Source organism: Clarias gariepinus, chromosome 28 (genome assembly GCF_024256425.1).
Source record: "Clarias gariepinus isolate MV-2021 ecotype Netherlands chromosome 28, CGAR_prim_01v2, whole genome shotgun sequence".
NCBI classification, from domain to species: Eukaryota; Metazoa; Chordata; class Actinopteri; order Siluriformes; family Clariidae; genus Clarias; species Clarias gariepinus.
The window spans coordinates 18,530,896-18,602,984 of NC_071127.1; the positions used below are offsets into that span (position 1 = coordinate 18,530,896).

At 39.6% G+C, this 72,089-nt stretch overlaps 1 protein-coding gene across 2 annotated transcripts; it reads left to right on the forward strand.

The window, feature by feature from the left end:
- Positions 1-9,422: 9,422 nt before the first annotated feature.
- chd4a (chromodomain helicase DNA binding protein 4a) lies at positions 9,423-32,343 on the forward strand. Of its 2 annotated transcripts, none has more exons than XM_053489835.1 (41): positions 9,423-9,653; positions 10,155-10,285; positions 11,833-11,951; positions 12,139-12,387; positions 12,554-12,672; positions 14,374-14,642; positions 14,769-14,893; positions 15,002-15,134; positions 15,238-15,407; positions 15,942-16,178; positions 16,452-16,655; positions 16,746-16,957; positions 18,009-18,140; positions 18,406-18,505; positions 18,629-18,820; positions 19,325-19,525; positions 21,540-21,677; positions 22,137-22,258; positions 22,358-22,531; positions 22,667-22,808; positions 24,184-24,315; positions 24,403-24,520; positions 25,924-26,048; positions 26,129-26,221; positions 26,326-26,464; positions 26,673-26,842; positions 26,954-27,131; positions 27,334-27,420; positions 27,676-27,767; positions 27,854-27,987; positions 28,092-28,236; positions 28,376-28,532; positions 28,893-28,996; positions 29,074-29,299; positions 29,765-29,827; positions 29,914-30,069; positions 30,153-30,261; positions 31,278-31,410; positions 31,484-31,679; positions 31,766-31,929; positions 32,063-32,343. In XM_053489835.1, exons 2-41 carry the CDS (start codon positions 10,222-10,224, stop codon positions 32,075-32,077), a joined length of 5,838 nt encoding a protein of 1,945 aa, XP_053345810.1. In that variant the 5' UTR covers positions 9,423-9,653; positions 10,155-10,221; the 3' UTR covers positions 32,078-32,343. The 2 variants fall into 2 exon arrangements, with proteins under 2 accessions (XP_053345810.1, XP_053345811.1); XM_053489836.1 differs by having other exon boundaries at positions 28,896-28,996.
- Positions 32,344-72,089: the final 39,746 nt, after the last annotated feature.

The window sequence follows — 72,089 nt, forward strand, 5'->3', positions numbered from 1 at the left end:
TTTGTTTTTCTTTACTTTCTGTAAACTAATAATACATATATATATATATATATATATATATATATTCTAAAAGGACCTTTTAAATTAAGAGTAACTGGCCAGTAGGGGCACTACAGTGCTACATACTCACTGTCATTAAAACAGGTTTTCAGCCCCTGGAAATGCTCTCATGCACATTTTATTGTTTTCACTGCTCACAACACACCCACATCCACACACTCTGGAAGGGCTGTTAATAAGCTCAATTATTTAAATCAGGTGTAAACCATGAAAACGTGCAGGACAAGGGGACTTCAGGGCCAGGGTGGAGACTTTAAATGTCTTTTGTTCAATTTAAAGCAAATAATTAAAAATGAAGAACGCATGGTGGCATAGTGGTTAGCACTTGCACCTCAAGGGTTCAGGTTCGATTCCCACCTTGGAGTTCTCCACATGCTTAGTGGGTTTCCTCCATGTTCTCGCAAATTGCTCGTAGTGTGTGTGACTATGTGTGTGTGTGCCCTGCAATGGACTGCCACACCATCCAGGGTATACCCCGCCTGGTACCCTATGTCTCCTGGGTCAGGCTCCAGGTCCTTGTGATGCTGTACACAGGATAAAGCAGTATAGACAATGAGTGAGTGAGTAATAAATAATGGTCAATACATTTACCAGTATATTAGAGATTTTATAAATTGAGAAGACGGTCAGACACATTATTATCATTTACAGTTCATGAAAGTTACACAGTTTATTCAGTTATTCTTCTAATGTAACACAACCGAAGCAGTCCATCAAACCTTTTAGCAGTTGAGTTTGTTGTATTTGCACTAAACTGAGAAATCTCCTCAAATTGATTTGAGCACTACTCACAGTACCCATAGCGGGGCAGGGGGGGCTTGGAGTGACCCTGTATAATGATTATAATGACACTTTAAAACAGATCAAATGAACGGAACGTTAAAATGTTTTTTTTTTTCTGCTTGACAGTAGAGCGTTCTTATAGAATGTCTCTAATAATAGATCAGTATATCTCTCTGTACAGTAATACAAAATACAACATTAATAATCCTAGCCTGGAGTACTATGGACTAGTACTGATGCCAGGCCAGCCATTAGACTTTATGGGCAGGAAAACAACTATTTTTTCAAACTGAGCTCCTCATCCACACCCACTTCAGCAACATCTACACCCACTCACCCTGAGCTCTAATAAAACAAAAAAGTGCTTGACCATCAGCCTTTTAGTAACACACACACACACACACACACACACACACACACACACACACACACACACAAGGTCTCTATCTACCAATTACAAATCCAGTGTTATTGTCCTTGCCAACGCTCTGTTTAGCATACATGTTCTCACTATGATTAAAAAGCACAAAAGTAAACTAAACTGCAAAAAGTAAAAATGGATCACTAATAATTAAAATAATGCTAATAATAACAATTATAATATAAATAGTGGCTTGCCCACATGTTTATCTTATTTTATTCTACCCGACCTGTATTCTGATCTTCTATGACTTGTGATATTTTACATATTTTACTGACTGAAGTCTACTAAACATTTCCTGGCTTGTTGTGAAGCGCTTATAGGTTTTACTATACTGTATACTGAGTGCATGTGATCTAATTTTGCTGAACACTTGCTCACCTCCAGCCACGGTCCCTGGTAATGTGATTGCCCAAGTGTTAGCTCAGTGGTTAAGGCATTGGACTACGGTTCGGAAGATCTCAGGTTCAAACCCCACAACCACCAATCTGCCCCTGTTGGGCCCTTTAGCAAGGCCCTTAACCCTCAACTGCTCAGATGTGTAATGAGATAAAAATGTAAGTCGCTCTGGATAAGAGCGTCTGCCAAATGCCGTAATGTAAATGTAAGTGTTTTATCTGTGCCCTTTGACCCCCTTGACAGTGTGGCTGACTGAAGCACAGATACCAGCAGTGTACAGTGGCCATGGCAAAATGTAAGAATCCAGAGGAACTACTGAACAGTTTTACAATTAGTGTTCAGGAGCTCAAACACTCAGACATAACTTGTTTTTTTTTTTCATGACAAAATGTAAAACTTAATAAACAATAAAGTAACACAAAGTTAAATAAATGCCAACAGTATATCAGTAAAGAATCATTTACCCCAATAATGTACCCCAATTTAAATTTCTGGTTCCCTCTTCAAATTTTGTACTTGATCTCATATGCATCTTCCCTAAATAAATACTACCAGAAGCAGAAAGGTCAAAAAAGTTGTTGTGCAGATCAGATGAGCCTGTGGGTGACCTCTAAAGACTGAAAGACTACAACAGTGAAGTACAGTGAGATACTAATTTAAACAACAACAAAAAAAAGTTCAGTGGAGTTCTGGTCAGGGCTCTATGCAGGTCACTGGAGTTCCTAAGCACCACAGTCTTTAAATTATGTCTTTATGGCCCTCAATGTACAGGGGCATTGTCGTGCTGGAACACCGAAGGTTCCTCCCCAAACTGTTACCACAAAATTGAAAGCAAACAATTGACCAAAATGCAATAGCATTAAAATATAACATCTCTGGGACTAAGGGGCCTGAACCCTGAAAAACAGCCCAGACCATTATCCTACCTCATGCTTTACAGTTGGATTTATGAATATAGTGTTCTCCTGCCTATCAGAAAAAAATATTTATCCATCACGCTGCTAGATTGTGAAGCATAAGTCATCACTCCAGAAAAGGCGTTTCTACAGCTCCAGAGTCCTGCGTGAGCATGCTTTACACCACTGCTCAAGAATCTTTTACAAAGATTCATTAATTAAGTAAAATAGTAGACAATGGGTGTTTGGTTAGATGAACATTCACCATAGGTCAATACTTGATAGATTCACCATTGGCTCTAATTATAGCTTAAATTCTGGTATGTCTTGATCCTGAAGAATCTTTGCAATTCTTCAAGCACCATGATATTGGATAGAAACCAATAGAAAGCAACAATTTCAAAGCTAACCGAAACCTGTTAGATCATTTTTCCCATTTTCCTAAAAGCTCTTTGCCTGTTTATTTAGGTACAGTATGTTCTATCACAAACTTTTGCAGTATGGTTGAAATTGGTCTACTTATATACTATGGCACTAAAGAAACTCAGATAGAACCCATTCCACTGGTTGCATCAGACCTAATTTAGGGTTTTTTCAGTGGTTGTTCGACTGTCTCCTCTATTTGTAAATGATTGTACAAAGTATATTAGCAAGAAAGTAATAAAATCACCACGTGGATTTAACTAAACAAATAGTTAAACACCTTTCATTGGATATTTACTGCAGCTACTTAACCCTAACTGATGCCGTGAGTAGCTTCTTATTTCTTAAACAACCATTTTGGAAAACATATTCTGTGGTTGTGGCAAAGATGTCACACTATTTAGTAGGGTCAAATTATTGTCCTGCCTCAAGAAAAAATACAGCAGAGAGAGATTGTATATGCTTAATGGGTGTATATGCTTTTCAGATGTATTTTACAATACTGACGATATTTTTTGCCCAGGGAGAACATGCAAACAGACCCTGACAAAGGAATCAAACCCAGACCCTGAAGATGTAAAGCAACAGTGCTAACCACTATTAAATTGTGTCACCTCTTTATATCTAGTGATTTCTAAATGAACTTCTCCTCTGCAACAGAGGTGAGTTTTGGTCCTGCTTTCCTGGGAAGTTCTTCATGAGAGCCAGTTACATCATGGTGTTTGACGGGTTTTGCAAATGCACTCAATAATACTGTTCTTGCTCCGGAACAGCTGACCTTCATGTCTTAAAATAACAACTGACTATTGTTGTTTTTGTTGTTACTTAATTGCCATATGTGTTATTTTATATTAACAAACAGTATTTGATAAATCCAAACTTGTCGGCACCTCAGCTTAGAGCTGTTATAAAGGCTTTAAATAGCATAAACAAATCAATAATAACCGTACAGAGGAGATTATTTAATATTTCCAATGCCTTCAGCATTGATCAAATTGGAATGGTAATGTATATATATATATAGTAGTTGTCATGTCATGCAGACATTTTTGACCAATCTGAGGCATTATACTACAGTCAGTTGCCATGCTTACTGCAGTGGTGAGGCTGATTTTGATATTATGGGATGTTCTTTGTTTTGTCACATTGTGGCCTCATATAGGAGAGGGAGGGGAGGGCATGTGTATGTGTGTTATTTTCATTCCTTTTTGGGGAGGGTGAAAATGTAAAAAGATATGAACATAGAAATTAATGCAAATATTTATTTCATGACCTTGATTCCAAACCACAACACAACTCAGAGAAAAATTCACATACCGCTGCCATTGTTTAGCCTGCAGGTTCTAGTAGTTAAAAAGGGACAGGCTTAATTCAGGTGGGAGATTTACATCAGACTAGCACAGTGTGTTTACACTCAAAATGGTTTCCTAGAATTTATGTACACACATATGCTTGGGGTGATTTGGGGTTATACAGCATGCTGACTTTAACAAAAAAACAAAAAAAAAAACAAGGAGAGTGGATGAGAAAAGCTACTGCAGACGTCACAGCCAGTCTGGCTTTAACAGACTGCGAGAGTACAGCAGAATCCAAGCCGTGAATTAGTACTCCTGTTCTTTTGATTATTATGGGGTGGCAGCGAGATGGGGGGAGGGACAGGGTGTTCTTGTCACCCAGCACATTATGGGATGTCTGCGTTGTTATGTGGAGGAGGGGTAAAGTCTGTGAGGAAAGGGTGGAGGGGGTGAATATTATGGTTTGAATCCGGCCTATTACGTATGTTCTTTTCTAATTTTTTTTGCTTCTCACCTTTCATGGTTTTAACCTACAAAATACTGATCATGTGACAGGGCTTCCAGACACAGCACAGAGGCTGGCTCACTGTAGGTGCACTTTTTAAGGCATTTGTATTCAAGTGCAGTTTTTACATGGATGCAGAAGTCATGTTTCAGGATATATAAGTTCACATTCCATGTTGAAACACATTCCAAAGTTCTTTCCTATAGAATTGTCTGTTCCACACCATCAGAAGCTTGGCTATTTACTCAGTAAAATCAATACTCTTTATACATTTCAGCTGTTGTCAAGTCCAAGGGCTGTTGGAAAAAGCTGAGAGAACCTGCAACCATTTACTGATATCTAGTATTAACTACGGGAAGAAAATGATCAAAGGGTGGTTTATCATTCATTTAAAAATGGTGACAGTAACAGGAAATGTTGCCCTCTTTGTGTTTTTCCTCTTAGTCATTTCATGCTGCATCTCTGTGTCTGTCATACCTGTCTGTTCTGTGGACTATCTGCCCATTTATCTGTCCTTTATCGATGACTCCACATCTTCATTTGCCTTTCTCTCCATCATTCTCTGTGTTTTTCTGCCTGACTATCGGTTAGGCCTTAACAATGGAGTCCATATGTTTTTCTTTAGCTTAGTGATTCAGTAACGTTTAGTGATGTTTGTAGATGTAGATTGTTCGTGTGTGTGTGTGTGTGTGGTGAAGGGTGCTAGCATAAAGAATATTATGGTCTGCATTTTGGCATATGCAGTAATCTGACCCCCCAACCCCCAACCATCTCGTCTGCTTATCTCCATGGCAACTGTCGGCACAGGAAGAGTATTATGGTCTGTACTTTATTTTGACTCAGAAATTATATTATGGGATGCTTGGTGCTAGTTGAGAATAGCGTGGGGGATGGGTGCCTCTGAGTAACCACCTCTATATCTAGAATTATGGGATGTTGGTGTTAACATTTGGTATTAAGTGTTGGGCGGTGGAGAGGGTTGACAGAACTTTCAAATATACATGTGCCTTATTTCTGCTGCTGTGTGTGCTTGTGCTTTACCTCTTGGGAGAGAGCTTGTAGGAACAGGGTTTTAAAAAAGCATTAGAAAATGAACACAAAGAAGAGAGGGCTAAATGGAGGCAAAAGACCCATAAGACCCATGGTGAAAAAAAAAAGAAATTACAATCAGAGAGGAAGTTTGCTGAGTCAGAGGAAATTAGACATGGCATGAGGCAGAGGAGAGAAAAATATAAAGGAGTAAATTAGAGAAGAGAGAGAGAGAGAGAGAGACGGAGAGAGAGAGAGAGAGCAGGAATTTTTTTTCAATGAAATACATTTTTATTTGTAAAGAATGTTTAACAATTTACACTGTCAAAACCAGCTTTAATTTAAAAAATGCTGGATATTAAATAATATTTGTCCATAATCAGCAAGGCATGGCGACAACGAGTGGTCCCTGAAAACATGACCATATATAAATCCCTTCTGTGTGTTCTGAGGTCAAAAGTGCAATTTTATAATAGGAAATTAGTCTTAGATGTTATAAAGTTTAGTTTGTTAAGGTTACCAAATGTTCAGTGATAAAAACTTCTGTTACAAAATTGTTTGTGCAATTTTAGTTCTCTGACTATTCAAGCAATTGCTGTTATAAGCCATCACACTGCTTGTATCAATGCAATCCAAGCCATCTTCATGGGTAGTAAGGGAAACTGGCCCATAAGCAAATCATATGAAGCCATCCTCAGAAGCACTTACTGGTGTTCATGTGATGAGAACTCCAACCAGAAGAGGTACACCAGAATTCATCAGACTGGGTCAGCGGGCAGGAGGGGTCAGAATCACTGGTAACTTAGAAGTGTAGAAAGAGAGAGAAAAGTTAGGTATGTTCACTGTCATGTAGTGGATAAGTTCAATGAATACCTTGTGCAGAGTACAAGTAGGGACTCTGGCAAAGCTAGCTATGACAGCATAACTAAAAGGGAGAGCCAGAAGGAAACACAGTCATAAGAACTCCCTGTGTAGTAAAACAACCAATTACTTTACCTGAAAACTGTGTGTGGGGGCATATAGCATCAAAACATAAAGCTCTTTGTTCACCATGAAGTTCTACGTCCATGACCCTAGATCTGCATCTTTACCTAAGAACAATTCTATTCTTAGAAAGCTTGGCTAAACAAATAGGTTTTCACCTATTAAACACTGAGACTGTATCTGAATCTCAAACATTAATTCGAAAGCTGGTCCATAACTTTGGGGCTTTGTAAGAAAACGTTCTACCCCCTGCTGTGGTTTTTATTATACAAAGATCAACAACTAGCCTGTGCCTTTTGATCAAAATAGGCGTGGTGGATCATAATCAATACTAGCAGTTCATTCGGGTACCATGGCGCAAAACTATTCAGTCTTTATAGGACAATAGTAGTATTTTAAATCAGTAGTAATTTCATCAGTATCCAATGCAGTGTGAATTAGATATGGGTCCTGTGCCTATATATTTTAGTTGTAGTAAGGACACTGGCTGCTGCATTCTGGACTAACTGTAGCTTCTTTATGCACCTAGTAGAACATCCAAACAACAAGGCCTTACAGTAGTCCAACCTAGAGGTAACAAAGTATGAACTAGTTTATCTACATTGTGTAGTGACATTATATTTCTAATTATATATACTATGTCTTTGCAATGTTTCTGAGATAAAAAAAAAGGCTATCTTATTAATATTATTCACATAAACTTTAAATTAAAGCCTAGAATCAATATTTACACCAAGGTCTTTTACTGCTGCACATAATGAAAGAAAAATGCCATCTGAAGTTACTGTGTGGTCAGAAAGCTTATTTCTTACTTCTTACATCCTATTACCAGTACTTATGTCTTTTTTTAATTAAGTAAAAGGAAGTTTGTGAGCATCCATTGTCTAATATCCTTTACACATTCCCCAACTTCATTAAGCTGGTATCTCTCATCTGGCTTTGCTAAGATGTATACCTAAGTTTAGTCAACATAACAATGGAAACTAATACACTGTTTATGAATAATATTACCCAGAGGAGGCATGTATAGAGAACCAGCAGTGGGCCAGAATGCTGTTAAACACAAATCGTCACTTTAGTGCATGTAGAAAAGTCATGATTTACATTACAAACTGTTAATGATCACTCAAGCAAGACCTGAGCCAGGAGATTGCAGTTCCCTTAACTCCTATAGCATTAGTATGATCAATGGTATCAAAAAGCTTTACTAAGTTCAAGCACAACTAAGGAGACACAGCCCTGATCAGAGGCCAGTAAGTGGGTCATTTACCACTTTAACCAGTGCTGTCTTTGTGTTGTGATGAGGCCTAAATCCTGACTGATACATTTTATGAATGTTCTTCTTATGTAGGTACAGTATAAGCATAACTCCTCTGTTACAACCTTTTCTAGGATTTTGGAGATAAGCAGTTTTCTGGGTATTACAAAAGATCATTTTAGATGTACCTAACTAAGAAAGGGCAACAAAATTTGAATGCCTAACAAAGACCACTACAGTGGGGTGACATTTAAAACAAACAGTTTATATGATACCTTTAATTTACCTCCTGTATTTAACTTACTATATTAAGCATTTTACTGCATATCATACTGTATATGCTATTGTATGTGACAACTTTTTTTTGTAAAGGAAGGACATTGGAAGCTAACTATTGTGAAGAATTACAATAGAATAATAAAATAATTAAACAGTGTTTCATCAGTATACAATAATAATATTATGCCTTACATAGAGCACTTTGACAGCAAAAGCACAAAGACATTCGTTGTTGCTAAAGTCTATAACACTGATTTGAATGCAGGTTTCTTCCTCATGCTGCACGTGGAAGCCGTCATTGCATTGACTATGTATGCAAACTGGATGGAATGGCTGAGTATTTTCGTAAAGGTTCACATGCTTCCAGTTCAGTTACAACTTCAGTTACAACTTTATACAAACATATTATTTTACCCTATTTACACAAATTTAGTACACTGGTAAATATGTCTGTGAAGTCATCCAGGTCAGGGTATCTGAAAGTTGAGTCATGTCAAGTGGACTTCAGAGAGGTAAATACAAGGATCATACGAACAGACGTGCTTACACTAGATACCTGCTGTGTTAGTTGGGATACTGACTATAATACTATAAAAGTATGTAGTGGGCCTTTCCAAAACTATTTGAGGTGGAGTTATGTGGATTTGCTATTTTTAGTCAAACTCATGTGACTTGTTTGTTCTATTTATATAATATTTTGTTTTTATCTGACCATCCCATGTCCTATACCTATACCTACTGTACTTACAGTGACTCAACACACATGAACAGCGAATCAATGATCTGGATGAAAGGATGTAGTCATGTGGTGTTGAGTTGCCATGTGACTTGCTTTTCTCTCTCGCTCTCTCTTTTTGGAGTTATGCTTATTGTGGGATGTCAGTGACTGTGCTCATTATTATTATGGGATGTTCAAGGGTATGGGAGGGGTGAATGTCCCTATGGTAACAGTTGCTAAGGGCCATGGTGGAATGGGGAAGAGAGTGTGTATGAGTGTGGGGGGGTGTGGATTATTATGGTCTGTATGTTGCAAGGTAACTATGCAGAGTGGGGGGAGGGGTGAGTGTGTGTATATATGTGTGTAGGGGGTTATTATGGGATGTCTGCCCCCTGATCTCTTTGTGTGTATGCAAGGGGTGTTAGTGGGAGAGGAAGAGACGGCGGACGGACCGTACACCGCGGAAAATCCTACAGCTTTATAGTTACACAGAAGGAGGCAGTTTAGTGCTGGAGACAGGGGATACCGGGGAGACAGGGGACCCGGAGACCGCCTCACGTTTTTTCCTTTCTGTTTCAACCATCGGCTACACTCAGGCTGTGTGTGAGTACATTAGCGTTACATTGTCTACTCGTACCATCATTTAGTTAATCTCAGTAATCGGGAATCTGTCGGTAATAATAATAATAATAATAATTAAGCTAAGTGTTTTTTTTTCAGAAACATCAAAGGATAAATCCGCCGCGCGCGCACATTTAGCCGGTGCAGCTAGCTTTACACACTCACGCGCGCGCGTACGCACGCGCTTCTGCGCGTTAGCTTTCGATGTGAAAGAGCTAACAGTTAGCACAAAGCTAATCAGCTTTAGCCTCGCTAGCCTGAGGAAAGATTCTGCCGGGTGTACAAGTTTCACTGGCTTTTTTTCTTCATGTTCTTATATTTTTACACGTACACGGAAATCTTACTGATTTTAAAATAACATAAATTAACTTCCCAGTGAGAGATTCATTAGCTACACTGAACAACTTCCGTTTTTCTGAATGTGCTTTTAATGTGAACCTCTTCGAAACCGGCTCTTCTCCCGCCCTCCCTCGGAAACCACAGCACTGAGGAAGAGGAGTGTGAGTGTTTAAGCCTGAGGCCAGACGGTGAAAATACACACACACACACCATGTCTGGGAGTGAGGACGATAGAGATGATTTCGGAACGACAGAAGAGCTGTCATTGATGCAAGGTAGGTCTCTTTGTTTGTTTGTTTGTTTGTGTGATAAAATTGTCACAGTGCAAGTGCTAAGTCTTTCGAAGAACTGAAGGGAAAAGCCTCTGTACTGAGATACACTTAAACTCATCCCTTTGTAATGAAAGAAAAATATCTGATATGTTTTTTCATTGTTTCATAGTTTATTTGGTGACATTTCGCCCACTGATGTTAGTTTAGCTAACTTGCTAATGGCTTTTACCGGGTTAAACACCAGCAGCTCGTCGTGGTAAATCGCGGGCGGTTCTTCACTAAACACTCCGGTACCAAACCTCATTCACTAAACTTTACGACTTTACGGTTAGCGTTGTGGAGAGCTGCTGATTCTCGGCATGGCTGTCTGCGGCCTACCGGTGTTTCTCTCTCTCTCTCTCTCTCTCTCTCTCTCTCTCTCGTGTGTGTGTGTGTGTGTGTGCGCGCGCGCTGGCGGAGCTGTTGTCGAGTCCACGCTTCTCGCAGATGTTTATATCAGAGAGCCGAGTTTACAGAGCGATCTGCTGAAATACTCTCCGGTTTCCGATCAACAGAAACATGACGAGTCGGTTGTTTTTGTTTTGTCTCTCTTTTCCGTCGTGATTTTTTTTTTTTTTTTTTTTTTTACGAGAGAAAGGGCGCTTTAAGGACGTCACTTATCAGTTGTTCGTAATGGGGTTTCCCACACACACACCAACACACACACACAGGGAGGAAGCCACACTACTTCAGCCTTCGTGTCCTTTCTGTTCTCTCTTCACTTTCTGATGTGCAAACTGGTTATAGACCTGCATATACCGACTGTCACTTTGTCCAGGTTATGGTACTTGAAATATTTAATGATTAGTATTAGACGGTCACTTTACAAAGTAGTACTTCTACATGCCAAGTCCGATATAACGGCCAACAGTTATACACACACACACACACACACACACACACACACACACAAACATCAGGTCTAATTGCTGAACCAGCCATTTTTTTATTATTATTTTAAATTATGCCATGCTGGAGGCTCCAGCCTTCTTGTCCTTTCTGTTCTTTTCAGTTTGTGGCAAAAAAAAGAGTTACAGAATTTATCGTGTGAAAACTGGGTGTGCAAACTGGTTATAGACCTGTCTGCTTTTGTTTTGTTTTTCCTTGGTTGTTTATATTAATTAAATGTGAATATCCAGGCTTTAGACTCACATTTGCCGAGGTCATGTTACTGAAATATGTACCTTCACTTTTCACAAGCAGGGCTTCCACATGCCATGTCACATAGATTGGTCGTATTGCTGAACCGGCCTTTATTTATATTTATAATAAATAAATTATGCTCACTGTGCTTTTGCTGAGTCCACATCCGATTCATACTGTCAGTTCTTTGCTGTCTGTGTGCCACACCACAGAAAACCGAACAAACCAAAGAGCCAAAATTTCCTTTGCTAACTTTGGGTAGGGTTTAAAAAAGTGTGCTCAAAGAAGGCACATGTATTTATAGTCAGAAACTGTTTGTGTTAAAATAAATTAAATCTAAGATCTTGTCACATCTGTCTTTTCTACAGATGATGACCTGGAAGAAGACCTGTCAGAGAATGAAGCCCCTAAAGTGAAAAAAAAGAAGAAAGCCAAGAAGAGCAGTCGTGAGAACAAAAGCAGCAAGAGGCAGCGCTCTCGTAGGGAGGTACGCCAAACAGATACCACACATAACTTTTTTTTTTGGGAAAATATTTTAGTGCCTCTTTTTCAGTCTCTCTTTACTGAAGAGGCTGTATAGGTCACACTGCATCAAAACACCAATATAAAAAACATTTTATTTTTGAATAGTTGGTTGTATTAGAATGTGTGCTTCACCCGCCTCCACCCTCCAGGATGTTCCCCTGAGTTCCCCCGAGCCTGTAGAAGGGCACGAGGTGGACGAGGTGGAAGAAGACGGGCCTGGAGGGCGTTCTGACAGCGAGGGCAGTGATTATACGCCTGGCAGAAAGAAGAAAAAGAGAGCCAGCACCTCCAGGGACAAGAAAAGGAATAATGCTGGTGTTGACAGGAGCTCCAGCTTGGCTGTTTCTAAGAGGAAGGAGCCTGAGGAAGAGGAGGACGAAGATGATGATGATAGCTCTGTGAGTATTAGCGCAACAGTTGCTGCAGTTCAAATAACAAAGCTAATTTCCAGCAAATCAACTCTGCACCTGACGCTGTCAGCTCAGGGTCAGGTTTGTAAAAGAGACAGAAATTATTCTAAAACTATTCTATAACGATTAACTGCAAACGTGTACTTTTTTTTAGGAGCCGAAGACCTCCTCCCAGCTGCTGGATACCTGGGGCATGGAGGACATCGACCATGTCTTCACTGAAGAGGACTACAGGTCTCTTACAAACTACAAGGCCTTCAGTCAATTTGTCAGGTGTGATATGCCATTTAGACACAGTATTTCACATATAAAAAGATTGAACTTGAGTCATGTTTGAAGGTTGTTCTTATATACTGTACGTGTGTGTGTATGTGTTCTATATGTTATACAATATCATGACACCTCGGTGCTAAATTAATTGAAATTGAGATTCTATAAGTAACATGATTTTATATCCCCATTTAATGTTATATTTTGTTACAATTTAAAACCTTTAAAAAACGTTAATGATTAATTGAATGTGAACATATAACATTAGTTTTCTTTCTTAAAAACCAAGTGCAGCATTTTAAAAATACAACGTAACTTAAACTCTTGTATTTAAACATTTAACTGAGTAGTGTGTATCTCTGTCACCCTCCATAATTATTATTTTAAAACAAACGGAGCGAATAAGTCACACCTACCACATAGGATGAAAATGTGTGAATAGTTCAGAGTGCGCTGCCTGTAGGATTATAAGGAAACGGTGATGTTTTACCGTCTCGTGTGCCTTCAAAGCCTGAAAACTCACCTTGACAGTGAGCTTGTGCAGCTTCTAACGCACACGATTTTTAAGAATGGCTCTCGTGTTTGATCAGTCAGTATTCATTACACACACGCGTGCGCGCACACAGAGCTTGCTCGGACCTTTTCCCTCTGACTTGCCATATTAACAAGGTATTTCCACACAGATCTGTCACTTGCTCAATATTTTTGCTTTTTGCAATTTTCCATGTAAACTCCTAGAGGCTGTTGTGTATGAAGAGCTGACTAGTTTCTTAAATATTTAGACCAGCCTGTATTGTACCACCAAACAACCATGTCATGGTTAAAGGCACGGATCAAACATTTTGAACTTTGATGTGAACATGGCCAGAAACTATTGTCAGATTGATTGGCAAGTGACTGGAATTGGCCAGTTTTCAGATCACACGCAGGTTCCCGGTAGGCACAATGGAAGATCACGGAAATCTAGAGAGTAGATTGTCCATGCTCGCGATAGAGAATCCATGTACACAGCCCTTTCCTTCTGTTCGCTAATGTAGTGTGAGCAGCAGTTAAAAGACAGGTGGCCGTAAAACGTGTGTGTGTGTCAATTCAACTGTATGGCCATAACAGAAGTTCATTTGAGATTATCTGATTAGACATCTGCATGAATAATAGCTCTGATGATTTGGTTGGTGTAGTGGTTAGCACTGTCGCCTCACCTTAACGGTCAAGGGTTTGATTCCCACCTCTGGGTCTGTGTGAATGGAGTTCACTTGTTCTCCTATGCTTGGTGGGTTAACTCAAGGTTCTCTGGTTTCCACCCACAATCCAATGACGTTCAGATTAGATATGCAGAAATGTTTGCGTGCCCTGTGATGGATTGGCATCCCGTCCATGGTGTGCTCCGAGTTCCCGCAGAATAGACTTGCCACAGCACACTGATCAAGGAGTTCAAGGTTTTATCAGCAGACCTTAACCCAACTGAGCAGCATTTTACCTCTTGAAGAGGAAACTCCATCAAAAAAAGCATCGCAAAAGAAAAATGTATTGTATTGGTGATGTAGGTAATGCAGTTATGGCAAGCAAGAAAAATGCAAATGAAAAGTTAATATTATCTCACCTAGTTTATGTTTTGATATTAAAGCCGAATGTTTATCGACATATAGCAAAAAAAAACTTGCTGTACTTTTGAATGGGGTCGAATGCTGTGTAATGTTTTCCCAGGCCTCTTATTGCAGCAAAGAACCCAAAGATTGCTGTCTCCAAAATGATGATGGTACTTGGGGCAAAATGGCGTGAGTTCAGCACCAACAACCCCCTGCGTGGCTCTGCCAGCGCCAACGCTGCCTTGGCAGCCGCAAATGTGGCTGCAGCTGTGGAGAGCATGGTCGCGGCTGAAGCTCCGTCCGCTGCCCCTGCAGTCGCTCCACTTGCCGAGCCGCAGCCCCCTCCTGCTCCTCCGCTCCGCAAGGCCAAGACTAAAGAGGGCAAGGGTGAGCTGAGACGACTTTTCTTTAATAATAACGGCGAGGAGTCTAAACTAGCTCCTGGATTATTTGTATTATCTGACCGGTTATTTATTCTATATTTTGACACCCGCTGATGTGTTTTGTTCACAGGTCCTAATGCCCGCAGAAAGTCCAAACCTACTCCCAAACCTCAGGAGAAGAAGGTCAAGACTAAGAAAGTTGCACCTCTAAAGATCAAGTTGGGTGGCTTCAACAGCAAGAGAAAGCGCTCGTCTGTATGTGATCTTTTATTTTTTTCGGTTTACCTGTCCCTCTCACCAATCACTATAATTTGCATTACAGCTGATGGATAAATTGATAAATTTTATTGCTTGCTTATCAAGAGTGAAGATGACGACATGGACGTAGACAGTGACTTTGACGATGGCAGCATAAACAGCGTCTCCGTGTCGGACAGCTCCAATAGCCGCAGCAGTCGCTCAAAAAAGAAACCCAAGCCCAAGAAGAAGAAGAAGGGTATGGAGAACATGAGTAGTTCACAAACTTGGTGTAGTTTGACACGGCAAACCTTTCAGTAAGAATTCAAGTCTGATCACTCTGTCTTTTATGTTTAATTCAGTGGATGAAGATGCTGACGGTTATGAGACTGACCACCAAGACTACTGTGAGGTGTGTCAGCAGGGAGGAGAGATTATCCTGTGCGATACCTGTCCCAGAGCATATCACATGGTCTGTCTGGATCCTGATATGGAGAAAGCTCCTGAAGGCACTTGGAGCTGCCCACACTGTGTAAGTGACAAATACTCACTGTTGGCTAACCATTTTGTTTATCAAATAGCTTTATTTGGGTTACTAGCAATGTATTTTCACTGAAACTTTCCCAAAGTTTTATCTAGTAAGCCTGTCGTACCATTATCAACCTCCAGTTATGAAATGTAGATTGATGAACATCTGTATATACAATAGTCTTAAAATTTTTAAGCAGTGCTGGCGTGTTTAGCATTCTGCCATGTTGTTCTGATGTCACTAACTGAGCTCTGAGGAGTTGAGGAGATCGTCTTGAGTAGGAAGTCAAATTAAAAGGGTGCTTTTGTTTAGGTCCCCTTTTATCACCCTTCATCCCAACCCCCGGTCACAGAGGTTATTATAAACTAAATCCTTTTTTAAAGTCGTTTTTGCTATGATTTATTACTGGGATGAGGCAGGGAATTTAGCAGTATAGGTATATTTATAAAAACTTTTTTTTGTGTTTGTCTTTGAATACACCCCTTTCTTTGGTAAAATTTAGCTAATCTTAAAGCCCTGTTTAAAACTGTCTTTCAGGAAAAGGAGGGTATTCAGTGGGAAGCACGCGAGGAGGCTTCAGATGGTGAAGAGGAGAACGATGCTGGTGGAGGCGAGGCAGAAGAAGATGACCACCACATGGAGTTCTGCAGAGTGTGTAAGGATGGAGGAGAGCTGCTGTGCTGTGACACCTGCCCCTCTTCATACCACATTCACTGCCTCAATCCTCCCCTGCCTGAAATCCCCAATGGAGAGTGGATCTGTCCGCGTTGTACTGTGAGTAAACCTGCAGTGTGCGATTTGAGGTTGGGGCGGGGTTATAAGCAGCGCAGCTTTTGGAGGTTCAGATTTGGAGGTTTTTATTTGAGAATGAGTACAGTGAAACCTTGGATTACGAGCATAGCTTAGCGAATGTTCCCATAAGAAATAATGGAAACTCATAATATTCGTTCCACATCCCCAAAAAATAAATACATAAAAGTAATTAATACAAAATGTAAATACTTTTTGGATTGTTTGGAACTTTACTTTTTTCCCTTCCTCCTCCAGTGTCCTCCTTTAAAGGGAAAAGTGCAGAAGATCCTGACCTGGCGTTGGGGAGACCCCCCGCCCCCCACCCCTGTTCCACGCCCACCCGAACTCCCAGCTAGTGCCCCGGACCCCGCTCCGCTGGCTGGTCGGCCCGAGAGGGAATTCTTCGCGAAGTGGCAGAACATGTCTTACTGGCATTGTTCCTGGGTGTCTGAGCTGCAGGTCTGCACACACGTTGAAACGGTTCTGTCATCTTTACATGTGTCATATTACAAGAATACACTCAGACTAAGGTGCTCTTTCCCTCCCCAGCTGGAACTGCATTGCCAGGTGATGTTCAGAAATTATCAGCGCAAAAATGACATGGACGAGCCACCACCCATAGACTTTGGAGGTGATGGCGAAGATGAAAAGAGCGAAAAGAGAAAGAACAAAGACCCCATTTATGCTCAGATGGAGGAGAAGTATTACCGCTTTGGCATCAAAATGGAGTGGATGATGATTCACCGCATCCTCAATCACAGGTGAGACTCCACGCTTTACAGTTCCTGTTGATCTTGGATTGGGATAGAATAGTCCACGAGTAGGAGTTTGTACAAAACTAACGGAAATGTTATAAAAATCTTTTTATTAAAATGTTTTATTTTCTTGAAATTTTGCCACTGATCGTCCGTGTACTATGCAAAACATACTTACTGTGCCCTTCCCATCCATTTTCTTTGCTGCTTATGGATATAATAGTGATAACAAATTAGATGTTTATGCCTTTTGACAAAAATCAAGCTGAAAGATTCTGTACAGGAAATACAGTATGAACTTTTCCTAATTCTCCTGAAGTTTTTTTTTAAATAATTTCTTGTTGTACTGAATACATTTATTTATTTAGAGATTATTACCCAATTTTCATATAAAATGTTCCTAAAATACAGTAAGTACTGAATCTTCTTTGTCAAGTCATGACTAATTGAGTCTGTGTTTTCAAAGATTTTTAAAATCAAAGTTAATTAATGATTAGCTTTTAATTATTTGATATTACATTCTGCGATGACAGTTTATAGCCAATTTAGAAATCATTGGGTTTCTTTGCAAGAATCAAAATATTAAATTTTATTTGTATAGCGTTTTTAACAATTGTCATTGTCGCAAAGCAGCTTTACACAATCAAAAGAATTAATTAAGTTTGTATGGAATGTGAATTTGTATAAATCAAAATGGTCAGATAGTCCCTGATGAGCAAGCCGATATATGATGTATGAACAAACTGAAATGCAGACTCCATGAAAAGGGGGTGCAGGAGATATATTGGCCAAATATTTTGAAATACCTACTAGATGAACAGAAACAGGATTAAGATCCTTGTGTTTTTTATTTATTTTTTAAATATCAGCCTGAGAAAAGTAAAAAAAAAAAAAAAAAGTAGCAAATGTCATTAGATGATGACTTCAGTATTATCTATAAATTTACAATAAATATCATATATTTATTCACATTAATGCCTAATGAGATTTTCTCTTGGATGTTTACTGCTTGCACAAGTTGCAAGAATATTTAATACCTCTTTCTCCTCTTGTCCAGCGTGGATAAGAAAAATAACTGTCACTACCTCATCAAATGGAGGGACCTGCCTTATGACCAGGCCACCTGGGAGTCCGAGGACATGGAGATCCCGGAGTATGACTCCTACAAACTGCAGTACTGGAACCACAGGTAACACACACACGCCTGCACAATTTCATGTAACCATTTGGTAAATGCCCTTTAGACACTGCTTGTTTCAAAAGTGAGGAGTTTTGACTTTGATATGATTGAGTTTAAAAAGAGAAACATACGAGTTACTTAACTTTCTGTAATAAAGAAGCTGGTTAGGAAAGCGATGGCTTTAATACACAATAGACACTGCCAGGTTTCATTCTTTTTCATATCTATACACTTTTAACTGCATTGTCGTATTTGTGCACTTTCTTCTCAATAGGGAGCTCATGATGGGAGATGAAGGCAGACCGAGTAAAAAAATGAAGATTAAAGGGAAAATGAAGAGGCTGGATAGACCTCCGGACAACCCAGTTGTTGATGTGAGTATAATGTGAGGACAAGTGTGTATGTGTGTGTCACAATGTCCTAAAAAGCAGTCGCTGTGCAAAAAGAGGCATTGTAATAGTAAAAGTTAATGATGATCTTTTATTGTCCTGTTTCAGCCCACCATAAAGTTTGAGCGTCAGCCAGAATATCTTGACACGACAGGTGGGACGCTACATCCGTACCAGCTGGAAGGGCTGAACTGGTTGCGCTTCTCCTGGGCTCAGGGCACTGACACCATCCTGGCTGACGAGATGGGCTTAGGAAAGACTGTGCAGACTGCTGTCTTCCTTTACTCACTCTACAAAGAGGTGTGTCTTTGTCTGTGTGATGAGCCCTTAAAGAAGTCAGCAGTTGCCATTTTGAATCAAGAACGTCTCAGTAGATGTTTAAATTTAATCAACATGGATGTCCATTCTGCATATAAGCCAGTCTACAAATCAATATTTCTGCCACCTGTTGGCTCAAGTGCAGAATGCAAGCATTTATTCTGTTTGGTCAGAGATCTCACACATACGCCACACACTGGTGATCTGTGGTTGCTGTATCTCCATGTACAATACCTCAGAAAAGTCTTTAAAAATAAAATTAAATATAGCTGAATAGCTTTTGTGACTCTGTATTGTCTGTGATGTGACATTCTTGCTTCATGTTACAATATATTGTTTCATTATTAAAGGTGAAAGATATTTTTTATTTATAAAGAATACAAACGGGCTTCTAAAAGATGTAAACCCCTGTTATGTATAAATTTTATTAAAATTTTTATGCGTGGATGGTGTGTATTTATTATTAAATATTCCTTTATTTTTTAGGGTCACTCTAAAGGGCCGTTCCTGGTCAGTGCCCCTCTCTCTACCATTATTAATTGGGAGCGAGAGTTTGAGATGTGGGCTCCCGACATGTACGTGGTCACCTACGTTGGTGACAAGGACAGCAGAGCTGTGATCAGAGAGAACGAGTTTTCGTTTGAGGACAACGCCATTCGTGGAGGTAAAAAGGCTTCCAGGATGAAGGTAGGTTCAGATTCATTAGGAATGTGCTTTTACTTTCTTTCTTTTGTCTGGATGACTTCTGTATTTTTGTTGTGCAGTCCTTGGATTGCGAGCATCATTTGTTCCCAAAGCATGCCTTTTAATAAAAAATACAACCTGCAATTTACCTTTGAAAAGAATTGTGGCTGGTGTGAGCAAAAAAAAGGCATCTCTCTTTCACTCACACACTTTCTAACTGAATCACTGCTCTCTAACAGTCTCTGTCAGCCAACTGAAATTTTTAACAAGGAGCCTCTCTAATGTCCCTTGCTTTTGCCTTCTTTTGAGGATTAGACAGAAATGTGACGTGGCACAGAATTATCTCCTGCACTGCTAAAGCCTTTTTTTTTTTTTTTTGTTTTTTGTTTTTTCAACATTTTTCTTCACAAGGTCCATACAGTTACTAAAGATTAGTCACTACACAAAATAACAAATCCTTTACACACACACACACACACACACACGTGTGTTGACTATACAGTGGGGCAAAAAAAATATTGTCAGCCACCAATTGTGCAAGTTCTCCCAATTAAAAAGATAAGAGAGGCCTGTAATTTTCATCATGGGTATACCTCAACTATGAGAGACAGAATAAGAAAATCACATAGTAGGATTTTTAAAGAATTTATTTGCAAATTATGGTGGAAAATGAGTATTTGGTCAATAATAAAATTTCATCCCAATACTTTGCTATATACCCTTTGTTGGCAGTGACAGGGGTCAAACGTTTTCTGTATGTCTTTAATTCAATTCAATTTTATTTGTATAGCGCTTTTAACAATTGTCATTGTCACAAAGCTGCTTTACACAATTAAAAGAATTATTTAAGTCTGTATGAAATGTAAGTGTGCATAAATCAAGATGAGCAGGTTGTCCCTGGTGAGCAAGCCGAGGGCGACAGTGGCAAGGAAAAACTCCCTGAGATGGTAATAGGAAGAAACCTTGAGAGGAACCAGACTCAACAGGGAACCCATCCTCATCTGGGTGAAACAACTTTACAAGGTTTTCACACACTTGCTGGTATTTTGGCCCATTCCTCTATGCAGATCTCCTCTAGAGCAGTGATATTTCTGGGCAACACGGACTTTTAACTCCCTCCAAAGATTTTCAATAGGGTTGAGATCTGGAGACTGGCTAGGCCACTCCACGACCTTGAAATGCTTCTTACGAAGCCACTTCTTCGTTGGCCGGGTGGTGTGTTTGGGATCATTGTCATGCTGAAAGACCCAGCCATGTTCCATCTTCAATGCCCTTGCTGATGGAAGGAGGTTTTCACTCAATCTCATGATACATGACCACATTCATTCTTTCCTTTACTTGGATCAGTCATCCTGGTCCCTTTGTAGAAAAACAGCCCCAAAGCATTCAGTCTTCCCAGCCTGTCTTTTATACTGATGACGAGTTCGACTCAAGCTATTAATACAGGTAACGAGTGGAGGACAGGTGAGCCTCCTAAAGAAGTTACAGGTCCCTTGAGAGCCGGAAATCTTGCTTGTTTTGTAGGTGACCAATTACTTATTTTACTGAAGAATTTACCAATTAATTCTTAAAAAATCCTACAATGTGATTTTCTGGAGTTTTTTTTTTTTGTTTTGTTTTGTCTCTCATAGTTGTAAAAATTTTTTTGCCCCACTGTATATGAGTAACGCACGCGCACACACTGAGCCTAAGCATGGGAGACGATTACCCACAATCCTGCAGCATGAGATGAATCATTGGAACAGTTGTGACAAATCGTATACATATTATTCGTATTTCTAGACCTCGCTCGATTATCAGGTAAACATTTTTTAAAAAGTTTTGCTTGCCTTGCAAAACACTCACAGACCAAGTTACTTTTTTATTTTATTTTTATTTTTTTGTAGTGTGTGGGCGCAGGTTATTTGAGCACATGGTATAGTCCAGTGGTTAAAAGGATTATCAGTCTGCTGCCTGTTAGACTTTGCAATCTGGTGGTGATTTTAAAAAACAATTTCCCCTTATTTTATTTCTGCAGAAAGAGGCTTCTGTAAAGTTCCATGTGCTGCTGACTTCCTATGAGCTGATCACTATTGACATGGCCATCCTGGGATCCATCGACTGGGCCTGTCTGGTTGTGGATGAGGCGCACAGGCTCAAAAATAACCAGTCCAAGGTATGTCCAAAGAAATCATGCCAAACTGGAACGATCAGTGATAAGTCCCAAGGGTTCCATAAAATGTTACCCATTAAAAGAAAAAGCTGATTCAGTGAATAAAAAAAGATGATGACAGCTAGATCTAGGGATTAAGTTTGGTATGTCTTATAAAATTCTGCTTGACCCCAGTTTTGCATGGCAAAAAAAAAAGTGAATAAGGGGTCCTTTTTTTTTTTTTTTTTTTTTTTTTTTTTTAACCGTCATAGAATGGTAAACAAAACAAAAAAACAATTCAAGTTCGTTAATTCACTGTAGCAGATAATTAATAATTATAATTATAAAGCAAAATGACCTAATGAAAGCCTTTATTAAATGTTTATTCTTATCTGTATTCAGCAGTTTGACCAGCTGTTGTTTTTGAAGCACATCAAAGTAACTAGTGTTTAAATCCCCTTTGTGTGTGTGTGTGTTGCACAGTTTTTCCGAGTGCTGAATAATTACCCTCTTCAGCACAAACTGCTGCTTACGGGAACTCCTCTCCAAAACAACCTGGAAGAACTCTTTCACCTTCTAAACTTCCTCACACCAGAGAGATTTAGGTATGTGTGTGCGTATGTGAGGTAGAGAAAGGCACGAGACTAGTTTCCCTGCTTTACTCATCAACAACATGTAGCTGATGTGTTTGGTGTCTCTTTCAGCAACCTGGAGGGTTTCCTGGAGGAATTTGCTGATATTGCTAAAGAAGATCAGATAAAGAAACTCCATGACATGCTGGGACCACACATGCTCAGGAGACTTAAAGCTGATGTGTTCAAACACATGCCCTCCAAGACCGAACTCATTGTCCGAGTCGAACTCAGTCCCATGCAGAAGTGAGTGAGGGAATGATTAGGGCTGGATAATTATTAATATTATTTTTTAAAGAGGCTAGGTGTTATCTTTTACTGTCTTATCTTTCACGGTCTTGTAGAAAAACATGTTTTAATGATCGATTTTCTGCTTTTTAGGAAATATTACAAGTTTATTCTTACCCGCAACTTTGAGGCCCTGAACACTCGAGGAGGTGGAAATCAAGTGTCCTTGCTCAATGTGGTAATGGACCTAAAGAAATGTTGCAATCACCCCTACCTTTTCCCCGTAGCTGCTATGGTAAGCCACTTGCAGTGTGTATGCAACTCCGTGATTATAAATATAAAATGCAGAATTTCTACATAAAATGCATAAACAGGTTTAAATATATTAATTTAAGCATCAAAGAATGGTGCCACGGTGGTGTAGTGGTTAGCACTGTCGCATTGCACCTTCAGGGCCAGGCTCAATTCCCGTCTCTGTGTGCATGCAGTTTGCATGTTCTCCCCGTGCTTGTTTTTTTTTTTTTTTTTTTTTTTTTGGGTACTCCGGTTTCCTCCCACAGTCCAAAGACATGTAGGTTAGGTGGACTGGCGTTTCCAAATTGCCTGTAGTTTGAGTGTATGTGTGTGTGCCCTGCGATGGATTGGCACCCTGACCAGTCTGTACCCAGCCTTGTGCCCTAAGCCTCCTGGGATAGGCTCCAGGCCCCCGTGACCATGAATACAGGATAAAAGCGGTATAAACAATGAATAAGAGTGAGTCTGGTGCTATGAGAGAATGGTGCTATGAATAATCGACACTTGTCTTAACTTTTTACAAAATCTTTTTTACTAAAAAATATTTACATTTTAATTGACTTGTCTAACTGTTGTCAATATTGGAAGAAACTCTGTGTATGTAGAAACTGTATGCATGTTTACATAAGATGTAGATACTAAAAGCTTTTGCTTGCACTTTATTAATTGCTGTATGTTGTAAAATGGGAAGTAAATGCGTTTAAATGCCATACCGCTCAAAAGTTTAGAATCATTTTCAAATTTCTGTTTAGTGATTTATTTTTTACATTCTACAACAATACTGGTGATTTCAAAACTATGAAATAACACTCATGGAATTAAGTAATTATGTAACAAACAACAGTCGGTTGTTATTTCAAGACATGAAGGTCAGCTGTTCTGGAACATCGAGTGGAAAAAAAAAAAAAAGACCATCAAGCACCATGATGAAACTCTCTCATGAAGGTTTTTTTCCAGGAAAGCAAGACCAAAACCTTACCCCTGCTGCAGAGGAGAAGTTTGTTTGGAGTCACCAGCCTCAGAAATCACCAATTAACAACCAGCATCTTAGATTAGAGACGTTATGAAGGATTTACAGAGCAGAAGTAGCAGATATACATCTTAATATCAACTGTTCAAAGCAGATTATTAAATATTTTGGATAAACGTCTTCAATATTATTTTCTAGTTTAGGAAGAAATAAAATTCAGGAACAACCATGGAGTTAGGTGATCCCAAGCTTTTGAGCACCAATGTAAATGCACACTCCAGTTTTTATTAAGCATAAGTGAGTTTTATAAGTGTCCTTCCTCTCTGGGTGAGCAGTTCTGAATATAATTGATGGTGAATTTGTGATGGTTAACTGGTTCTAAACCGATTCCCCTGGTTTTAAACAGGAAGCACCCAAGATGCCAAACGGGATGTATGATGGTAGTGCACTCACTAAGTCTTCTGGAAAACTGCTGTTGCTTCATAAAATGCTTCGCAAGCTAAAAGAGGGAGGCCACAGAGTCCTCATCTTTTCTCAGGTACATACACATTGCATAAGCTGTCATAACCCAGGCACTATCCATACGAAAAGGAAATGGACTAATTAAGTGTTATACTTGGTGTAGATGACTAAAATGTTGGACCTGCTGGAAGACTTCCTGGAGAATGAGGGCTACAAGTATGAGCGAATTGATGGCGGCATCACTGGGGCGATGAGACAGGAGGCCATCGACCGCTTTAATGGTAAGTATTTATTTACAGGTTATATTGGACTGACTGAGATATAGTATGTCTTGGACATTTGCACTTGAAGCTACAGTTCATGAGGTTAAAAAACCTGGAGAGACTTTGCCCATCTCCCTCTTTGTTTTCCTCTATGCTCCACCAGCCCCTCCCCCTAGCTCATCAGGAGCATGCATGTGTTAATAGTTTGCAAGACCTGATTACACTGCTTCATGTCTACTGTACAGCCCAACTGTACAGTATATGAAATGCCACGAATGGACATGCAGACGCAATGCAACACTTGTCAGAGCCAGGACAGCACACTGGCAGAGAAACCGGTCCTTGCATGTTCACAGGAAGGTTTTGGGAAGCGGTTAGTTGCTTCCCAAAAACCATTTCACCACAAATTATCAAATTTGCAGTGCTTGTAATTTGCCTGCCAAGTAGAATAAATGCCAAATCTGCATCAGGTTGGATTTTTTTTTTTTTCTTCTTTCTCTCTCCATCTGCTGAAAGCATTTTTGGTACAAGGTCGTGATTTTAACTTTTTTTTTTTTTTTTTTTTTTTTTTTCCTCTTCAAAACACTTTCTGGCTACATTGTCTTGACCAGATTGTATTAACACTGGGAGCGTGCTAACCATAGCAAAATCAGTGTTGTCAGATTTGCCAGTTCACACTGGAGAAATCCCACCCAGGCAGGGTGGAAACCCACCCATACAGATAAACAGCCCAAAGAATATCATGTGTACTAGAACAAAGTTTACGTCCGTTATTGATGCACATACAGTACTTTGTTTTAATAAAATATCTGCCCAAAAGGGAACGATCTCTACAACGCTACCGGTGTGGGTCACTGAAACCTTTTACAGCGTTTCTCCACATTATATTTTTAGGCCTGTATACAAGGGTAAGTTTCCAAACATGGGGGGAAAAAAACATATATATTTTTTTAATAAGAAACAATTTATTCATATAAAATGCTCTACATGATTACTATTTTGTAAACACATTGCCACAATGTCATGTGTGTGGGATGTTCATTCCATGTTTTCTGTAAAAAAAAAAAAATTATGGGACTGCTTCCTGTCCCATCATCAGTATGATTCAATTCATTGCTCTTTTGTCAAACGCATCTTGTTGGGGTATCTGAAACAAAAAAAAATTCTTTCTATGTATGGAAACTTCTGGCCCACTCTGTACATACAGAACATGCAAAAGATATATACACTCTAGCTTTATCTGTGTGGTGTCGCATAACTTTAATCTTGTATGATGATATTTTTGCTGCCAGGTAATTACAGCTGCGAGTTAACAGTGTTCATGCGAGTTTTGTGTGAAGAAACTCATTATGTAAAACTACAATTCACCAGATGTGTCTCATTGTTTAAGGAAGGCTAAACTGTTCTCATTTGTCCTTCAGCTCCTGGTGCTGTTCAGTTTGTTTTCCTTCTATCTACTAGAGCTGGCGGCTTGGGTATTAACCTGGCCACAGCCGACACCGTTATCATCTATGACTCAGACTGGAACCCTCACAATGACATTCAGGCAAGTTCAGGTCCAGCATCATCAAAATAAACTGATGCTGATGCGGTTGTTTTATTTATTTTTGTTTGTTTATTACATAGGCCTTCAGCAGAGCCCACCGAATTGGTCAAAACAAAAAGGTCATGATCTACCGCTTTGTCACCAAAGCTTCTGTGGAGGAACGAATTACTCAGGTATTGCTTGTTTTCAGAATATTTTACTGAACCTATGAAAGCTTTTTTTTTTTATTTTTTAATTCCTTAATTTAACCATATGTCTCCATCTTTCTTTTTCGTAGGTGGCCAAGAAGAAGATGATGCTGACCCACTTGGTGGTACGACCCGGTTTGGGCTCCAAAACAGGCTCCATGTCCAAGCAAGAACTTGATGACATTCTCAAATTTGGCACAGAGGAGCTGTTTAAAGATGATGGAGAAGGTCAGTGTGCTACATCACTTTGTTCGAACCTGCTACTCTAACCAGTTTGTTTTGGGCTTAATTTGGGCTCTGTATTTATAAGGAATATGGACGAGGATCGTTAAAAACTGCTTCAGGATTAAATATGTGGCTTAGAAAGGTAGAAATATTCCATAAAATAATTATGGCTGAATACTAAACAAAAACTTTCCTAAATTTTTTTATTAAGGGGAAAACAAAGAGGAGGATAGCAGTGTGATTCATTATGACGATAAAGCTATCGACCGGCTGCTGGACCGTAACCAGGATGCTACAGAAGACACTGAGCTTCAAAGTATGAACGAGTACCTCAGTTCCTTCAAAGTGGCTCAGTATGTGGTCAAAGATGAGGACGATGAGGTTGGTGTATAGCAAATCTTTTGACACCCTTAATTGTAAAACAAAAGACTTGCATTGTAGTGTTCGCTGACTTGTTGAATGCTGAGGTTAAAATCAGTTTTTCTGTAACAGGAGGAGGAGGTGCAGAGAGAGATTATAAAGCAGGAGGAGAGCGTGGATCCAGATTATTGGGAGAAGTTGCTTAGACATCACTATGAGCAGCAGCAGGAAGACTTGGCGCGCAACCTTGGCAAGGGCAAGCGCATCCGTAAACAAGTCAACTACAATGATGGATCACAGGAGGACAGAGGTATCAGATGGAGCATTTAAACACAAATTTACGTAGGGTTAAATTGTAAAGGTGTTTTTGTATTTATTTATTTTTTTTTTTTTTTCATTAGCAGTGGAAAATTAAAATTCAAAGTCTGACATTCTTTTATACATTGTAGCACCCATGAACCTGACATTTTCTCTTTATTTCTTTTTCCCCACTTCCATCCCCCCCACACCAGACTGGCAGGATGATCAGTCTGATGGTCAGTCCGACTATTCTGTTGCCTCAGAAGAAGGAGATGAGGACTTTGATGAGCGAGCAGAAGGTAAAATACTTCATCATGCCCACATTGCTCTCCTTCTTTGTCTTACGGCTGTTCCCTTTCAGGGGTCGCCACAGCGAATCATCTGCCTCCATCTAACCCTATCCTCTGCATCCTCTTCTCTCACACCAACTAACTTCATGTCCTCTCTTACTGCATCCATAAATCTCCTAAACATTGCCCACATTGCTCTAAAAACAAAATTTTGTGACCCAACTATTTTGACTCTGCTGATCTGTTACATTCTTCTAAATTTAGCAAACTCTCGGAGACCAAACAGGAAAGGACTCAGGAACGACAAAGATAAGCCTTTGCCCCCCCTGCTGGCCAGAGTGGGAGGCAACATTGAGGTGAGCTAATGTGAAGCTTTTTTTTTTTTTTTTTAATAACCAAACAGTATCAGTAAAGAGTCTTTAACATGGCATTTTTATTTTAGGTGTTGGGTTTCAATGCACGCCAAAGGAAGGCCTTTTTAAATGCTGTAATGCGATATGGAATGCCACCCCAGGATGCTTTCACCACCCAGTGGTTGGTTAGAGACCTGCGGGGGAAGTCTGAAAAGGAGTTCAAGTATGTGTCAGACTTGTTGTTTATCCCACGCGTGATGTGCATCAGGAATCTGCCTGGGCTTTATGCATCACTGATTTTTATTTATCCCCCCCCCCCTTTTTCAGGGCATATGTGTCTCTGTTTATGAGGCACTTGTGTGAGCCCGGTGCTGATGGTGCTGAAACGTTTGCTGATGGTGTGCCACGAGAAGGGTTGTCACGGCAGCATGTGCTCACTCGAATCGGAGTGATGTCGCTGATCCGCAAGAAGGTAAAAACATTTAAAGTAATATTTGCCTACCTAAATAATGGAGTTAATAAAAAACAGCATATATGACTTAAATAAATAATGTTTGACAGCTTGTACAATTTTTTTTTTATTTTTTTTTTTTTTTTGGTTCCCCCCCCAGGTGCAAGAGTTTGAGCATGTGAATGGTCAGTGGTCCATGCCCTGGATGATGGAGCTGGAAGAGAATAAAAAAGTAGCTGCTGGACACCCTGACTCACCGGGGAAAACTCCTTCCACTGGCACTCCGGCAGACACACAGCCCAACACGCCCGTCCCAGGTCTGCTTCATCTTAACAGCTCTTCCATGGCTTATAAATAAAATTTGTTTTAGTATTAACAATAAGCCTAGTTGTTGTAGAGTTGTGAAACAGTGCCGCATACATCAAAGACCTGTGATATTTTGTATAAAGATAATGCAAACATAATTAAAACTAATATCAGTCCAGTATGACACTACAAATAATTCAGATTTAGATATTTAAAACAAAACGTCTACCAGAGTTTTTATTTATTCATTTATTTATAAAAAATATTTATCTGAGGCACAGTCTACTGGATTCTCATTGCTATCAGCCACTGCAAATTAATGAGCAGCCTGGTAGAATGAATAATGTAACCTTTGTTTGTACACTTTACAGAAGATCCTGCCAAGATTGAAGATGGAATTAAAGAGACTGAAAAAGAGAAAGAAGGGAAAAAAGATGCCGAGAATGAACAGCAGAGCAAAAAGTCAGAAACAGAGGTGAGTGACGATGGGTCCAGTTATCCCCCTGCTAATAAGGTTTTAAAATAATAATTAAATGCAAATTCTTTTCCTAGATTATAGCTATTCCTGATGACGATGAGAAGATCCCCTCCCTTGCTGAACAGAAAGAAAAAGGAGAAAAGGAACTTGCCTCTGTGTCCGCTATAGATACAGAGAAAACGAGTAGTGGAGAAGAAGAAAAAGAGAAGAAAACAGGAGAAGCTGCTGAGCAAAGCAAGACTTGTGATGAGACAAAGACAGAAGATTCTGAAAGGAAAAAAGATGACTCAATAAACAAAGGTGATTAATTTTAGTGTACTGATTCCTAAGTAGGACAGCTGTCTGAGGTTTTAAGTGTATATAATCTTCAAGTAGGCAGGTTGGCCACAGTTAACACTCCTTGCTAATAAGGGTGAAGATTAGCAACAATGAGCTTCGACTAGATTTTTTATTTCCAAAATATATTTTTATATATTATAATATATAAAGTTAGCATGGGTCATAGAGGATCCCCAAATTGTTTTTGTTAATATTCCAGTAGAAGTATCCCCTCACAATGTTTTTTTCATCTGAAATTCCCTGTCTCACTGCTTGTCAGAAAAGTGCACTACATAAAAGACACTAGGTTAGTGAAAGTGAAAGCCAAATAATTTCTGCCATTATTTGCTATTCCCCAAAAAGTAGAAGCATCTAATAAACTTAAATGCAACTTGAAGCTTTTTTCTTTTTTGTAAACTCACATATTTTTACCTTCCGTGTCATCAGATGAAAAGAAAGAAGATAAGGCTGACAAGAGCGACATAACTCCTGCATCAGATGAGAAGAAAGGTAGGAATTGGTTCATATTTGCCTACTTTGAATTTTGAAAAACAGAATCTAGTGTAAAAGTGAGACTGTCTCTATTTTCCTTGTAGACCAAAAGGATGACAAGGAGTCTGTTAAAACAGAAGAACCAGCCAAATTACAAAACGGTGATGGTGGCAAAGACGTCGTGGCAGCAGGTGCGAGCGAAGAGAAAAAGAAAGCGAAGACCCGTTTCATGTTCAACATTGCAGACGGAGGATTTACTGGTAAGAGAAATGAATAAACAAGTTTTTTTAATCTTCTTGTGTCATTTTTGATGTTTAATTTATTACATGTTGGTGTCTTGCAGAGTTGCACTCCCTGTGGCAGAATGAGGAGCGAGCAGCCACAGTTACTAAGAAAACCAATGAGATATGGCATCGCCGGCATGATTACTGGCTCCTTGCTGGCATCATACAGTATCCTTTGTTTCTACTTTTATGTGGCTGAAGTGTACACATGATCCTTAGTAAGGATGTCCTCCTAGTAATAACTAGTAGTGTTAGTAGTAAATGAAGTAGTGCAATGTGCATAATGTAAAGTTGGCCGCACTAAAATCTTGTGCATCAATTCTCCACACTTATAGCGTTAACAAAGACAGTAATTTCTTTAATCTAATTGAAATAATTCCAACTGATCTGTTTGATTATGGACATCTAATTAGATCAGCATCCATGTAAACTCCTCCTGTATAGCATTCAATCTAAACCCCCCCCCAACTTAGAAGCTGTGATTTATTGGCAAAGATAGAGAGCCTAACCACTGTGTTCTGATGCTTGTAATTGGCTACGAGAATTCAGTCTCATCTATGATTGGTTAGATGTTTTACTACATTTGAAATAGGTCTTCACCTCTAAGCCACCAACACCATGTAAAGCCTGACTGTGGTGTTATTCTAAGCGTTTATTGATCTGGAATGGAAGGAAAACTTCCCGCCTGGAGCATTGTCACGTCACTTAATGTTACCCCCGCATGCAGGGCAGACATGCTCAGAAAGAATATTAATTTATATATTTATTTTGCAGAGAGAAATTATTGGATCTGGTGTTACATGGCTAATGTTTACCTAGGTTACCTGAACAGATTATTAGAGCTCTAATTCCCACTGATGATTCATTGCAATCGAGTCAGACTGTTCTGATTGAGGTGGTTACCCTCACTTATTGCAATTGGGGGAATTACCATCATGGCTAAAATGGAATATGGTTCATGTAAAACTAGTGTCTCAGGCAAATCCAGGGAAGCTTATTGGGTATAAACTTGACGAAACACCTGGTTATCAAGGTGGCTCAGAAATGCACATAATAGAAAAAAAGTGGGAAGGGGGATGCTTATCACATACACAATGCAGTGGTGTAAATTGCAGCCATGCTTATCCCTAATCTTTGCAAGTGCCTGTTTGGCTGTATGTATGCCTTTAACTTCTTGTTCTCAGACATGGTTATGCTCGGTGGCAGGATATTCAAAATGATGTAAAATTTGCCATTCTCAATGAACCCTTCAAGGGTGAGATGAACAGAGGAAACTTTCTGGAGATCAAGAACAAGTTCCTGGCCCGGAGATTTAAGGTACAAAGAGTTTTTATTCATTTTAAAAGTTTATCATCTTTTTTTCAAACATCTTTTCCGACCTCCTCGTTAGCTGCTGGAACAGGCATTGGTAATTGAGGAACAGCTACGAAGGGCAGCATATTTAAACATGACTGAGGATCCTTCTCATCCCTCCATGGCTCTGAACACACGCTTCAGTGAGGTAGAGTGCCTGGCTGAGTCACATCAGCACCTCAGCAAGGAGTCCATGTCTGGGAACAAGCCTGCCAATGCGGTCCTGCACAAAGGTGGGTTGCAGCAGCGGAAACTTTGGCTATTTATGTCATCTGAGTAGCCATTTTATTCTTACTCAATTTATCTTCATTTCTAACAGTGCTGAAACAGCTTGAGGAGTTGTTGAGTGACATGAAGGCAGATGTCACCCGTCTCCCAGCAACCATTGCCAGGATACCGCCTGTTGCTGTGCGGCTGCAAATGTCTGAAAGAAACATTCTCAGTCGTTTGGCCAGCAGAGGCCCAGAGACACAGTCCCAGCAGGTACCAAAGGAAAAAATGTCCGACTTATTTTATTTTTGTCCTGTAATTGAGGAGCATCCTAGTGAAATGATTTTTGCTTAATTGTAACCCATGAAACTCATTATTTATTTTTGGTCTATTGGAATTGTTCTAGGTTTCTCAGCAGTAGCCTGCACAGCCTCAAGCCCACCACTCAAGCACCATCCACCACCTCTACATTCCTGACTGACACCTCAGATGACATCTCGCCTTAGCTTGAAGCCACACCCCTTTACCTACAAATGGACATGAGTCTGTAGGAGAACTATGGAGTTTGTGGAATTTAAAGCTATTTTATTTTCATTTTTATTTCCTATTTCTTCTTTATTAATATTATTGATATAATGTTATTATGATGGTTTTTGGGACCGAAAATAAAAGTTATAAAAACCTTTATCCAATTTGTACACAGTTCTTGTAGTCCTGGGTCTTGTGCTGAATCTTTGCTAAAGATGATGTTTAGAGCTGCAGTGAAAAAAAACGCTCTCTGCTGAGATGTGCATGGGTATTATGGGTATAATAATAAACAGAAATGTAAAGGCGCATATGGCACGATTGTGATGTGATGCTTGTCATGTTTATTTTTCATCTAATGGACACCTAAAGGAGATCACATATCAAGAACGACCGTAACAGCCATCATTTTAGCAGCACATGTGGTACAAATGCATGTAAATTTATCTACAGTTAAGGCTAATTAAAAAGAATGGCTCCAACAAAAATGCTCAGTTAAAATTTAATTACATTTTATTTGTATAGTGCTTTTAACAATTGTCGCAAAGCAGCTTCACACAATCAAAAGAATTATAAAAGTTTGTATGAAATGTGAATGTATCAAAATGATAAGATTGTCCCTGATGAGCAGGCCAAGGATGACGGCGACAGGGGAAAGGAAAAAACTCCTTGGGATGGCAGTAGGAAGAAACCTTGAGAGGAACCCATCCTCATTTGGGTGATCTGCAGTCATACTGTTAGGAGGCTGAAAGCACAGGATAACAGTTGTCTTTAAATTAATATAGAGTCCAGTTCATCATTGGGGGCTCAGGTAGACTTATAGGAAGTTTCAGTCCTGAACTATTGAGTGACCGCAGCCGAGCAGAGGCCAGGTGTATCTTCGTGGTAAAGTGGAATTAAAAGAATAGAAGGGATTACAAAACTCCTTTTAAAAAGGAAATCTCAGCTGTGTCTTAAAAGTGGTGCAAGTGTTAAAATTGGAATACAATAAAATGAAAACGTATTTAATCCATGGATAAACTCCAACAGTACATCTTTTGAAAAATCCAAAACAATTGGGTAAAAACCAGTTCTTTGAACATTATGGCTTGGGCTATAGGAATTTAAGATTGAACTGTAAGAATTTGGCTAAAGGAGAATTTCTGTATGTATTTACACATTTATTCTGTTGCTTTGGAAAATGTAAACATACTATACATATGTGATCAGTGGTTTTTAGGTGGTTTCTAATGACTTAGCAATAAAAACAGATTAAAGTGTCTTATTTAATAGATGTACCTTATAAGAATTAAGCATGTTGTCTTAATGATTTCAGAAAACGAGATCTATTGATCTATTGGATAAAGATAAAATCCATGATCAAATCTTAAACCTAATGCATGCTTACAAAAGAAGGCATGAAAGTATTACCCATCAAATTAAAACCACCTATAGTTTTGGGTTCCCTTTGGCCACCAGTGTGGCAGTGGCCCTTCAGGAATGGTAGGGTTTCTGGGGGTGTGCTGTTGTTTGGCACCAGATCTGGCAGCAGATCCTTTGGGTGCTGTCGGTTATGGGGTGGGTCCTCTTTAGATCAGATCTTAGGCAGAGTGTGTGTGTAAGTGTCTCTTTGGGATGCGTCTGGTGTCTGGGGACGGCTTCAATCTACCATAAAGACGGTTCTGCCCTCGACTGATGTTGACAGCTGCTTCTCTCTGAGGACTTGACTTGGCTGCAGTTGCTCAATAGTACTGTACTGGAAGTACTCAGCACTGGAAATTCCTACAAGTCTACCTGAGCCTCCAATAACTACCTGGACTTTTAACAATTGTTATTGTTGCAAAGCAGCTTTACACAATTAAAAGAATTACTTAAGTTTTTATGGAATTTGAATGTGTATGAATCAAAATGGTCAGTTTGTCCCTGTTGAGCAAGCCGAGGGCGACGGTGGCAAGGAAAAACTCCCTGAGATGGTAATAGGAAGAAACCTTGAGAACAACCAGACACAACAGGGAACCCACCCTTATTTGGGTGAAACAGAAAGTAGGAATTTATCTGCATTTATGCAGTGTGTTAGGTGGCAGGCAGTTCAGCTATAACAGTTGTTGTTAATTGATGTAAATATGGGGTCCAGGTAGTTATTGGAGACAATTGTAATCTTGAACCAGATTAAGAGACCATTTAATGCTTTATATGTCAAGAGTAATATTTTTAAATCAATGCGAAATTTCATGGTTTTACTTTCAATGAAGTGAAGATAAGGTCAGGAGCAGAGGGAAGTTAATTAGCATCCAATCTCTTATGTCCTGCACACATTGCTCAACTTTAGTAAGCTGTTTTTTCTTAACTAGTTTTGCTGAGACATATAATTTAATTCAATTCAATTCAATTTTATTTGTATAGCGCTTTTAACAATTTACATTGTCACAAAGCAGCTTTACACAATCAAAAGAATTAAGTTTGTATAAAATGTGAATGTGTATGAATCAAAATGATATGATTGTCGACTGTGATACGACTATGATATGACTGTGACAGTGGCAAGGAAAAACTCCCTGAGATGGTAATAGGAAGAAACCTTGAGAGGAACCAAACTCAACAGGAAACCCATCCTCATCTGGGTAAAAACAGATAGCAGGGATTGATCTGCATAATATTATGTGAGACTAGAAGTTCAGTATAGGAGGAGATGTGTAAGATTAAAGTCCAGTTTGTTCCTGGAGGCTTAGGTAGACTGTAAGAAATTCCAGTACATTTACATTTACATTTAGGCATTTAGCAGACGCTCTTATCCAGAGCGACTTACAAAAAGTACTGAACTATTGAGCGACTGAAGTCACAGGTCCTCAGAGAACAACTGTCTGCATCAGTCGAGGACACCTTCATGAAAAGTGGAGGAATCCCCAGTCACCACACGCATCCCAGGCAGACCACACGGGGCATCCATGTGATGAGATCTCCAACCAGAAGTTGAACTCGTTCAGCCAAAGCTAACGCTAAGGCTAGCCCACTGGAGCATACTTTTTCTGCGCTTCACGTGTCCAACAGGTTTGCTCTCCTCAGTGATTAACCCACTGAGAAACCTGAAAGAGCTCTGGTTATGGGAGACTCTATAATGAGGCACATGAAATTAGCTAGGCCTTTAGGGGCGCCAGCAGCAGTGGTTAGGTGTATCCCAGGAGCCAGAGCACCGGACATAGCAGGTAATCTTAGGGCTCTACGACAGCACAGGTTCTCCAAGATAGTGGTACATGCTGGAGCTAACGATATACGCCTTCGTCAGTCAGAGGTTATTAAGAATAACTTTATAGAGGTGTTTAAATTAGTGAAGGCGATGTCCGATGGAGTAGTATGCTCTGGTCCCATCCCAATGAGACGTGGCGACATAGCTTACAGCCGGTTATGCTCGCTGAACTGCTGGATGTCCAGGTGGTGCTCCGGAAACAACGTGGGCTTCATTGATAATTGAAAGACCTTTGAGGGCAAAACTGGCCTGTTAGGGCGGGACGGTGTCCATCCCACTCGGGAAGGTGCTGCTCTCATTTCTTGTAGTATAGCTCATAGTCTCAGAAGAGGCCTAGTTAATCGGTGACAATCCAGAGCCCAGGCCAGGGAGCAGACAGACAGGCTAAACCAACCGTCTGCTAGCTGCATAGAGTCGTCACTCAGGGTTCACTCTATTGAGACTGTGTCTGTTCCCCGAGCTAAAATCAAATTTAGAAAGACTCAGAAAGTCTGTTTTAGTAACTAAATTAACATAAAGACCACAAACTCAGATCATACTAAATGTGCAGCCGGCACCTCTGATCTAAAGCTAGGACTGTTAAATATTAGATCTCTCGCATCTAAAGCAGTTATAGTTAATGAAATTATTACGGATCAGGAGTTTGATATACTCTGTTTAACAGAAACCTGGATTAAACAGGACGAGTATGTGGCTCTAAATGAAGCTAGTCCTCCTGGATACAGCTACATACACCAGCCTCGGTTAACTGGTAGAGGAGGAGGCGTCGCAGTTATTCACAATGATAATTTGACTATTGTACAAAAACACGGACACAAATTTAATTTATTTGAAATTCTTTATAGTAACATAAGTATATTCAACTATATTAAGTCAGCTCAGTCGATCCCGCTAATTGTCATTTACAGACCTCCAGGGCCGTACTCTGAATTTCTTCGTGAATTTGCAGATTTCCTCTCAAACCTAGTCGTTTCTGTAGACAAAGGGTTAATTGCTGGAGATTTTAATATTCATTTTGAGAATCCAGAAGACCCTGTGTGTAGAGCATTTATGTCCATACTGGACTCGGGAGGAGTAAATCAGTGTGTAGTAGGACCCACTCATAAAGCAGGTCACACTTTAGATTTAATAATATTATTCGGATTAAGTATAAGAAATTTATTCACAATACCACTATCTGAAGTTCTCTCAGATCACTATCTTGTCTCAATTCAAGTGTGTCACAATAATAATGTACGCACCGCGCTGCGCCACCGTATGAAACGTACATTCACATCAACTACCAAACAGAGTTTTATCAGTAATCTCCCAGAGTTCCCAACTTCGATTAGATCACCGTCTGACCCCACAGAACTCGATCAGGCGACTGAATATTTAGAGTCGACATTTCGCTATACCTTAGATAATGTAGCTCCAGTTAAAAGAAACATTATTAGAGATAAGAAACTTGCTCCCTGGTATAACGATCACACACGCACTTTAAAACAGACCGCTCGGAAATTAGAACGCAAATGGCGTCAAACTAAATTGTTAGTATTTCGAATAGCATGGAAGGAGAGCATCCTGAACTATAGAAAAGCTCTTAGTGTAGCTAGATCAACATATCTCTCCACTCTTAAAAAATAATACAAAAGTAATCCTAGATTCTTATTTAATGCTGTAGCCAAATTAACCAGAAATAAGACCACTGCAGAAATCTCCACAACAACATCATACAATAGTGAGGACTTCATGAACTTTTTTAATAATAAAATTGTAAATATTAGGCATAAATTTGAGGTTTTGAAACCGAACAATGTAATTGATGCAGATGTTAATCTAGCCATGTCAGATCAGAACCTAGAATACTTTACTCCCCTTGAAGAGAATGAACTAATTTCACTCATCTCTCCTGCAAATTCATCAACCTGTATATTAGATCCTGTACCGACACATTTTCTTAAACAGATAGTACCAGCAATAACAGAACCCCTGTTGAGAATAATTAATTCTTCACTCAGCATTGGATATGTTCCAAAATCTTTTAAATTAGCAGTTATCAAACCAATAATTAAGAAACCTGACCTCGACCCCTATCAGCTGTCCAGTTACAGGCCGATATCAAACCTCCCCTTTATCTCTAAGATTCTGGAAAAGATAGTAGCGGAGCAGCTATGCTCATATCTACATAGAAATGCCATACATGAACTGTATTAGTCAGGATTTAGGCCTCATCACAACACAGAGATAGCACTCGTTAAAGTAGTAAATGACATCCTATTGGCCTCTGATCAGGGTTGTGTAACTATGCTTGTATTACTCGACCTCAGTGCAGCTTTTGACACCATTGATCACGCTATTCTTTTTCACAGATTAGAAAATGTAGTAGGAATTAAGGGTACAGCCCTCTCCTGGCTCAGATCCTATCTGACCCATCGTTATCAGTATGTAGACTTAAATGGTGATTATTCTGCATGTTCTCTAGTGGAGTTTGTCGTTCCGCAGGGTTCAGTTTTAGGTCCACTGCTTTTTTCCCTCTACATGCTTCCTCTGGGCAACATAATCCGTAAGCATGGTTTTAGTTTTCATTGTTATGCTGACGATACACAGTTATATGTCTCAGCAAAACCTGATGAGAAAAAACAGCTTACTAAAGTTGAGCAATGTGTGCAGGACATAAGAAATTGGATGCTAATTAACTTCCTTCTGCTTAATCCAAAAAAAGTTCTAGTCATAGGACCGCATACAGCTAGGAGTAAAATTTTAGATCACACCGTAACTTTAGTTGGCCTTTCTGTTCCATCAAGTGCAACAGTGAAAGACCTTGGTGTGATTATTGATTCCAGCCTTTCATTTGAAGCTCATGTAGATAATATTACCAGGACAGCATTCTTCCACCTCAGAAATATTGCCAAGATAAGAAATATATTGTCGCTAAACGATGCAGAAAAACTAGTTCATGCTTTTTTATCACCTCTAGGTTGGACTATTGTAATGCCTTAGTGTCTGGTTGTTCAGCTAGATGCATAAATAAGCTTCAGCTAGTCCAGAATGCAGCAGCGAGAGTCCTCACTAGAACCAAAAGATATGAGCACATCACCCCTATCTTATCTTCACTGCATTGGCTCCCTGTGAAATTTCGCATTGATTTTAAAATACTACTCTTGACATCATCATCATCAACAGTGTTCTGCTCAAGGGCAGGTTCTAGGCAACCATTCTCTCCACTTCTCTCTGTCCATTGCTCTTCGTTTGATTGTCACTTATAAGTCACCATTCTTAATATCGTCTAATAACATGATAGGTGGTCTTCCTCTACTTCTCTGTCCTTCGAACCTGCCTTCTAGAACATCTTTTACTAGGCTTTCTCCTCTCAATATGTGTCCGATCCATTTCTTTTTTCTCTTCCATATCACATCCAACAACTGCCTCCTTTCACCCACTAACTCCAGCACATATTCGTTAGTTTTATGATCCTTCCAGCTGATCTTCTCCATATTTCTCCATATCCACATCTCAAATGCTTCCAGTCTATCTCTTTCTCTCTTCTTTAAGGTCAATGTCTCTGACCCGTATAATGCTACACTCCATACCACTACTTTAATTACTCTCCTCTTTAGGTCTTTGCTCATTCGCTTTGTAAACAGTTCTCTTTTCTTGTTGAATGCGTCTTTGGCCATCACGATTCTGCTCTTTATTTCGCTTCACATGAGTCCTCGTCTGTTATAAGCGAACCTAAGTAGCAAAATTTATGCACTTGTTCTACTGCTTGGCCATCTATTATGATGTTTAACTTGTTGCCTTCTTCCTTTTTTTTGCCCCTTCTGCAAACTCTCATGACTTTTGTTTTCTTGACATTAATCTTCATATCCTATGCCTTTCCAGTTTTGCTTAAGGCGTTCATTAGATTTTGTAGTCCCTTGTCTGAATCGGCTACCATACCTTGATCATTTGGAATTGGAATTCATCAACAGACATCCTTGCCTTACTCCACGTCGAATCTCTCCTAATTCCGAGTCTCCATTTTGTGTTCTTACCACTGCCGTTTGATTCATGTAGAGGTTCCTGATCAATCGTCTATCTCTCCAATCAACTTTCATTTTCCTTAGGATCCCTAGAAGTTTAGTCCAATTAACTCAATCGAATGCCTTCTTAAAGTCTACGAAACAGATAAATACCTCTTAATTTAGCTCTAACCTTCTCTCACACAATATCCTCATAACTGCAATCGCATCTCTTGTCCCGCATCCTTTTCTGAATCCAAACTGAGTCTTACCGATAGAGTAATTCGCCTTCAGTTCCAGTCTTCTAGCAATTATTCTCAACATTATCTTTGACGCGTGTAAAATCAAGGGCATTCACCTTCTGTTCCAAAGTTATTATCGCAGCTTTTGTAAAGTCTTCAGGCCATTCTCCTGTATCGTATATTTGCTGACACAATTTTATCAGCTCTTTCTTGCCATTTTCTCCGAGAGCCTTTATTAGCTCTGCTGGAATCTCATCAACCCCCTCTGCCTTCCCGCTCTTCTACTCTTTAATCGCTCTCTCAATTTCTGCTTGTAGTAAATCTGGTCCCTTTTCATCCACATCGACCTTCTCCTCCACTTCAATGTCAAATTCCTCCATTCCTGGTTTTCCTCTCTTGTCATACAGTTCTTCAATGAATTCTCTCCATCTTCTCTTGATTTCCTCAGGTTCCTTGACCACCACTCCGTTCTTGTCTTTGATGTATTTGCAAGCAGCCTTTGCTTTCTTATTTCCTATCAATTGTTTGATGTTTGCGTACATGAGATCTAATCTTCCTTGTTTCTCCAAAAACTCATGTGTTTCACACTCTCTTTGCCACCAGTCTTCAAACGCTCTCTCTGTTGTTCTTCTTAATTTGTTATTGAGTGCTCGATACTTCTCCTTTCCTTCGCTTGAGTTTGAACTCTTTGCTATTCTTCTCTCCTCTATCTGCTTTATCATCTCCTCGATAATCCACGGCTTCTTGATTCTGACTCCCCTCTTATAATCTAAATTCTCTATTGCATTTACACATAGAATATCTTTCAGCCTGTTCCATCTTTTGTTGGTTTGTGTTGTTTCTGTTGTTTTTATATTGACCAACTTCTCCTCTACACTATCTCGAAATGCTGTTCCGTTGTACTTTAGTTTCTCCAAGTCTAGCCTTCTTTTCTTTTTTGCTTCCTTTGATCCTTTTCAACCTTAATGTAGTTACATGCATTATCACCAGATTATGGTCTAAGCCGATGTCCGCTCCTCGGTAGCTCCATGAACTCTTTATGCTGTTTCGATATCTTTGTCTCGTAAAAATATAATCAAGCATATCTGCCTATATCACCTGGCATTTTCCATGTGTACCTCCTTTTGTGCTGTTCAAAGCATGTGTTTGTTGCCACCAGCTTATTTTTACGGCAAAACTCTACCAATCTATCTCCTCTTTCATTTCTTCTACCCAAACCATACTTGCCTATTTCTTTCCCGTCTACTCCTTCTCCTTCCACTGCATTCCAATCTCCCATTACAACCAACTGTTCATTTGCTTTCTCTACTTTGATTAGATCTTCAATCTTTTGGTACATCTCTTCTATCTCTTCGTCTTCATGTTCTGATGTTGGCATGTATACCTGAATCACTATTAAGTTTTTCGGTTCCGCCTCAATTTTTATCTTAAGTAGTCTATCGCCATGTTGTTGTTCAACCTCGGTCACTGTTTCCGAGTCTAATACAATTCCGACTCCTCTTTGTCCTTTTCCTCCACCAACACTGATAAATCGATATCCTTCAAAACAACAATCAGTGTTTTTCTTCCATCTGACTTCGCATAGACCCAGTATGTTCAAGTTGTTTATCTTCATCTCTCTTACTACATTCAACATCTTCTCCCTCTTGGCTGCCTCATTTGCTCCCATCGTCATGACATTCCATGTCCTAATTCTAAGCAAGTTCTTTTTACGCGGATTTCGTTCGATGACGACCTTGGAGGCCGCGCTACCTCCACTCCTGAACGCAACATCTGTAGCTTTGTTCCTATTGATCTTGTTCACGTTATTTACGATATTTCTTTTCATTGTACTTTTCATTTCATTGCCTTTTAAACACGGGATTTAGTCAAGGTAGTTTCCCATTGTTTCCTTGACCATGGTAGTCTAGATTGTATCAGTTGAACCTATCTTTTTGCCCTGCTTGCCGAATGTGAGTCCATATTGCTCTCATAAACCCCTAACAGATCATCAAGTATCCCACGTAGTACTCTGTAGCCATGTAACCCCAGGCAGGGACCCTTACAGGTGCTACCGATCTGGGTCAGACGGGACCTGGAGCAGTTTAACGTCATGCTCAGGACTCTTGACATATAAAGCATTAAATGGTCTCGTGCTGCAGTACCTGAGCGAACTGCTAGTGTCTTATGAACCACTACACCTACTTCGATCAAAGGATGCAGGCTGCTTGTCAGTACCGCGTATTATGAAAAATACAGCTGAGGGCAGAGCTTTTTCTTATAAAGCCGTCTTCCTCACTCTCATTGATCACTCAGGTTTGCTAACGGTGAGGTGATTGTTTGCTTTACATGTCAGGAAGCCCTCATGTTTGTGTTTCCTTCTGGCTCTCCCTTTTTAGTTATGCTGTCATAGTTAGTCCTGCTGGAGTCTCTTCTTGCACTCTACAGTTAATATACATTCACATTATGCATTGTGTAACTGTGACCAGACCTAACTGCCATCTCTCCTCTTCTTCTCTTTCTCCCCCTCTTTCTCTTTCCTCTCTCCCCCTGTTTCCCCCTTTCACTCTTTCTCTCTCTCTGTCGAGCTACACATGTTGTTCCTAAGCTGCCAGTGATCCAGACTCCCTCTGCCCTCCGGACCTGTCTGACCCATCCTGGTGCCCCGCTTCTGGTTGAAGATCTCGTCACATGGATGCTCCGTGTGTCTCTCTGGGATGCGTCTGGTGTCTGGGAATGATTCTCTCTACCTAGAAAATGGTTCTGGCCTTGACTGGTGTTGGCAACTGTTTCTCTGGAGACTTGACAGTTCGATAGTTCAGGACTGGAACTTCCTACAAGTCTACCTGGGTCTTCAATAACTACCTGGACTCCATATTAACATCAATTAACATCAGCTATTATAGCTGAACTGCCTCCCACCCTACACACTGTATAAATGCAGATCATTTACTGCTTTCTGTTTCACCCAAATGAGGATGGGTTCCCTGTTGAGTCTGGTTCCTCTCAAGGTTTCTTCCTATTACCATCTCAGGGAGTTTTTCCTTGCCACTGTCGCCCTCGGCTTGCTCACCAGGGATAAACTGACCATTTTGATTCATACAAATTCACATTTAATACAAACTTAAATAATTATTTTTAATGTTTAAAGGTGCTTTGCGGCAATGACAATTGCTAAAAGCGCTATACAAATAAAATTGAATTGAATTGAATTGAAAGTGTTTGCTGCGTTCTTAGCGCTGTACGAGCTCAGGAAAGCGGTTTTCTTACACAACTAATGCATGGTCATTGTAAAACATACAAAACAAGTTTATAAGCATTTTTAAGCATCAAAATGTGGAAAAAGAATAATGAGAATGTTGTTTTTCAACATGTATACCAAAATGCATAAATGTTGTGGAAATTATCATTTATTAGAATTTTTGCATTAATAGGCTGAGAAAAGTGTTTGCTGCGTTCTTGGCGCTGTACGAGCTCAGGAAAGAGTTTTTTTCCACACAACTATTGCATGGTCATTGTAAAACAAAAAATTTTTAAGCATCAAAATGTGAAAAACAATAACAAAATATGATATTTAAAAAAATGCTTTTACAACTTCCTATGACTAAGATTATTAATATGACTATAATAATTTTAAAAAATACAGTATGAATAAGAAAACCTTTAAATAAATACGAAATAAGAATATATTTTTATTACATATTACATATACTTCACATTGTTTATAGTTTATAGAAGAAAATAATGAGGACTCCTTCAGTAAGCGGTGAGCAGGGACAGAAGAGAGGAACCGTGGGGAAATGGTGGCTTACGGACGTCCGCCTGCCCCAATGCAGGCCGGAGGCCTGACTACTTCTGATGGAGGGTCAGCCTGGGGACAGTGTGAGCTAATGTTTCTGTAGTAGAGAGACACATCGAACTGGACCCCAGCATCCCAGGGATGGGGTGTGCCCCAATTTCTAGGTGTAGGCTTCACATGCGGGTCAAAACTAATCATGGGTCTTTAGCTTGTTGTTTGCTTTATGTGTGGTACCAAGTTCAAGTAGAATTTTCTTTTCCTGTAAAACGAAACCACCTTCCTCCAGGACCAAGGTCCTACATCCAACGTAAATTAACAACATAAATTAACAAATACTAACTAGCTTACTAAGCATCCTAATTAGTTAACTGGCTGAGACAAGACAGGTTGACATTTTTACGTTAACAGAAAAAAAGTTCTATACCAAAAAAAGAGACAACATAAAGTGCTCATGCAAATAGTGGCAAAGAGTGACACATTTCAATACTTCGTAATTATGACATAATGAGGTAATGAGTTGAGGTAGTGGGAGGAGAAACAGTAAACGTGACAAATTCCTTTAAAGTAGCAGCAAATATCAAATAGTCTTGTGCAAATGACAAGTAATGGATATTATGCAAAAGCGCAATTATAGTGTGAAAAGTTTTTAGAAAACTTTGTAAACACACCCACACACCCGAACACACACACACACACACACACACACACACACACACACACCCACGCAAACACACACACACACACACACACACACGCAAACACACACACACACACACACACACACACACACACACACACACACACACGCAAACACACACACACACAATAACACACACATACACTATAATTTACACACAATAACACAATAATTTGTGTTTGTTTATTATCAGTCCAGTCGCATTTTTTCAAGGAAACAGATGGCTTGCAAAAAGAAGCTGTTGCACAGTCTGGATGTGAGTGCTTGAATGTTTCTCGTTGGTCGTGAGATGATGTTCTTGGAGACAGTGAACTCCTCCAACTCAGTGAAGGCGCCGTATGTTGCAGCCTTCCTAAACAGAGTTCTCAAAACTGTCCTGAAGAGCAGAGATTGCTTCTATTGGCCAGGTTTTCACCTGCTTCAGAACCAGGTGTCCCTCAATCATCGACTGTTAACACTGGTCAGTTGATTAAGAGCAAGAACCTGCTAATAAGCCTTTCACATCTAGGCAGACAAGATAGATGTCATAGATTTATCATGCTAGGCTACAGTATGTAATTCCTGGAACACTGAGTCTGGCTGGCTCAGCTTACCCCTTTTGTCTGCTACAAACTCCGCTAGGAGCCGCAAAGAATGAAAAGCAGCCAGGAATGTAAAATACACAGAACAGGCTGAAGGGCATTATGATTTGCTAAGTGGTGAGCGTTCCAAAGAAGGCCACAGAGCGTTTGTTAAAATTCGTGGGCTACTTGTGACATCTTGTCAAGCAGATAGAGTCATAGGGTCTGCGCTATCTGAACCTCCCACAACCACCTTTCCCAGTGTTTCACAAACAGGTGAACTTATCGGAGGTATTCTCAAAGAGGTAAAGCAAAACTGCAAAAAAAACTAGGATTGTATGATCAATCTGCTCCCTGCAGCCGATTTGGCCACATGTTCCCAGAGCAAGAGCCCATGGCCCAGAGCCTCACCCAGGACAATGGGTCTGGAAGTTCCCCAAGAACCTCCTGGCAAAGGTGAAAGCCAAGAAATACATCTGGCCATTTAAGATACAATGACGATTAATTTTGGTTGCGCACCATCGGTCATGCACTGGTTAATAAAGATAAATCCCACCTCAAGCTTGCTCAAGGCAGTCCTGTGCAGCACTCTGGAGGGTACATTGCCACCAATATCATGATGGGGCTTCCTTATGCACGGTCAAGCAAGGAACACTCGTGGGTCTTAGGGGATGAGCCCAAGCACCAGTGCCATCGGCACCAGGTGCACCATACAACCAGTATGGCTTTTAAAAATGATGTCACTAAATATGGCACAAGTTTAAGGCATCGTCATAGTTGGACATTGTCTTCGCTTGCATTATTGCTAGTGATTGCTTGATGTCGACTGTAATGGAAGAGGTGCTTGGCCCCGTCATCATTTTTGTAGGAAGCATAGGGTGTGTGTAGGATGTGTACTGTGTGTGTCTTTGTGTAGGATGTGTACTTTTTGTGTAGGATAAGAAGTTTCTGTGTGTCTGTTTCAAGATGGCGGTGGTGAGATCGGCTGCCGTCACAACTGCTCCGACCCCTTTTTCTTTGTTTTTGTCTCTGGATCCAAGCTGGCCGAGTGAGATCCTGAGGGAGAACAAAGGACGTGAAGCTAAGCGTTTCAAGGGAAACGAGCCGGCGTCAGAAATAGGGTGAGAGCCCGTGCACACAGCACACCTCTGCCTAGCATCCTGCTCGCCAACGTCCAGTCACTGGAGAACAAACTCGATGACCTCAAGGCGGGGGCGGACTGGGAGCAAATAGTGGCCCTGGACAACGGCCAACCACATCCCACATCATAATACACTGGCTCATTAATGTAGAGATAATTAATGTTAACAAAGGTATAACACAATGCAGAAATCAATGCTATTTAAACATATTATTTAAAGTATCGCTAAACATATGTTAGGTCATATTAATAAAACAAAGAGACTAAGGAAAGGACATCAAGACAAAAAAAAAAAATCATAAGGACAAGATTGTAAAAAGAATTGCAATAAAACTGAACAGGTAAGCTGAAAAAAAATCAGTAGCAGCATTAGCTCACGCTAGTAAACTAGTTAGTTATTTAAGTTTTTATGGTAGTAAATAATAATCCGAAATAATGATGAGAAACCTTATTTTAAATTCAAATTGGCCACCATAATAATTATATACAGATATATATATATATATATATATATATCGGCATATATATCGCGCCGTAGCATAAAACACACGCTCTTTGTCGACAGCGCCCGTGCGATCAACACACTCATCCAGCGGCCCACCGGGAAAACTTCCGCTTCTCCAGATGGCCAGTCCGCTACTGCCTCAGGGCCAGACATTCGAGACTGCAATCTCCTCTGCTTCACCGAGACATGGCTGACTCCAGCGGTGCCGGACCACGCCATCCAGCCGGCCGAGTTCTTTCCAAGATGTCACAAGTAACCCACGAATTTTAACAAACGCTCTGTGGCCTTCTTTGGAACGCTCACCACTTAGCACATCATAATGCCCTTCAGCCTGTTCTGTGTATTTTACATTCCTGGCTGCTTTTCATTCTCTTAGCGGAGTTTGTAGCAGACAAGAGGGGTAAGCTGAGCCAGCCAGACTCAGTGTTCCAGGAATTACATACTGTAGCCTAGCATGATAAATCTATGATATCTATCTTGTCTGCCTAGATGTGAAAGGCTTATTAGCAGGTTCTTGCTCTTAATCAACTGACCAGGTGTGCCTCAATCATCGACTGTTAACACTGGTTAACAGTCGATGATTGAGGCACACCTGGTTCTGAAGCAGGTGAAAACCTGGCCAATAGAAGCAATCTCTGCTCTTCAGGACAGTTTTGAGAACTCTGTTTAAGAGTTGGAGGAGTTCACTGTCTCCAAGAACATCATCTCACGACCAACGAGAAACATTCAAGCACTCACATCCAGACTGTGCAACAGCTTCTTTTTGCAAGCCATCTGTTTCCTTGAAAAAATGCGACTGGACTGATAAACAAACACAAATTATTGTGTTATTGTGTGTAAATTATAGTGTGTGTTATTGTGTGTGTGTGTGTTTGCGTGGGTGTGTGTGTGTGTGTGTGTGTGTGCGGGTGTGTGGGTGTGTTTACAAAGTTTTCTAAAAACTTTTCACACTATAATTGCGCTTTTGCATAATATCCATTACTTGTCATTTGCACAAGACTATTTGATATTTGCTGCTACTTTAAAGGAATTTGTCACGTTTACTGTTTCTCCTCCCACTACCTCAACTCATTACCTCATTATGTCATTATTACAAAGTATTGAAATGTGTCACGTTGTTGCATTGAGTGACTTTGTCACTCTTTGCCACTATTTGCATGAGCACTTTATGTTGTCTCTTTTTTTGGTATAGAACTTTTTTTTCTGTTAACTTAAAAATGTCAACCTGTCTTGTCTCAGCCAGTTAGCTAATTAGGATGCTTAGTAAGCTAGTTAGTATTTGTTCATTTATCTTGTTAATTTATGTTGGATGTAGGACCTTGGTCCTGGAGGAAGGTGGTTTCGTTTCACAGGAAAAGAAAATTCTACTTAAACTTGGTACCACACATAAAGCAAACAACAAGCTAAAGACCCATGATTAGTTTTGACCCGCATGTGAAGCCTACACCTAGAAATTGGGGAACGCCCCATCCCTGGGATGCTGGGGTCCAGTTCGATGTGTCTCTCTACTACAGAAACATTAGCTCACACTGTCCCCAGGCTGACCCTCCATCAGAAGTAGTCAGGCCTCCGGCCTGCATTGGGGCAGGCGGACGTCCGTAAGCCACCATTTCCCCACGGTTCCTCTCTTCGGTCCCTAAAGTACTGAAGGAGTCCTCATTATTTTCTTCTATAAACTATAAACAATGTGAAGTATATGTAATATGTAATAAAAATATATTCTTATTTCGTATTTATTTAAAGGTTTTCTTATTCATACTGTATTTTTTAAAATTATTATAGTCATATTAATAATCTTAGTCATAGGAAGTTGTAAAAGCATTTTTTTAAATATCATATTGTATATGGCTGTGTATGTGACAAATTAAATTAAAATTTCATTTGAAATAAAAATTCACCTAAATTAACATTATCTATTGTATAAATGTCATGTTCGCAACTTCCGCCATTCATATTGCTTCCTTTTTAGCTGACTAGATTTCTCATAATGACTTATTATGAACATGTAGAAATCTTCATGTAATGAAATCTTTTGGATTATTTGACCGAGGTAGTTTACTGATTGTTTGGTAAACAATGACGTGTGTAATTCTAATTCATTATTAGTGTGTCAAACACTACTTTTTAGAACTTTATTTTACTCAACGATGTACAAGTGTTGCAAGATCTCTGGGGTTCTGAGCTTGAACAATGTGTAGAACTCGCATGCTTTGTGTGTCCGCTTACCAATAATAATTATAAATTATCATAATTAGAACTAATAATCAATATAAGTGCTTTAAGTGATAAGTTCCTTTATTCTAATTTATTTTATTTGAAGTTAAATGTTTAAAGTTGTCTCTTTGTTGACCATATGTCACAACAAATTTGATGGCATATTAAACAATAATAAAAATGTCATAAACATGATTGAATTACTAGAACGATGTATTTCAATTGAATGAATTCCTTGTTTCATGTTTAAAAAATCCCAAAAAATTTTAATGTATATCAAAAATGTCTTTCAGACAATTCGTCATTCATTATATGCATAATTTCAGCATCAGCAGTATAATTGCAGCATCAGCAGCCAAAAAGTCAAAAGAATGATAAGATCTAGCATAAATGTTGAAAAAATATTTTTGGTTAATCTTTTTTCACATGTTGATAAAGAATAATGCATATGCTGAATCTCAGCGTAACAATGCAAAAAATGTGATAAATGATCATCTCCATAACATTCATGCATTTTAGCATACATGCAGAAAAACAACTTTTTCGTTATTATTGTTCATATTTTAAAGCATAAAAAGACTTATAAAGTCGTTTTGTATGTTTTACAATGACCATGCATTAGTTGTGTGAGAAAACCGCTTTCCTGAGCTCCTACAGCGCTAAGAACGCAGCAAACGCTTTATCACCATCTAAAAATCTCATATATCTAATTTTGACAACATTCATGCATTTTGGCATACATGTTGAAAAACAAATTTATTGTTATTGTTTTTAAGATTTTGACCATGAAAACTGTATTTAAACTCGTTTTGTATGTTTTACAATGACCATGCATTAGTTGTACCAATAATAATTATAAATTATCATAATTAGAACTAATAATCAATATAAGTGCTTTAAGTGATAAGTTCCTTTATTCTAATTTATTTTATTTGAAGTTAAATGTTTAAAGTTGTCTCTTTGTTGACCATATGTCACAACAAATTTGATGGCATATTAAACAATAATAAAAATGTCATAAACATGATTGAATTACTAGAACGATGTATTTCAATTGAATGAATTCCTTGTTTCATGTTTAAAAAATCCCAAAAAATTTTAATGTATATCAAAAATGTCTTTCAGACAATTCGTCATTCATTATATGCATAATTTCAGCATCAGCAGTATAATTGCAGCATCAGCAGCCAAAAAGTCAAAAGAATGATAAGATCTAGCATAAATGTTGAAAAAATATTTTTGGTTAATCTTTTTTCACATGTTGATAAAGAATAATGCATATGCTGAATCTCAGCGTAACAATGCAAAAAATGTGATAAATGATCATCTCCATAACATTCATGCATTTTAGCATACATGCAGAAAAACAACTTTTTCGTTATTATTGTTCATATTTTAAAGCATAAAAAGACTTATAAAGTCGTTTTGTATGTTTTACAATGACCATGCATTAGTTGTGTGAGAAAACCGCTTTCCTGAGCTCCTACAGCGCTAAGAACGCAGCAAACGCTTTATCACCATCTAAAAATCTCATATATCTAATTTTGACAACATTCATGCATTTCGGCAAACATGTTGAAAAACAACTTTTTTGTTATTCTTTGTCACATTTTGAAGCTTACAAATCTAATAAATGATCATTTCCCCTACATTCATACATTTTGGCATACATGTTGAAAAACAACTTTTTTGTTATTCTTTGTCACATTTTGAAGCATAAAAAGTCTTATAAAATCGTTTTGTATGTTTTACAATGACCATGCATTAGTTGTGTGAGAAAACCGCTTTCCTGAGCTCCAACAGCGCTAAGAACGCAGCAAACGCTTTATCACCATCTAAAAGTCTCATATATCTAATTTTGACAACATTCATGCATTTTGGCATACATGTTTAAAAACAACAAATTCATGACTTTTTTAGTCATGAATCAGCACGCGCTATTTTGCCTTCTTTGGATTATTATTTATGTATTTATTCATCTTCCTTAAAACATCTGGATTTTTAAGATCTAATCGAACTGAAAACACGTTTCACATTCACCTATCTCAACAGGCGGTCAAATACAAATACACTAACAAGAACACGCGCACTACACACAGTATCCAGACACTACAATTCCTACACAGACCCACACTGCACACGCATACTACACACACACACACACACACACACACACATTCTCTCTCTCTCTCTCACACACACACACACACACACACACACACACATTCTCTCTCTCTCTCTCTCTCACACACACACACACACACACACAAAAACACACCCATCAGACTTCATACGCATACTACACAAACGATGTCCTTCTCATGCTCCTGTGGCATTACTGTCACGATACAAATTATAAAGATACATCCAGCCATGATGATGGCATAAAATCATGTCATATATGTTTAAGAGGTCTTGGTGTGCTGGAAAAAAACACAGTTCGTGAGGTACACCCAAGAGGCGATGGTACAGGTGCTTGGTCCCACTAATTGTTGCTTGTAACAATTTTCCTTCTTTTTATTTTAAAAGGACACAGGGATAACCTCTTGGACAACCTTCAACGAATGGTTCTTGGGCAACCCCTAAATCCACTGTACTGTGTTAGGGTCTGGGCCTTGGGGGCGTGCACTGGAAAAATCGGTAGACGACAGCCAAATTGTCTGCACAGACCAGATCCTAAGATTTTTGTGGTGGGTATTGGGCCTGGTTTTTAACAGTAACCCCTTGAGAATGTCTCCTATAAGTCCAACTGTTTGTAAAACACTGGCATGTGATTGGTTCAGATAGAACAACATACAGTGCTTTAGCGTCATCCACGTGCTTTTCATTTCTGTGAACCACAAGGTGGGTCCTAGGAAAGGTCGTGGCAGACAGCAGTGATAAACTGAGCTGGGGGTTTAGGGTTAGTTCCAGAAATACAGACACATCCTGAACACACACACACTTACCACAATTACTTACCACGGACACAAACAATATACATTTTACAATCACACATACACTGCACACAGAAACATTACATAGGCATAGTACACACATATAAACACACACGGCCATTACAAAGACACATAACACACACAATACACATCCCAAATAGACACAACAAATCGTACAGACAGACATACATATCGTAAACACACACACACACACACACACACATCACATATCCTACGCATCATACACAAATGATGGCCTACTCAAGCACCTGAGCCATTACAGTCACCACCAAACCCTGTCCACATTGAGTGACATCTAGCAATGGCGTATCAGAAAGACATGTCCAAACATGACGATGACCTAAACTTATATCATATTTGTTTAAGAGATCTTAGCGTGCTGAAAAGGCACACGTTGTGGTGTGCATCTAAAGGGCGATGGCGCCATTACATTCGCCTCCAAAATCAGCCTACATTGAGTGACAGCTAGCAATGGGGCACCAGAAAGACATCCAGACAGATGTATGTCATATTTGGTCAAGAGGTCATAGTGTGCTGAAAAGGCACACAAATTGTGAGGTGCGTCCAAGTGATGATGGCACAGGTGCTCGGGCCAGCTCATCGTAGCTTGTAACTATTTTTCTTCCTTTTTTTTTAAAGGCCTCATGGCCTACTTCTTGGTTTTTACATTCCTTAGGGGCTTGCTCTGGGAACATGAGTAGATGGTAACAAAATTGGGTGCAAATTGATTGTAGGAAAAGAAGAAAAACAAGTTTTTTTGGCCCTAACTCCTTGAGAATACTTCCTTTAAGCCCAGCTGTTATTGAAACACTGGGGAATGTGCTAGTGAGTGGTTGAGATAGCTCAGACTTTATGACTCTATGTGCTCGACAAAATGGCACAAGTATCCCATGCATTTCCACAAGCCTACTGCAGCCTACTATAGAACGCGCACCTCCTATCACATCCTACAGCCCTTCGGCCGTCTCCATGTGATTTGAATTTTTGTAGCGCAAGGGGGGCTCCTACCAGGAACACACACACATCCTTTACACTCACACACACACACACACACACACACACACACACACACACACACACACTACAGACAATACATACACTATACACATACAAACACTACACATCATATACAGTACACACACAACCTTCAGACACACACTACACACACACTACATATCCTTTACATACTCAACACACACAAAGACATACTGCATTCAAACAAAGGCACACCCAACCATTTATGCCACACATATAGTAGAAATTCCATACCCTACGCATCCTACACAATCCATGATTAATAAAATGACACGTGCCATAAACTTATCACAATGCCTTAAACTTATACAATATTTTGTGACATTCGTGTCCAGGGTCATTTTAGGGGTCTTAGCGTCCTCAAAAGGCACACAGATGGCACTGGTATACTATATTTCTTTTTTTTTTGAAAATGGCCGCAGGGCCAACTTCTTGGCTTTCATCTTTAGAGAGAGCTTTTTGGTGGACTACCAGACCTGTGTGTGTCGGCCTGAGGTCCACGAGTGTTCCTCGCCTGAGCGTGCATGCAGGAGCCTCATCATGATGTTGGTGGCAATGAGCAAGAGACCAAGAGACCAGAGTGCTGCACAGGTCTGGCTTGAGGTAGGGTTTATCTTCATCAACCAGAGAGTTAGCGGTGGTACGCAACCGAAATTAACCCTTGTTGCATTTTAAATGGCCCGATGTACTTCTTGGCTTCCACCTTCAGAGGGATGTTCTTGGGAACTTCCAGACCCACTGTCCCTGGGTGAAGGTCTGGGTCTTGGTCTCTTGCTTTGGGAAAATGGATGGACTGTGTCCTAATTGGCTGCACAAAGCAGATTGATCACACAATCCTAGTTTTTTTTTGTGTGGGTGAGGGTGGCAGGTTTTGACCCTACCTCTTTGAAAATACCTCTGATAGGTCTACTTGTTTGTGACCCTATCCGCTTGACAAGATGTCACGAGTAACCCATGCATTTCCACAAACTTACTGCCGCCTTCAATGGAACACCCACCACCTAGCACATTATACAGCCCTTCGGCTTTGTCCATGTGCTTTTCATAGAAATACCTACTGCAGCAAAGCATGGTAATTGAATGTCACCTTCAGTCTCCCTAGATGTGAAAGGCCTAGTTACAGGTTTGTGTTCTTAATTAACTGAGCAGTGTTTACATCGACTGCGTGATTCGAGATCCACAACCTTAGAGAACAACTTGGCATTGCTCTCTGTTAACATGGCACATGTAGTTTCCAGGGCTCGTGAGCGCTCCTCCTGTGAATTCGCGTGGGCTTCCAACGAGCTAATTTTCGTGGCATGTTCCGATCGCTTGAATTCGGTCCAGCTTTACATCGAGTGTCGAAACAGTGGTTTTAAACTCTGTCGATAGAGCAGCCCTGTGTTCTTCCAAAAGGCTGGTGATCATGTTAATGTCTTTACCGTCGTCTCCACACGCCTCAGCTTTCTGATCTTTGTTGCTTTGTTTTGTTGATTTGGCTGCCATCATTTGGTATCAGTGTGTTTCTGACCTCAATATTGTCCAATTAACAGCAAAATAAAAGTGAGTGGAAGGTTACTGAAGCAGTTATAAAGATAGCAATGCGGGAGCAAGATTCAACACGTCTTTACGCCATCACACTCTCCGTCTCCTCTCCTGAGCAGTGTTTACAATTGATGATTCAGGGACACCTGGCCAAATAAAAACCTGGCCAATAGATGCCATCTCTGCTGTTTAGGACTGTTTTGATAACACTGACTGAAACAGGTTTAGGAAAGCCGCAAATTATGGCAACTTTGAAGGAACTTTAATAACTTTGCACACCTACCTTCACAACTACACTACATGTTTACGTTTACATCCTGGACCAGTGCACAAAGACACTTTAGTAACCTCTGCACAAAGACACTTTAATAACCTCTGCACAAAGACACTTTGTTCTATGCATATTTGCACACCCAGTACAGTATATTTCAATTTGTACAGTATATTTCTATTTTTGTACATCATATTTCTATTTTTATTTTTAGTTCTATTTTTCCTAGCACATTTCTATTTTTATTTTTAGTTCTATTTTTTTCTAGTTTAATTTAATTTTTCTACTTAATGTCTATTGTATTTCTTTTATTCATATTTATTTCTTATTTGTAAACTTTAATTCTCTTTTAGGGTCAATGGCAGTCGTATAATGCATTTCACTACATTTCGTACTGTGTATGTTTGGGTATGTGACAAATAAAAATGGAATTTAGGAAATTTTGAATTTTGGAACTTGAAGGAATACATTGACATCAACGACTAGCTAAAATTCACCAATGACATCAGTGTCTCCAAAAACATCATCTCACGACCAACCAGAAACTGTGGATTACTGCGGAGGTGTGTGAACTTCTAAAGACCCAAGACACCGTCATCAGAGAAGGGGCCCTAAAAAGAGCAAGAGGCAAACTTTCCTGGGCAATCAGAGAGGCGAAGCGTACACACGCCCAGAAAATCCTCAACCACTTCAGGGACAGCGGTGACATATGGCACATGTGGCAGAGCATACAACCCGTTACCAACTACAAGACATCATCACCTGCCTGTGACAGTGAAGGGTCCCTTCCATATGCGCTAAATAGCTTCTACAATTACTTCGACATGTAGAACGACGTGACAGCGAGGAAAACCTAGTTTTATTCGGTGAAAATTTTACATTTTAGCAAAAAGATTATTATTACTTATCCCAACATTTAATCTAGTCTAGCCCAAACCCATTTTTTAAGTTTTTTTTTTACAAAAAAATTTTCATTTATAACATATATCATATAGTCTTAATATAACATTTAAAATTTAATTTTTTTATCTAATGTTTTCAGCAAATTGTATTTCCTTTTAAGCATCACAACTCCACAAAACAACTCCTGCATGTCAATGTTTTTGTAACTACAAAACAATAAAGCCACTATGGACAGTGTTTAAAACTTTTTTTTTTCCTATAAGAATGTACACACTTGGATTTTGGCATCGGTTTAACTAATTTTGGCATTGGTTTAACTATCAAATAAAATAAAATACATCACAACGTAATATCATGTAGTAACATATTTATCACAGAGACGCCACAAAACTTTTGGTATACCTTTATGCATCTCTTCATTGTGTGCCCACATTGTTTCTCCTCTGATATTACTATACATCGGAGCTTTTTTCTCCGATACAGGATAAAAAAAATGTATAAGGCGCCATATACGGCTTAAATCAAACTTCATTTATGCACATACTTGAAACACTAGCATACAAATATATGACACTGTCACACATGCATACATATATGTTACTAACTGCTCAAACAACTACATATGAAAAGGCATGCACACCTATTAGACACACAAAGACACTCTGTGTGCACTTAAAATGCTTGGGTTTCTTGTGACATCTCGTCAACAGACAGAACATTTCATTTCTGGGGTGACTGAGGACCTTCATGATCTTCCTGGCCTTGGTGCAGCACCGCTTGCTGTATATTGAGTGCAGGTCAGGGAGCTCGGTGCTGATGATGCGCTCAGCTGAACGCACCACCCTCTGTAGAGCTCGTCTGGGCTCCAGGCGAATGGCAACAGGCGCCACCGAGCTCCTGTTGATGACGGAGGTCTGGTAGTTCCTCTTCTGCTTTGTACTAAAGTCCACTATCAACACCTTTGTCTTGCTGACGTTCAGGAGGAGATTGGCCCTCTTGCACCATTTTCCAGATTTCCAATCTCATCTAGGTAGGCCGTCTGTTGTCCGTTGTTGTTCGTGATCAAGCCCACCACTACGGTGTCGTCAGCAAACTTGATGACTTGGTTGGTAGTGGCCATGCAGTCGTATGTGTACAAAGAGTACAGCAGGGGGCTCAGAACACAAACCTAGGGGGCTCCAGTGCTAAGAGTGAGGAAGGCTGAGACATGTCCGCACATCCTTGCTGCCTGTGCTCTGCCAGTTAGGAAAATGGAGATCCACTGACTCATAGATGAGCTGAGTCCCAGGTGCCTCATCTTGGTGGTTAAGTGTGGAGGGAATTATGGTATTAAATCATGAGCTCTAGTTGATGAAGAGCATTTTAAAATAATTCCCCCTTCGAGTGACCAGGTGATTGAGAGATGTATGGAGGAGATGAGAGATGGCATCATCTGTAGAGCGGTTTGGGTGGTATGCAAACTGTAATGGGTCCAGTGTGTCAGGTAGTGAAGAAATGTCTCCGACCAGCCGTTCAAGACACTTTATTACTACTTAGGTGTGGGCTACAGGGCAATAGTCATTGAGAGACAGGATGGGGTTTTTTTCGGAACAGTAACAATGACGGCAGTGATAGGCAGCGGTGCGAGATCTCAGAGCGTGGCGAAGGGTTTTATCCAGCCATGGCTACCGATTGGAAAACGTTCTGATGTTGTTTTTTTCAACGGTATCATCTGCTAGTTTGACCACCGATTAGTCCGTCGAGCGCGCGACCTCCCTCTGAACTGGAACTTTCATTTTGAGTCTTTGTTTGTATTTTGGCATGAAGAAGATGGCGGCATGGTCGGATTTCCCAAACGGAGGGTGAGATTTTGCCTTGTAGCTCTCCTTGACTGTAGTATAGCAATGATCCAGTGTCCTTTCGCCCCTGGTGGGTCAGGTGATGTGTTGATGAAAGTTTGCCGATGCGTGTTTGAGGTTGGCGCTGTTAAAGTCCCCCGCCACAATGAGCGGAGTGTTGTGTCTGGTGCTGTGTGAGTCCCTAAGGCAGTGTTCGTGTTTGCTTGAGGTGGAGTATAAACGGAGCTGATTATGACCAATGTAAACTCCCAAGGAAAGTAGTACCTAGTTGGGTGTGAGAGGCACAATGCTCGCAGTGTTGCACCAGCTATTGTTCACCATTAAACACACTCTGCCTCCCCTTGACTTCCCCGAGTCCCGAGACCTTGGAATTTGGTGAACAGGGAAGAACTCGGCCGGCTGGATGGCGTGGTCCGGCACCGCTGGAGTCAGCCATGTCTCGGTGAAGCAGAGGAGATTGCAGTCTCGAATGTCTGGCCCTGAGGCAGTAGCGGACTGGCCATCTGGAGAAGCGGAAGTTTTCCCGGTGGGCCGCTGGATGAGTGTGTTGATCGCAAGGGCGCCGTCGACAAAGAGCGTGTGTTTTATGCTACCGCGCGATATATATGCGGATATATATATATATATATATATATATATATATATATATATATATATATATATATATATATATATATGTATATAATTATTATGGTAGCCAATTTGAATTTAAAATAAGGTTTCTCATCATTATTTCGGATTATTATTTACTACCATAAAAACTAAAATAACTAACTAGTTTACTAGCGTGAGCTAATGCTGCTACTGATTTTTTTCAGCTTACCTGTTCAGTTTTATTGCAATTCTTTTTACAATCTTGTCCTTATAGTTTTTTATATTTTTTGTCTTGATGTCCTTTCCTTAGTTTCTTTGTTTTATTAATATGACCTAACATATGTTTAGCGATACTTCAAATAATATGTTTAAATAGCATTGATTTCTGCATTGTGTTATATCTTTGTTAACATTAATTATCTCTACATTAATGAGCCAGTGTATTATGATGTGGGATGTGGTTGGCCGTTGTCCAGGGCCACTATTTGCTCCCAGTCCGCCCCCGCCTTGAGGTCATCGAGTTTGTTTTCCAGTGACTGGACGTTGGCGAGCAGGATGCTAGGCAGAGGTGTGCTGTGTGCACGGGCTCTCACCCTATTTCTGACGCCGGCTCGTTTCCCTTGAAACGCTTAGCTTCACGTCCTTTGTTCTCCCTCCAGATCTCACTCGGCCAGCTTGGATCCAGAGACAAAAACAAAGAAAAAGGGGTCGGAGCAGTTGTGACGGCAGCCGATCTCACCACCGCCATCTTGAAACAGATAGTACACATCCTACACACACCCTATGCTTCCTACAAAAATGATGACGGGGCCAAGCACCTCTTCCATTACAGTCGACATCAAGCAATCACTAGCAATAATGCAAGCGAAGACAATGTCCAACTACGACGATGCCTTAAACTTGTGCCATATTTAGTGACATTGTTTTCAAAAGCCATACTGGTTGTATGGTGCACCTGGTGCCGATGGCACTGGTGCTTGGGCTCATCCCCTAAGACCCACGAGTGTTCCTCGCTTGACCGTGCATAAGGAAGCCCCATCATGATATTGGTGGCAATGTACCCTCCAGAGTGCTGCACAGGACTGCCTCGAGCAAGCTTGAGGTGGGATTTATCTTTATTAACCAGTGCGTGACCGATGGTGCGCAACCAAAATTAATCGTCATTGTATCTTAAATGGCCAGATGTATTTCTTGGCTTCCACCTTTGCCAGGAGGTTCTTGGGGAACTTCCAGACCCATTGTCCTGGGTGAGGCTCTGGGCCATGGGCTCTTGCTCTGGGAACATGTGGCCAAATCGGCTGCAGGGAGCAGATTGATCATACAATCCTAGGTTTTTTTGCAGTTTTGCTTTACCTCTTTGAGAATACCTCCGATAAGTTCACCTGTTTGTGAAACACTGGGAAAGGTGGTTGTGGGAGGTTCAGATAGCGCAGACCCTATGACTCTATCTGCTTGACAAGATGTCACAAGTAACCCACGAATTTTAACAAACGCTCTGTGGCCTTCTTTGGAACGCTCACCACTTAGCACATCATAATGCCCTTCAGCCTGTTCTGTGTATTTTACATTCCTGGCTGCTTTTCATTCTTTGCGGCTCCTAGCGGAGTTTGTAGCAGACAAAAGGGGTAAGCTGAGCCAGCCAGACTCAGTGTTCCAGGAATTACATACTGTAGCCTAGCATGATAAATCTATGACATCTATCTTGTCTGCCTAGATGTGAAAGGCTTATTAGCAGGTTCTTGCTCTTAATCAACTGACCAGTGTTAACAGTCGATGATTGAGGGACACCTGGTTCTGAAGCAGGTGAAAACCTGGCCAATAGAAGCAATCTCTGCTCTTCAGGACAGTTTTGAGAACTCTGTTTAGGAAGGCTGCAACATACGGCGCCTTCACTGAGTTGGAGGAGATCACTGTCTCCAAGAACATCATCTCACGACCAACGAGAAACATTCAAGCACTCACATCCAGACTGTGCAACAGCTTCTTTTTGCAAGCCATCTGTTTTCTTAAAAAAATGCGACTGGACTGATAATAAACAAACACAAATTATTGTGTTATTGTGTGTAAATTATAGTGTGTGTGTGTGTGTGTGTGTGTGTGTGTGTGTGTGTGTGTGTGCGGGTGTGTGCGGGTGTGTGGGTGTGTTTACAAAGTTTTCTAAAAGCTTTTCACACTATAATTGCGCTTTTGCATAATATCCATTACTTGTCATTTGCACAAGACTATTTGATATTTGCTGCTACTTTAAAGGAATTTGTCACGTTTACTGTTTCTCCTCCCACTACCTCAACTCATTACCTCATTATGTCATTATTACGAAGTATTGAAATGTGTCACGTTGTTGCATTGAGTGACTTTGTCACTCTTTGCCACTATTTGCATGAGCACTTTATGTTGTCTCTTTTTTTGGTATAGAACTTTTTTTCTGTTAACGTAAAAATGTCAACCTGTCTTGTCTCAGCCAGTTAGCTAATTAGGATGCTTAGTAAGCTAGTTAGTATTTGTTAATTTATCTTGTTAATTTATGTTGGATGTAGGACCTTGGTCCTGGAGGAAGGTGGTTTCGTTTCACAGGAAAAGAAAATTCTGCTTGAACTTGGTACCACACATAAAGCAAACAACAAGCTAAAGACCCATGATTAGTTTTGACCCGCATGTGAAGCCTACACCTAGAAATTGGGAAACGCCCCATCCCTGGGATGCTGGGGTCCAGTTCGATGTGTCTCTCTACTACAGAAACATTAGCTCACACTGTCCCCAGGCTGACCCTCCATCAGAAGTAGTCAGGCCTCCGGCCTGCATTGGGGCAGGCGGACGTCCGTAAGCCACCATTTCCCCACGGTTCCTCTCTTCTGTCCCTGAAGTACTGAAGGAGTCCTCATTATTTTCTTCTATAAACTATAAACAATGTGAAGTATATGTAATATGTAATAAAAATATATTCTTATTTCGTATTTATTTAAAGGTTTTCTTATTCATACTGTATTTTTTAAAATTATTATAGTCATATTAATAATCTTAGTCATAGGAAGTTGTAAAAGCATTTTTTTAAATATCATATTGTATTTGGCTGTGTATGTGACAAATTAAATTAAAATTTCATTTGAAATAAAAATTCACCTAAATTAACATTATCTATTGTATAAATGTCATGTTCGCAACTTCCGCCATTCATATTGCTTCCTTTTTAGCTGACTAGATTTCTCATAATGACTTATTATGAACATGTAGAAATCTTCATGTAATGAAATCTTTTGGATTATTTGACCGAGGTAGTTTACTGATTGTTTGGTAAACAATGACGTGTGTAATTCTAATTCATTATTTGTGTGTCAAACACTACTTTTTAGAACTTTATTTTACTCAACGATGTACAAGTGTTGCAAGATCTCTGGGGTTCTGAGCTTGAACAATGTGTAGAACTCGCATGCTTTGTGCGTCCGCTTACCAATAATAATTATAAATTATCATAATTAGAACTAATAATCAATATAAGTGCTTTAAGTGCTAAGTTCCTTTATTCTAATTTATTTTATTTGAAGTTAAATGTTTAAAGTTGTCTCTTTGTTGACCATATGTCACAACAAATTTGATGGCATATTAAACAATAATAAAAATGTCATAAACATGATTGAATTACTAGAACGATGTATTTCAATTGAAAGAATTCCTTGTTTCATGTTTACAAAATCCCAAAAATTTTAATGTATATCAAAAATGTCTTTCAGACAATTCGTCATTCATTATATGCATAATTTCAGCATCAGCAGTATAATTGCAGCATCAGCAGCCAAAAAGTCAAAAGAATGATAAGATCTAGCATAAATGTTGAAAAAATATTTTTTGTTAATCTTTTTTCACATGTTAATAAAAAAAAATGCATATGCTGAATCTCAGCGTAACAATGCAAAAAATGTGATAAATGATCATCTCCATAACATTCATGCATTTTAGCATACATGCACAAAAACAACCTTTTCGTTATTCTTGTTCACATTTTGAAGCATAAAAAGTCTTATAAACTCGTTTTGTGTGTACAATGACCATGCATTAGTTGTGTGAGAAAACCGCTTTCCTGAGCCGTTACAGTGCTAAGAACGCAGCAAACGCTTTATCACCATCTAAAAATCTCATATATCTAGTTTTGACAACATTCATGCATTTTGGCAAACATGTTGAAAAACAACTTTTTTGTTATTCTTTGTCACATTTTTATGCTTCAAAATCTAATAAATGATCATTTCCCCTACATTCATACATTTTGGCATACATGCTGAAAAACAACTTTTTCGTTATTATTGTTCACATTTTGAAGCATAAAAAGTCTTATAAAGTCGTTTTGTATATTTTACAATGACCATGCATTAGTTGTGTGAGAAAACCGCTTTCCTGAGCCCCTACAGCGCTAAGAACGCAGCAAACGCTTTATCACCATCTAAAAGTCTCATATATCTAATTTTGACATCATTCATGCATTTTGGCATACATGTTTAAAAACAAATTTTTTGTTATTGTTTTTAAGATTTTGACCATGAAAACTGTATATAAACTCGTTTTGTATGTTTTACAATGACCATGCATTAGTTGTGTGAGAAAACCGCTTTCCTGAGCTCCTACAGCGCTAAGAACGCAGCAAACGCTTTATCACCATCTAAAAATCTCATATATCTAATTTTGACAACATTCATGCATTTTGGCAAACATGTTGAAAAACAACTTTTTTGTTATTCTTTGTCACATTTTTATGCTTCGAAATCTAATAAATGATCATTTCCCCTACATTCATACATTTTGGCATACATGTTGAAAAACAACTTTTTTGTTGTTCTTTGTCACATTTTTATGCTTCAAAATCTAATAAATGATCATTTCCCCGACATTCATACATTTTGGTAACATGCTGAAAAACAACTTTTTCGTTATTATTGTTCACATTTTGAAGCATAAAACGTCTTATAAAGTCGTTTTGTATGTTTTACAAAAACCATGCATTAGGTGTGTGAGAAAACCGCTTTCCTGAGCTCCTACAGCGCTAAGAACGCAGCAAACGCTTTATCACCATCTAAAAATTTCATATATCTATTTTTGACAACATTCATGCATTTTGGCAAACATGTTGAAAAGCAAATTTTTTGTTATTCTCTGTCACATTTTGATGCTTCAAAATCTAATAAATGATCATTTCCCCTACATTCATACATTTTGGCATACATGCTGAAAAACAACTTTTTCGTTATTATTGTTCACATTTTAAAGCAAAAAAAGTCTTATAAAATCGTATTGTATGTTTTACAATGACCATGCATTAGTTGTATGAGAAAACCGCATTCCTGAGCTCCTACAGCGCTAAGAACGCAGCAAACGCTTTATCACCATCTAAAAATCTCATATATCTAATTTTGACAACATTCATGCATTTTGGCATACATGTTTATGAACAAATTTTTTGTTATTGTTTTTAAGATTTTGACCATGAAAACTGTATATAAACTCGTTTTGTATGTTTTACAATGACCATGCATTAGTTGTGTGAGAAAACCGCTTTCCTGAGCTCCTACAGCGCTAAGAACGCAGCAAACGCTTTATCACCATCTAAAAATCTCATATATCTAATTTTGACAACATTCATGCATTTTGGCATACATGTTGAAATACAAATTTATTGTTATTGTTTTTAAGATTTTGACCATGAAAACTGTATTTAAACTCGTTTTGTATGTTTTACAATGACCATGCATTAGTTGTGTGAGAAAACCGCTTTCCTGAGCTCCTACAGCGCTAAGAACGCAGCAAACGCTTTATCACCATCTAAAAGTCTCATATATCTAATTTTGACATCATTCATGCATTTTGGCATACATGTTTAAAAACAAATTTTTTGTTATTGTTTTTAAGATTTTGACCATGAAAACTGTATATAAACTCGTTTTGTATGTTTTACAATGACCATGCATTAGTTGTGTGAGAAAACCGCTTTCCTGAGCTCCTACAGCGCTAAGAACGCAGCAAACGCTTTATCACCATCTAAAAATCTCATATATCTAATTTTGACAACATTCATGCATTTTGGCAAACATGTTGAAAAACAACTTTTTTGTTATTCTTTGTCACATTTTTATGCTTCGAAATCTAATAAATGATCATTTCCCCTACATTCATACATTTTGGCATACATGTTGAAAAACAACTTTTTTGTTGTTCTTTGTCACATTTTTATGCTTCAAAATCTAATAAATGATCATTTCCCCTACATTCATACATTTTGGTAACATGCTGAAAAACAACTTTTTCGTTATTATTGTTCACATTTTGAAGCATAAAACGTCTTATAAAGTCGTTTTGTATGTTTTACAATAACCATGCATTAGGTGTGTGAGAAAACCGCTTTCCTGAGCTCCTACAGCGCTAAGAACGCAGCAAACGCTTTATCACCATCTAAAAATCTCATATATCTAATTTTGACAACATTCATGCATTTTGGCATACATTTTGAAAAACAAATTTATTGTTATTGTTTTTAAGATTTTGACCATGAAAACTGTATTTAAACTCGTTTTGTATGTTTTACAATGACCATGCATTAGTTGTGTGAGAAAACCGCTTTCCTGAGCTCTTACAGCGCTAAGAACGCAGCAAACGCTTTATCACCAGCTAAAAGTCTCATATATCTAATTTTGACAACATTCATGCATTTTGGCATACATGTTTAAAAACAAATTTTTTGTTATTGTTTTTAAGATTTTGACCATGAAAACTGTATATAAACTCGTTTTGTATGTTTTACAATGACCATGCATTAGTTGTGTGAGAAAACCGCTTTCCTGAGCTCCTACAGCGCTAAGAACGCAGCAAACGCTTTATCACCATCTAAAAATCTCATATATCTAATTTTGACAACATTCATGCATTTTGGCATACATGTTGAAAAACAAATTTATTGTTATTGTTTTTAAGATTTTGACCATGAAAACTGTATTTAAACTCGTTTTGTATGTTTTACAATGACCATGCATTAGTTGTGTGAGAAAACCGCTTTCCTGAGCTCCTACAGCGCTAAGAACGCAGCAAACGCTTTATCACCATCTAAAAATCTCATATATCTATTTTTGACAACATTCATGCATTTTGGCAAACATGTTGAAAAGCAAATTTTTTGTTATTCTCTGTCACATTTTGATGCTTCAAAATCTAATAAATGATCATTTCCCCTACATTCATACATTTTGGCATACATGTTGAAAAACAACTTTTTTGTTATTCTTTGTCACATTTTGAAGCATAAAAAGTCTTATAAAATCGTTTTGTATGTTTTACAATGACCATGCATTAGTTGTGTGAGAAAACCGCTTTCCTGAGCTCCAACAGCGCTAAGAACGCAGCAAACGCTTTATCACCATCTAAAAGTCTCATATATCTAATTTTGACAACATTCATGCATTTTGGCATACATGTTTAAAAACAACAAATTCATGACTTTTTTAGTCATGAATCAGCACGCGCTATTTTGCCTTCTTTGGATTATTATTTATGTATTTATTCATCTTCCTTAAAACATCTGGATTTTTAAGATCTAATCGAACTGAAAACACGTTTCACATTCACCTATCTCAACAGGCGGTCAAATACAAATACACTAACAAGAACACGCGCACTACACACAGTATCCAGACACTACAATTCCTACACAGACCCACACTGCACACGCATACTACACACACACACACACACACACACACACATTCTCTCTCTCTCTCTCACACACACACACACACACACACACACACATTCTCTCTCTCTCTCTCTCTCACACACACACACACACACACACAAAAACACACCCATCAGACTTCATACGCATACTACACAAACGATGTCCTTCTCATGCTCCTGTGGCATTACTGTCACGATACAAATTATAAAGATACATCCAGCCATGATGATGGCATAAAATCATGTCATATATGTTTAAGAGGTCTTGGTGTGCTGGAAAAAAACACAGTTCGTGAGGTACACCCAAGAGGCGATGGTACAGGTGCTTGGTCCCACTAATTGTTGCTTGTAACAATTTTCCTTCTTTTTATTTTAAAAGGACACAGGGATAACCTCTTGGACAACCTTCAACGAATGGTTCTTGGGCAACCCCTAAATCCACTGTACTGTGTTAGGGTCTGGGCCTTGGGGGCGTGCACTGGAAAAATCGGTAGACGACAGCCAAATTGTCTGCACAGACCAGATCCTAAGATTTTTGTGGTGGGTATTGGGCCTGGTTTTTAACAGTAACCCCTTGAGAATGTCTCCTATAAGTCCAACTGTTTGTAAAACACTGGCATGTGATTGGTTCAGATAGAACAACATACAGTGCTTTAGCGTCATCCACGTGCTTTTCATTTCTGTGAACCACAAGGTGGGTCCTAGGAAAGGTCGTGGCAGACAGCAGTGATAAACTGAGCTGGGGGTTTAGGGTTAGTTCCAGAAATACAGACACATCCTGAACACACACACACTTACCACAATTACTTACCACGGACACAAACAATATACATTTTACAATCACACATACACTGCACACACAAACATTACATAGGCATAGTACACACATATAAACACACACGGCCATTACAAAGACACATAACACACACAATACACATCCCAAATAGACACAACAAATCGTACAGACAGACATACATATCGTAAACACACACACACACACACACACACATTACATATCCTACGCATCATACACAAATGATGGCCTACTCAAGCACCTGAGCCATTACAGTCACCACCAAACCCTGTCCACATTGAGTGACATCTAGCAATGGCGTATCAGAAAGACATGTCCAAACATGACGATGATCTAAACTTATATCATATTTGTTTAAGAGATCTTAGCGTGCTAAAAAAGGCACACGTTGTGATGTGCATCTAAAGGGCGATGGCGCCATTACATTCGCCTCCAAAATCAGCCTACATTAAGTGACAGCTAGCAATGGGGCACCAGAAAGACATCCAGACAGATGTATGTCATATTTGGTCAAGAGGTCATAGTGTGCTGAAAAGGCACACAAATTGTGAGGTGCGTCCAAGTGATGATGGCACAGGTGCTCGGGCCAGCTCATCGTAGCTTGTAACTATTTTTCTTCCTTTTTTTTTAAAGGCCTCATGGCCTACTTCTTGGTTTTTACATTCCTTAGGGGCTTGCTCTGGGAACATGAGTAGATGGTAACAAAATTGGGTGCAAATTAATTGTAGGAAAAGAAGAAAAACAAGTTTTTTTGGCCCTAACTCCTTGAGAATACTTCCTTTAAGCCCAGCTGTTATTGAAACACTGGGGAATGTGCTAGTGAGTGGTTGAGATAGCTCAGACTTTATGACTCTATGTGCTCGACAAAATGGCACAAGTATCCCATGCATTTCCACAAGCCTACTGCAGCCTACTATAGAACGCGCACCTCCTATCACATCCTACAGCCCTTCGGCCGTCTCCATGTGATTTGAATTTTTGTAGCGCAAGGGGGGGGGCTCCTACCAGGAACACACACACATCCTTTACACTCACACACACACACACACACACACACACACACACACACACACACACACACACACTACAGACAATACATACACTATACACATACAAACACTACACATCATATACAGTACACACACAACCTTCAGACACACACTACATATCCTTTACATACTCAACACACACAAAGACATACTGCATTCAAACAAAGGCACACCCAACCATTTATGCCACACATATAGTAGAAATTCCATACCCTACGCATCCTACACAATCCATGATTAATAAAATGACACGTGCCATAAACTTATCACAATGCCTTAAACTTATACAATATTTTGTGACATTCGTGTCCAGGGTCATTTTAGGGGTCTTAGCGTCCTCAAAAGGCACACAGATGGCACTGGTATACTATATTTCTTCTTTTTTTTTAAAAAGGCCGCAAGGCCAACTTCTTGGCTTTCATCTTTAGAGAGAGCTTTTTGGTGGACTACCAGACCTGTGTGTGTTGGCCTGAGGTCCACGAGTGTTCCTCGCCTGAGCGTGCATGCAGGAGCCTCATCATGATGTTGGTGGCAATGAGCAAGAGACCAAGAGACCAGAGTGCTGCACAGGTCTGGCTTGAGGTAGGGTTTATCTTCATCAACCAGAGAGTTAGCGGTGGTACGCAACCGAAATTAACCCTTGTTGCATTTTAAATGGCCCGATGTACTTCTTGGCTTCCACCTTCAGAGGGATGTTCTTGGGAACTTCCAGACCCACTGTCCCTGGGTGAAGGTCTGGGTCTTGGTCTCTTGCTTTGGGAAAATGGATGGACTGTGTCCTAATTGGCTGCACAAAGCAGATTGATCACACAATCCTAGTTTTTTTTTGTGTGGGTGAGGGTGGCAGGTTTTGACCCTACCTCTTTGAAAATACCTCTGATAAGTCTACTTGTTTGTGACCCTATCCGCTTGACAAGATGTCACGAGTAACCCATGCATTTCCACAAACTTACTGCCGCCTTCAATGGAACACCCACCACCTAGCACATTATACAGCCCTTCGGCTTTGTCCATGTGCTTTTCATAGAAATACCTACTGCAGCAAAGCATGGTAATTGAATGTCACCTTCAGTCTCCCTAGATGTGAAAGGCCTAGTTACAGGTTTGTGTTCTTAATTAACTGAGCAGTGTTTACATCGACTGCGTGATTCGAGATCCACAACCTTAGAGAACAACTTGGCATTGCTCTCTGTTAACATGGCACATGTAGTTTCCAGGGCTCGTGAGCGCTCCTCCTGTGAATTCGCGTGGGCTTCCAACGAGCTAATTTTCGTGGCATGTTCCGATAGCTTGAATTCGGTCCAGCTTTACATCGAGTGTCGAAACAGTGGTTTTAAACTCTGTCGATAGAGCAGCCCTGTGTTCTTCCAAAAGGCTGGTGATCATGTTAATGTCTTTACCGTCGTCTCCACACGCCTCAGCTTTCTGATCTTTGTTGCTTTGTTTTGTTGATTTGGCTGCCATCATTTGGTATCAGTGTGTTTCTGACCTCAATAATGTCCAATTAACAGCAAAATAAAAGTGAGTGGAAGGTTACTGAAGCAGTTATAAAGATAGCAATGCGGGAGCAAGATTCAACACGTCTTTACGCCATCACACTCTCCGTCTCCTCTCCTGAGCAGTGTTTACAATTGATGATTCAGGGACACCTGGCCAAATAAAAACCTGGCCAATAGATGCCATCTCTGCTGTTTAGGACTGTTTTGATAACACTGACTGAAACAGGTTTAGGAAAGCCGCAAATTATGGCAACTATGAAGGAACTTTAATAACTTTGCACACCTACCTTCACAACTACACTACATGTTTACGTTTACATCCTGGACCAGTGCACAAAGACACTTTAGTAACCTCTGCACAAAGACACTTTAATAACCTCTGCACAAAGACACTTTGTTCTATGCATATTTGCACACCCAGTACAGTATATTTCAATTTGTACAGTATATTTCTATTTTTGTACATCATATTTCTATTTTTATTTTTAGTTCTATTTTTCCTAGCACATTTCTATTTTTATTTTTAGTTCTATTTTTTTCTAGTTTAATTTAATTTTTCTACTTAATGTCTATTGTATTTCTTTTATTCATATTTATTTCTTATTTGTAAACTTTAATTCTCTTTTAGGGTCAATGGCAGTCGTATAATGCATTTCACTACATTTCGTACTGTGTATGTTTGGGTATGTGACAAATAAAAATGGAATTTAGGAAATTTTGAATTTTGGAACTTGAAGGAATACATTGACATCAACGACTAGCTAAAATTCACCAATGACATCAGTGTCTCCAAAAACATCATCTCACGACCAACCAGAAACTGTGGATTACTGCGGAGGTGTGTGAACTTCTAAAGACCCAAGACACCGTCATCAGAGAAGGGGCCCTAAAAAGAGCAAGAGGCAAACTTTCCTGGGCAATCAGAGAGGCGAAGCGTACACACGCCCAGAAAATCCTCAACCACTTCAGGGACAGCGGTGACATATGGCACATGTGGCAGAGCATACAACCCGTTACCAACTACAAGACATCATCACCTGCCTGTGACAGTGAAGGGTCCCTTCCATATGCGCTAAATAGCTTCTACAATTACTTCGACATGTAGAACGACGTGACAGCGAGGAAAACCTAGTTTTATTCGGTGAAAATTTTACATTTTAGCAAAAAGATTATTATTACTTATCCCAACATTTAATCTAGTCTAGCCCAAACCCATTTTTTAAGTTTTTTTTTTACAAAAAAATTTTCATTTATAACATATATCATATAGTCTTAATATAACATTTAAAATTTAATTTTTTTATCTAATGTTTTCAGCAAATTGTATTTCCTTTTTAGCATCACAACTCCACAAAACAACTCCTGCATGTCAATGTTTTTGTAACTACAAAACAATAAAGCCACTATGGACAGTGTTTAAAACTTTTTTTTTTCCTATAAGAATGTACACACTTGGATTTTGGCATCGGTTTAACTAATTTTGGCATTGGTTTAACTATCAAATAAAATAAAATACATCACAACGTAATATCATGTAGTAACATATTTATCACAGAGACGCCACAAAACTTTTGGTATACCTTTATGCATCTCTTCATTGTGTGCCCACATTGTTTCTCCTCTGATATTACTATACATCGGAGCTTTTTTCTCCGATACAGGATAAAAAAAATTTATAAGGCGCCATATACGGCTTAAATCAAACTTCATTTATGCACATACTTGAAACACTAGCATACAAATATATGACACTGTCACACATGCATACATATATGTTACTAACTGCTCAAACAACTACATATGAAAAGGCATGCACACCTATTAGACACACAAAGACACTCTGTGTGCACTTAAAATGCTTGGGTTTCTTGTGACATCTCGTCAACAGACAGAACATTTCATTTCTGGGGTGACTGAGGACCTTCATGATCTTCCTGGCCTTGGTGCAGCACCGCTTGCTGTATATTGAGTGCAGGTCAGGGAGCTCGGTGCTGATGATGCGCTCAGCTGAACGCACCACCCTCTGTAGAGCTCGTCTGGGCTCCAGGCGAATGGCAACAGGCGCCACCGAGCTCCTGTTGATGACGGAGGTCTGGTAGTTCCTCTTCTGCTTTGTACCAAAGTCCACTATCAACACCTTTGTCTTGCTGACGTTCAGGAGGAGATTGGCCCTCTTGCACCATTTTCCAGATTTCCAATCTCATCTAGGTAGGCCGTCTGTTGTCCGTTGTTGTTCGTGATCAAGCCCACCACTACGGTGTCGTCAGCAAACTTGATGACTTGGTTGGTAGTGGCCATGCAGTCGTATGTGTACAAAGAGTACAGCAGGGGGCTCAGAACACAAACCTAGGGGGCTCCAGTGCTAAGAGTGAGGAAGGCTGAGACATGTCCGCACATCCTTGCTGCCTGTGCTCTGCCAGTTAGGAAAATGGAGATCCACTGACTCATAGATGAGCTGAGTCCCAGGTGCCTCATCTTGGTGGTTAAGTGTGGAGGGAATTATGGTATTAAATCATGAGCTCTAGTTGATGAAGAGCATTTTAAAATAATTCCCCCTTCGAGTGACCAGGTGATTGAGAGATGTATGGAGGAGATGAGAGATGGCATCATCTGTAGAGCGGTTTGGGTGGTATGCAAACTGTAATGGGTCCAGTGTGTCAGGTAGTGAAGAAATGTCTCCGACCAGCCGTTCAAGACACTTTATTACTACTTAGGTGTGGGCTACAGGGCAATAGTCATTGAGAGACAGGATGGGGTTTTTTTCGGAACAGTAACAATGACGGCAGTGATAGGCAGCGGTGCGAGATCTCAGAGCGTGGCGAAGGGTTTTATCCAGCCATGGCTACCGATTGGAAAACGTTCTGATGTTGTTTTTTTCAACGGTATCATCTGCTAGTTTGACCACCGATTAGTCCGTCGAGCGCGCGACCTCCCTCTGAACTGGAACTTTCATTTTGAGTCTTTGTTTGTATTTTGGCATGAAGAAGATGGCGGCATGGTCGGATTTCCCAAACGGAGGGTGAGATTTTGCCTTGTAGCTCTCCTTGACTGTAGTATAGCAATGATCCAGTGTCCTTTCGCCCCTGGTGGGTCAGGTGATGTGTTGATGAAAGTTTGCCGATGCGTGTTTGAGGTTGGCGCTGTTAAAGTCCCCCGCCACAATGAGCGGAGTGTTGTGTCTGGTGCTGTGTGAGTCCCTAAGGCAGTGTTCGTGTTTGCTTGAGGTGGAGTATAAACGGAGCTGATTATGACCAATGTAAACTCCCAAGGAAAGTAGTACCTAGTTGGGTGTGAGAGGCACAATGCTCGCAGTGTTGCACCAGCTATTGTTCACCATTAAACACACTCTGCCTCCCCTTGACTTCCCCGAG

Coding starts and splice junctions, on each gene's coding strand:
- chd4a (XM_053489835.1), top strand. CDS start 10,222: ATGTCTGGGAGTGAGGACGATAGAGATGATTTCGGAACGACAGAAGAG. Junction 16,179..16,451: donor GGATCTGTCCGCGTTGTACT/GTGAGTAAACCT, acceptor TTCCTCCTCCAG/TGTCCTCCTTTAAAGGGAAA. Junction 28,997..29,073: donor GCAAAAAGTCAGAAACAGAG/GTGAGTGACGAT, acceptor TTCTTTTCCTAG/ATTATAGCTATTCCTGATGA.